A 72,089-nucleotide genomic window follows, 5' to 3' on the forward strand; every position below is an offset into this window, starting at 1 on the left:
TACATGATGGTTCTTAAATTTAACTAGATATCTAGAATATCTTCGGCCAGTTCTAATGGTCATAAAGTTAGTATCTATGATAGCTTATGGTTCAAGTATTTCAGTCTCTTCCTCTAATAAAGGTGGGTTTTCATAAACAAGGTGTACAGGTAATTGGCCTCTAAAAGGTCTTAACAAACTAATGTGAAATGTGTTGTGAATTTTCCAATGAGGTGGTAATTCTAACTTGAATGCATTGTCATTAATTTTATGAATGATCCTAAATGGTCCATAGAATCTAGAGGCTAATTTCACAACTAGGTGTCTATCTACACTTTGTAGTCTACATTTTTCTATTCTCAACCAAACATAGTCATCAACTTTGAAATTCATTGCTTGTCTTTTCTTATTGGCTTGTTTGGTATATGATTGCTAGGCTTTAGCAATCATATCTTTAACCTCATCAAAAATAGTATTATGCTAGCAATATATTGCTAGTATCAAACTTTGAATTCTATTTGATAAAGATGCAACATGTGTAGATAATCTATGTCCATAAATCACTTCAAACGGTGCTTTCTTTGTAGATGTGTGTGGTGTATTGTTATATGAAAACTATAATAAATGCAAATGTGTATCCCATGTCTGAGGTTTAGAAATAGTATATGCATGTAAGAGATCTAAAATAGTGCTGTTAATGGCTTCTGTTTGTCCATTAGTTTCAGGATGAAATGCAGATGAGAAATCAATCTTTGTGCCTAGGTTAGCAAACAAAGTAATCCAAAAGTTGTTACAAAATCTAGAATCACGATCTGAAATAGTAACTTTTGGCAATCCATGGTTAGTGAAAATAGTTTTAAAAAACAATTGTGCTGCTTGTGATGCTGTTAAAGTTTTCTTACATGGAATGAAATATGCTTGTTTACTAAATCTATCTACAACTGTCCAAATCATATCATGGTTAGATTTAGTATTAGGTAAACTAGTAATGAAATCCATAGAAATTTGTTCCCAAGGTTTAGATGGAATAGACAAAGGCATAAGTAATCCATACTATTTACCATGATGTCTCTTAACTCTTTGACAAATCAAACATTCAGAAACAAAGTTAGATACATCAGTGTCCATATGCGGCCAATAAAAATCTTCAATTAACGTACGTAAAGTAGATATAATACCTCTATGACCTTGATAGGGAGGACAATGAATCTCATTCAAAACAAAAAATCGGAATGGAATTGTAACACACAATCTATTTTCATAAAACATAAATCCATCATTATAGGATAATGAATCAATAGGAATCAAGTTATTTTGAACTAATTTATTCCAATCAGCATGAAAAGTAATATCCTAATGATAAGTATCTTTCATAGCAATCAAAGAATCAAAAGATATAACAGAAATGTTATGAATAGCAGGTCTTCTACTTAATGCATCAGCCACTACATTTTCTTTTCCGGGTTGGTATTGAATGATAGGATGAAAACTTTGAATAAAGGAGGCCCATTTGATATGACGGTCAAAGATTTGGGGTTGGCCAAGTAAATGTCTAATACTTTGCTGATAGGTCTTAATCATAAATTCTGAACCCATTAAGTAGTGTTTCCACTATCTTAATGCTTGTACAACTGCTAATAGTTCTTTGTCATATGTGGAATATTTCAGTTCAGAGGGTTTTAGCTTACAACTAGAATAGGCTATGGGATGGTTGTCTTGCATAAGTACAACTCCTATTCCTGATCCACTAGCATCGGTTACTACTAAAAAGAATGGTCTATTAAAATTAGGCAACTGTAGAACAGGGGCATGGGTTAATGCATGTTTCAATAAATCAAAGGATTTCTGTTGATTTTCGGACCAATGATAGATAATACCTTTCTTCAGAAGTTTAGTCAGTGGTAAAGCAAGTAAGGAAAAATTACGTACAAACTTCCTATAGAAACTAGCAAGACCAAGGAATGAGGGTAACTCATGCACGTTTTTAGGTACAGGCCAATTCAATATTGCATCTATTTTCTTAAGATCAACTTTAATTCCATCAGATTATACAATATGACCTAAATACTCAATTTTTGTTTTAAAGAATTTACTCTTTTCTGGATTTGCATATAGTTGATTTTCTTTTAATAATTGAAAAACCAATGACAAATGCTCATAATGTTCTTTCTCATTTTGACTAAACACCAAAATATCATCAAAGAAGACAATTACACAATATTGATATTTCAGAAATATACGGTTCATCATTCTACTAAACGTAGCAGGTGCATTAGTCAATCCAAATGGCATTACTAAAAATTCATAATGACCAAACTGTGTCCTAAATGCAGTCTTGAATATGTCTGACTTATCTAGTCTCACCTGATGATAACCAGACTTAAGGTCTATTTTACTAAATATAGTAGATCCTTGTAGTTTTTCCATAAGGTCATCAACTCTAGGAATGGGATACCTATTCTTTACAGTGATCTTATTTAAAGCTCGATAGTCAATGCACATACGATAGGTATTATTCTTTTTCTTGACTAACAGAACAGGTGCACCAAATGGAGAACTACTAGGTCTAATCAATCCTCTATTTAGTAATTCCTCAACTTGACTCTGAATTTCTTTTTGCTCTATCTGGTTATGCCTATATGGTGCTTTACAAGGTGGTTGTGTGCCAGGGATCAAATCTATCTTATGGTCGTAGGTCTTCGGCAAAACTGTCTTTAAAATGTGCAAGAAATTCTTTATGCCTAGGATGCATATGATTTTCTTTGACTTGCATTTCATTCACCCAAATGAGATAGGATTTACTACTCTTGCATAATGCACGTTTAGCTTGAGTATACGAAAGCAGTGGAAAAACATTAGATGCATGCATACCATATAATGTAATAGATTTTCCTTGAAAATTAATATTCATTGAATGTGTGGAATAGTCTATATCTAGGTTATGCTGATGACGCCAAGGCATACCTAAAATAATGTCACTCGACTATAATGGAATAACTAGGAAATTTCTTCTTTCAGTGTATTGACCAATTTGAATCTCTAAGTCATGCACTTCCTGTGTACCATTATACCTAGTGCCTAAGAATGCTGCTTTGATGCGATAATGCGTAGGTATAGTCTGTAACTTCAATTCCTTTACTAATTTTGCTGAAATAAAATCATGAGTACTACCATCATCATGCAAAATAATATTTTCCTTTCCATGCACCAAACATTTCATAGTCAATAAAGAATGTGGAGTTAGCATACCTGGTAAAGTATCCGAAGTAGTAGTAGTGTCGTCCTCATCTTCTGTGAAATCAACCTTATCTTCATGTTCGTCTTCGTCCATTGCTCCAAGATAGTTGATATGGGTAGGTGGCTTCTTCGAATCGCAATTTGCTGCTAGATGTCCAGGCTGGTGGCATTTATAGCATACTATTGGCTTGGCTTTGGTTACATTGTTTGCAATGGCGGGAAGTCTAGGGACATTAGGGTTTGGCTGTGGAATAGGCTTAGGGTTTTGATTGACATTAGATGGCAAAGCAAGAGGTTTTGCCCAATTTTTATGGAAAGATGATGAAGAGAAATGACCTGGATTAAATCTTCTAAAATTGGAATTGAATTGCTTAGATCCATAATTACCATTGGCTTGGAATTGCTGTGGACGTCTGTCTCTACCTCGTAGCTTGTCTTCAGTGTCGTGAGCTAGTGAAATGGTATCTTCAAGAGTAGTAGGCTTGAACATGTTAACTTCGGCGTAGTAATGCCCAAGGAGTCCAAACATATACTTGTGCTTGTGTGTCGCTTCAGGTACGTCTTCAAGCATGCATAGCTGGAGTAATGCATTCCAAAAACGCTCTGTATACTGAGGAATAGGCTCACGATCCCATTGCTGAAGAAGATCCCATTGCTTAATTTTCTCATGAAATTGTGGAGGAAGGAAATTCTGTATGAACTTCTTCTTGAAGTTCTCCCAAGTAGCGGGACAATTTATACTCTTGCGTACTACAGTCCACCAAAGAGATGCTCTGTCCACTAAATGATTAGTGACACACTTGATTTTATCTTTTTCTGCATAGGTTTCCTCATGGAAATAGTCGTCAAACTGACTAATGAATGCAAGAACAGTTTTTCCTTCTCGTATGCCATTGAAAGTACGGAATTTGAAACTTCTTTTACTTATCTTTGATTCCTTGCAGATGGTTTGAGCTTCGAGAGTTGCGTCGATGGTACGTCGAATAAGATCTTCAGCTTGAGGTTCTTCTTTGTGGGTAGACGCTCTTTGTAAATTTGCCAGTTCAACTTGCAATGCTTGCCTAGCCTTTCGTTCTTCTTGCAATTGCATCATGATTAAGTCCAGCTTTTGCTCCATCATAGGCTTAGGTAGGTTGCCTTCAGCCATAAGATCATCAATATGTGGTTCCATCATCCCAAAACTCGAAAGACATTTCTCACTCAAAATCAAGTTAGCTTTCACAATCTTCAAAAAATCTGTGTTTTATCCTTCTTCGTATGCTGAAAATGCTTCAGCAAACCTGCATATGAGTAGAGTACCTTCCAATGAACAACTTTGCAGTTCGGAGTTTCTGCGCAGGAACAACCCTTCTAGGAGTTTTGAGCACAAGTTAGTTTTGACTCCAGTTGACTTGTCTGACTTGCATAGTTGCAGACTTATGTGACTTGTAGAGTTGCAGACTTGCAGAACTTAGTCCATTTATGGAACTTATAGTGCTTCAACTTGATAGATTTGCCAAATCTGACTGACTGTGTGTGACCTAGAGTTTGTGAGGACCTGATTGATTAAGGAGCTTAAGTAATTAAGCTTAGGTAACTTTGTTGTTTTGGTAAGTAAGCTCAAAGAGCTTACTGTCCAAAATGTAAATTCGTGGAGGGGGGGTTTTCAGCCCACGGTGGAAAAAACGGAGGTCTCTTGAGACCTCACGATGACAAATCGAAGCTTTTTTTAAGCTTCTTAGAGCTTATAAACTACAATACTAGGCTTATTAAAAGACAAAGCTTTTAAGCTTGTGAAAATATGGAGCTTATCTCTGTGGAACCACGACTTGATGAAGGAGATGTAGGAGTGGTCCTCCGCCTCTGTAGACCGGTCCCTCGCGATCCAATGATGGAAACAGGGGTTCTTGATCGCCAAAAATCTGCCTATATCAAAGGTTCGTGACGAGATTGACTGTAGAGCCCGATCGTTCCACGAGCTCCGCCTTCGCACGAGATGGGTCCACTTGCCCAGTGCGGTTAACAAGCCCCTTGGTTAGGGTCAGCCAAGCAGTCGGGGGTAACTGAAGCTACCTCTCCCTTCAGGCCTTCAACCTGAAGTATGGATATTCATTTATCTTTTAACGCATTGATCAAACATAGCCAAACAGTGCTCTAAAATCCGTAGCAAGCACAAACATTTCCATTGATCGTTTTTGTTGGCAAACTACAAAGGAATGAATCCTTCCTTTCGAATGCATCCAGCACTCGATCTGGAATGACTTGCAACTTGGTAAGATTCCCTATGTCCTGGGTTAGGGCGTACCCTATTAACGAGACTTGGTAAAACCTTAAGTTTATCAGTTATTTCGGTTTATCGACTGGTCTTTAGTTTCCAATTAATCTTCCTTACTCAAGAAGGATACTAAAGTATTCATCCTCTTGCAAGATAACTTACGTAAGGATCCACCAACCTTCTTGCGAGAATTTGGCCATTCTCTTGTGATCCAATCACAAGATCATATGATTCTGCACTTGTTGCGTAAGTGTCGCATCGAACTATGAGACAATGGAGTCACGAAACAATCTGTTTCAGGTTACTAGGCTGCTATCGTTAGACCTAGGGTTTCCAAGTTTCATCTTGTAAGATTCTTAGGGACAAACCCTAGCTCACTTTCCAATTACATTTTCACTGTCCCTACATTCAATGAATGTGGGCAAGTATTTAAGGTATAGGTATTTCTTGGAATTTAACTTATTCCGAATGAGTACTCCATGGCTTAAGCGTTTTAGGCTTATAGCAATTTGGTTAACTCTAGAAGATAATTTTGAGATTACTTCCACATGATTCGTTGACTATGCGTAAATTGTTTTTTTAAACCCTAACTTATCGGTTTGAGGTCAGGCATAGATTAGGTTGATTTCAACTAATCTTCCCTTTTCTTTGCAAACAAACTTCATGATAAATAAGCAACCTTTTTCTTGCTAATTTTTGCAGTTGTCAATGATAATTTCATAGAGTTTATGCATCGTAAGAATTGTTTCATGCTTTGCACTTCCCATGATGATTCATTGCGATATGGGTTAATAGTGCGAGATGCAGTTTATACTTCTAAGTTTAACCAAAGTATACTATTTTAATGGATAATAATCTAGTCTTATAATTCATTTCAATGCATAAGCTATTTGCTAGAAACGTGTTTATAATTTCTTAATTTGCATGTTTTATTTAAAAGTATTGATGACTAAGTTCCTTCGTCGTGAACAACTAGGATGAAAATATATTCTATTTCTAATAATTAACCTTGCATGATTGAATTACAACAATATCAAATAAAAATTAGGAACGAAAACCTGGGTTTGGGGTGAGATATCCACATGGATGCTGGGAGATGACCCTCCCACGGTTGCGCCTTGGACTTTCTTAGGAGGCATCGCAATTGCAGTCTTTCGGACGTGGAAGCAGATTTACAACTCCTCTTTGGAATTCCATTGTCGCTCCCTTTCACCATTTGTCCAAAGTAGTTTTAGAAGGCTCCCTCTTGAAAGTAGGGATTTTGGAAGGGGGTGCTTTAAAATTTCTCACGACTAAGACCCATTGAAGCCATGGGGAAGGCTTAATGGCCTTTGTAAACTCGCATGAACGGGGAATAGAAAGGTGTGGAAAAGAAACAATGTGCGGGAGAGTTCCAAGGGGTATTTTCGCACGGCCTTCAAAGCCCAGGGAAAGGGCTTAAGAGAGATTAAAAGCATGAGGGGGGTAATAATAGGACCTCTAAGCCCCACTCTTATTGGGGGGAAAAGGGGCTTATAGACCTTTAAACACGAGGGGGGGTAATAAGAGGCACAAGAAGGGCCCTTGTAAGGTTTTACGACACGGGGGGGAGTGAAAGGGTTTTCAAGAGATAAAACATGGGGGGGGAGGGGGAGGGGAGGTGATCCCGAAGCTAAGGGATAGGGCTTTAGGGATTAAACACGGGGGAAAAAGGTAATAAGACCCTTAGGGCTGCCTTGAAGCTTCAACCCTTAAGGTTGGATCTGAGAAGTTTAGGGGACTTTGATAGTCATGATCATAAAATGCTTGGAAAGGGGTCATCTGAATGCTTTGTTGGTAAGAAGCATTGTAGGAAAATTCAAGCAAAGACAAGTATTGAATCCACCTCTTCAGCTCACAACAGTAGTATGCCCTAAGCATATCCTCGATGACTTGATTTACTCGCTCCGTTTGGCCATCCGTTTGGGGATGGTAAGCGGTGCTAAAACAGAGTTGAGTCCCAATAGCTTCAAAGATAGCTCTCCAAAAGTGTGATGTGAAGAGAGAATCACGATCACTAATGATTCTTCTGGGTAACCCATGTATCTTGAATATCTCCTTGATAAACAATCTTGCAATGTCTGAGGTTTTATAGTTTGTCTTTACTGGAATAAGGTGTGTAACCTTAGTAAGCCTGTCAACCACAACCATGATGGAGTTGTATCCTCCCTGGACTTGGGGTAGACCTACAACAAAATCCATACTGATGAATTCCCATTTCATTTGGGGAATGTCAAGCGGTTGCAGTTTACCTGGCATCATGACATGTTCAACTTTGATACGTTGACAAGACAAACACTCGGTGACATATTTGAGAATGTCACCTTTGAGCCTCTCCCAATTGTAGCTCTTCCTGACTGCATTAAGAGTCTTGGCATAGCTAGGATGTCTTGCAAAAGGGGAATCATGAGCTTTCCACAATATCTTATGCTTAAGCGATTGGCTTGCTGGTATACACAGCCTTGTTCTATAGTAGACAAGTCCACTATTGATAGAAAATTCATGATACTTAGCTTGCAACTTTTGGTGGAGATTGTAGTGGTTTGGAGAGTTTGGATGATGAGCTTGGTATTCCTTCAGTTAGGAACCAGGTGTACAGAGAGCTCATAGTAATGAAAAGGCTCCATTTAGTGATCCGGAGGTACGTAGATCTAACAAGGTCAGATATCCTGTTAAAAGATTTGGTTTGAAGGTTATGCAGCTCACCATTATGCTTATACGGTGAAACTAGTTGAGGATATTGAGCCTACTTGTTTTGAGGATGCTATTGGTAATGCGCATTGGGATGCAGCAATGGATGAGGAGATGGATGTATTAGAAGCCAAATAAGACTTGGAATCTAGTACCCTTATCTAAGGATAAAAAAGCTATTGGCTGTAAGCGGATTTATAAATTCAACCATAATGGATATGGTTCAGTCTCAATAGTAGGTATAAGGCTAGGCTAGTTGCAAAAGGCTATGCTCAAACATATGGCAAAGATTATAAAGAGACATTCAATCGAGTTGCTAGGATGGAAACTGTTAGGTGTGTGATTCCTTTGGCAGTAGCCAAAGGTTGGAGTTTACAGCAAGTGGATGGTAAGAATGCCTTATTGCATGGTGAATTGCAAGAAGAAGTGTATATGGAGCAACCAACAGGTTATGAGGATTTAGAGCATCCCACATATATGTGCAGGTTAACGAAGGCACTCTATGGGTTGAAGCAAGCACCAAGAGCATGGTCTGACAAGATTGGAGAGTATCTTGTCAATATTGGATTTTGTATTTCTGATGTTGATCACTCACTTTATGTGAGAAAGGGAGAAGCAAGTTTGGTCATCATAGTCATTTATGTGGTTGACTTGATTATCACAGGTAACGATCAAAATGGGATTATTGAAGTTAAGAACTTCTTGAAGAAGAAGTTTGAGATGAAAGATTTGGGTGAGCTGAGATACTTTCTTCATATTGAGGTGATCACATGTGATGATGGTATATGGCTATCCCAAAGGCAGTATGGCTTGGATATGTTATCCAAGTATAGTATGACAGCATGTAAGCCTCTTTCAATAGCATTCGAGAAAAATGTGAAGTTGAGTGCCGACATTAGGGATGATATAGAAGACCCTACTATGCTTAGGAGGATAGTAGGGAGTTTGACTTACATGACTCTCAAAAGGCCAAACTTGAGCTATGTTGTTGGCCTTGTCAGTCAGTTTATGCAGATGCCTAAAAGCCTCATTTGGATGCAGTTAGATGTATATTGAGGTATGTGATCTCCACTTTACATTATGAACTTTTTTATGAGGCAAGTAAGGACATACAGGTCTTTGGATACACAGATACAAATTGGGCTGGTAGCATGTCAGACAGAAGATCTACTAGTGGATTCATCTTTTCCCTTGGTAGTGCAGTAGTTACATGGAGCATGAAAAACCAACCTACAGGTGTTTTATCGAGTACAGAGGCTGAGTATAGAGGTGCTACTATGGCAACATGTGAGGTGGTATGGGTACAAAAGTTATGAGGTGATTTGGATGTGCAGGGAGATGGTTCAGTTGTCATTCATTGTGACAACATCAGTAGCATATAGTTAGCTAGGAATCTAGTGTTCCGTGCTATGAAAAAACACATTGAGGTGCACTACTACTTTGTGAGAGAGAAGGTACCTGCAGGAGAGATTGACTTGGTATATGTTAGCACAAAGGATCAGATATCTGACATTTTCACAAAGGCATTGGGTGCAGAGAAGCTTTGAAAGTTCCGAAGCTTACTTGGAGTTGTAGAGATAGAGTTGAGCTTGAGGGGGAGTGTTGAGATGGCAAGCTCAACACGTGTGGACATTGACGATGGACCACCTGGCTAGATGGGTCTGCATGTCTACACTTAGCACGTTGGTGATCATTATGATACTCACATGGCTAGTGACTTATTATATTTAGTTTGTTACACCTACCTACAACTGGCAAAGATATAGCGCCAATCCATTAGTGTAGTCAGTTATGCACTATTTGACTCAGAAGGTGAGAGTGGATTTTTGAGCCCGGGATGTGCCTAAAATTTGTCAAAAATTTTAGAATTTAGGGGAAAAATATTTAACATCGAAGGCGGCAGTTGCAGCTAGGCCAATTTTAAGCACCAAGTGAAAGACGGCTTTTAAAAGACGCCCGAGCAACACTTGTGGATTTTTGATAAATTTTTCAACTGTCATGTGGGATGTCATGAGCTGCCAATCAGTGTGGAATGCCAAGCTGGACGTGCAGGATTTTTCAGAGGTTGAAACGGAGCCCAAACGAGAAAGGGGCCACAAGATGGGCAAGGTTTGAAAAGGTGGACCAAATTGAAGACCAAAGGGGGGGTTCCCTTTGGGGAATTTTAACCCCTCCCCCAAATTGCATTTAAAAAAACGCGATGGCATGAAGAAATGGCATGCTGACAATGGCCGAAAAATGCGCCCTCTCCCTCATGATCATGATTGTCAGACTAAATGCACCCCATGGAACCGAGATTCGGGGGAAACTTCTCCCTCTTTGCTGGTTATATCGCCGGTCTTCGCATGAGGAATGGCTGTGTGGATGAAGAGAACACATTCTAGTCTTTCTCTCTCCTTCCTCTCTCTCTTCTCTATAGGCTATTCATGTGTACCATCTTGATGGAGGAACCGAGAAGGAGAATGAAAGAAATGCTGATGGAGATTGATGGAGATGTTGAAGATTGAAGTACAGCATTAGATTGAGAGCAATGGAGGCTCCGTTTGCTAGTTATGAAGTCATTCAAGGCGTCTCGGGTTATGTAAAAATACTGTATGACCATTTTTATGAGGAAAAATGAAAGATTTTTGAAAGTTTATGATGATAATTATGTTCTTATTGGATAAAAATTTGTTTGTGTGCTGGTTACACTGTGAGTAATTTCTGCTTATAAGAAATTCTTGATTTTGCAATGATTTAGATGCTCTTTTTAATTCCGATAAACCCCGAAATGCGGTCTTTAAGTGGTAAAATGGTAGTTTTTCGGTTTCGGGTGGGTAAAAGGTGTTCCCATGGGGGGAATATGGAAGATAAATTAAATGTTAGTATGTTGAAGTGATTGAAACAAGAAAATTCAGAAAATAGTATATTTTATTTCCAAATAAATCAAGAAAATAAAAAAAATAAGAGAAAAAATAAAAATACGTCTTTAAAAAATAAGGAAAAATATAATGATTGTTTGTGGATGTATGGTAGTGGCAAAGCATGAGGTTTGGCCTCAGTTTGCCCTATCTTCTTGTCAAAGTTTGTGATTCATTTCTTTTATACATCTAAACATGATAAAATGAACCTCTACACCTATGCAACGAAAGCAATACCTGAATATAAGGGGTTGGGAGGTTTGAATGGTGTGATTTGCGTGTTGATTATTGTTTATTTTCTGATGCATATCATGACATAGAGGGATATATTTTAATTAAGAGGATAGTAGCACGAGTGTTGTCTCGGTGCTATTCTTACATCGCCGCAATGGGTTAGTAAATGCATTGAAAAGCCTGGTTGTGTACACCACGTGTTTGTGATTTTAAAATTATGTTTGAGCACTTTAGGATCATTCACTTTGCATATGCATGACGATCATGGTATCGAAATAAAAAGATGGGATGCATAGCACCTATTTTCAATGACAATGACCCACGCTTGAGTGTGGAAAGGTGTCCTATGCCGTAGGATAGACGTTCGTTTCTTGGGGGATTATTTGGTAAGGACACGGTATCTCCCAGAGTACTTTCGAAATGAAAGAGTGGAGTTTGTTCGTTTGTTCTATATGTTGAGAGTAGCGCATCAAGGGGCTAATCCCTGTGATGTAGGAGAGTTGCAGTGGGACCGCAGTGTTTCCACCGAGAGGTTGCCTCCCATGTATGTGATTATCGTGGCATTGCCAGTGTGTAAGGGTTCTCCCTCTGTGGAGTTTATAAAAAGGGAAACGTGGGACTAGAAAACTATAAAACTATAAACGCATAGATTAGGCTTTAGGGCACTTTATCCTTTAGTAGCAGATAGACGCTCTTGGCCCGCGAGGCCGTGAGGGTGTGTTTGTGTGTTATGAGTATGAAATCCAGCTAGTGACATAGCCAGTGCCATCCCATTTGAGGTCCCATGAGTGGTGCGTCTGCTGGGAGCTACCAACAAGTGGTGGTTCTCGAATCTAGGATTTTTAGGGACCAAAAAGTTGGTTGATGTCCTCTGACAAGGACCGTCAAGCCGAAATACAAAAAGTAGAACATGCTAAGAGGGCTAGACGGTGGTTGGAGATTGTAAGTCACTATTCTTCTCAAAGGAGTAGCCCGATACACATAAGAGGTAGTGGTCTTAATAACCCAACTGATGCACATAGTCCTTTAGGTGCAGGAGGAAGCGTAAGTTCTTCCTCTCTTCCACCAAGTCAACCCACTTCAAGAGGGGGTGTGATTCCATCAGTTCAAGCTCCTATTGTGAATCCGATTGTCGTCATGGCATAACCCATTGCATTTCCTGTAGGGACACCGGATCTGCCAGCTTTAGGAGTGCCTTTGCCCATTTGTAATGGGTTAGCTGAAGAAGATACGAAGTTTCACAGTTGTGAATTCCAAAGATTAATGTTTAATTACTGCATCCAAGATGAGGGACATCTTATGATGTTCTTTAACATGACGTTAAAAGGAAGGGCTACAGCATAGCATAGAGATGGGAACCATAACCACAATTGATCAATTTTATGCAACTTTTCAAGGAGAATATGCCCCTGAAAGAGGTGACCAATACTGGTTGCATGTTTTGAATGTAACACGAGAAGATCCCCATGAGAATGTGAAAGCCTATGCCAAGAAGCTTAAGGAAGTGTTTCGTAAGTTACAAACGTACATTCCCATTCCACCGGCTACCCAATTGCAATACTTCTTGCATGGATTGGATTTCAATATTCTAGTACAATTGAGCAGTGTGGCTTTGGCTAATATAGACACTGCCCTTGCATGGGCAGAAGGAGTAGAGTCACAATTACATATGGCCTACTCCTCTCGAATAAACCTTAATGCAGGTCTAGTACCTAGAGGCAATTTACCATTGATAAATGGAAGTCAAGGGATGCCTATGAATAACCCTAATGGGAGAGGAAGCATGGTTCAAAATGTACCTTTCTTGCCAGCTCCTCCCAGTGTGACTATGCCTATGGCTAGTCAGTTGGCTCCACCAAATGTTGGAGGCCAAGTTTCGAACCCTAATGTTGTTCCTCTCAGTCAACAACCAATGCCCAATCAAATAGTTAGGCCAATGGAATGACGGATAGATGATCAAGGCTATGAGTCGAGTGCATCTAATGTCCTTGGCGAAGTTAAGGATATGATTAAGCACTACACTGATATGATTTCTCAACAATATCGGCAAATAGCTATTGACGTTAATGTCTTGAAGAAGCAGCAGAATCTGATAGGGAGTCGATGCCCTGAAGAGGGTGGCCCCTCAAGATTCAGCTGTAAGTGGTGTGGCGGATAACATTTCCCTAGAAATTGTCCAAATGTTAAATGTGATATTTGTGGGAAGTTGGGCCATTTAGCTGCTACCTGTTGGAGTAAGTTTAGTTCCCTCCAACAAGGGAGTAAGCAGCCACATCCAGTTAATCATAGAGCGCAAGGTAATAACCTCCAGCAAAATGATGGACTAAGACAAATATTTCAAAAGGGAAAGACCACTATAGAGGAGTTGCCACAAGGAAATGGAGTCAGCCTTATCGAGGCTCTACGCGTCAATGGCACTAAAAACCTACAAGCCATGACAAGAGGCCAAAAGGCTAAAGAGGGTGATAGAGATAATGCAAAACCGGTTGAGGGAAACCCTAAGAAAGGGGATAAGGGGACACAAGTCCTGAATCTTGGCATGGAAGGGTGGACCTCTAAGGCCTGTTGACAAAAAAGTCGATCCTAAGAAGGATGAGGAAGTGCCAAGAAAGAATGCAAGAGCTAAAAAAGAAGCACCAAAGCTGGTCTCGAGACCAAAGGAAAGGATGGTTTGGCGAGAAAAAAGAGCTTTGGCTACCTATCATGATTTTGATTTAGCAAGTTCACTTTGCGAAGTCAAACCAGATGTAAACCTCTTACAGTTGACTAAATTATCTCCAAGAGTACGCAAGGAATTCAAGAAGATCCTGCATATTGGATATATTGTAGAACCTTTGTGCATAGCACGAGCATGCTATTGTAGATACTGGGTCCTCTGTCAATATCATGAGTTCAGAATTGATGGAGAGGTTGGGTCTAGGCATCCAAAAACATAGCTCCACCCTTCTTAAAATGGCTGATGATAGTCTAAGGCAACCAGAAGGTTGTGCTACTAAAGTCCATGTTACAGTTGCAAGTGTAGAATGCTTCTTGGACTTAGGGTGAAAAGATTTGCAGGACGTCTGAGCTATCGAGTCTTGCTAGGCAGGCCTTGGATTTTACGAACAGACTACCAAGTTGATATACCTGCCGATCGAGTGGTTCTAGGTAGAGGTGCTAATTAAGTAATAGTTGATGCTTACCTTGAGTCTCCTTAGAGTGAGAGAGCTCCTTTATCCTCTACTGAATTAGAAACAGTAGATGATCCATCTGGTAGTGAGACATAATCCACTGATGAATCTAAAGAAGGGTCCACTACAGAGGATATTTATCAGATAACTCTAAATGAGCCGATAGAGTCGCAAGATAGGATAAGAGATGCGGATGTGATTGAGTTAGACCTCGGCACGCCAAATGATTCGCGGCCAATTAAATTAGGTTCCATGCTCAGTACAACAGAAAGGAATAACTATATTTCCTTGATTCAAGAAATCCGTGATATCTTTGCTTGGAGTTATGATGAGTTGAGAGGCATTCCTCCTAGCGTGGCTGTTCATACTATTCCTATAAAAGAAGGCAGTCGTCCTGTGCGTTAGAAGTAAGGCGTATGCCTTTTGAATTGAGGGAAGGGCTGTTTGCGGAGTTACAAAAGTTATGGAAAGCTGGTTTAATCTTCCCTATATAGTACATAGAATGGTGTTCACCAGTTGTTATCAAGAAGAAGAAAAATAACCAGATCCGACTATGTGTAGATTTTAGAGAGCTGAATAAGTAGACGGTTAAGGATTACTACCTTATGTCAATCATGGGATTTTAGCCCTGATAATTAGTCATCTTTAGAAAATGCAGACTTGAGAGAATGCATCATACCCGTCGGAGTGCAGATAGACTTGACTATTTGCTTCACAATGTGCTGTTCTTTAGTGGACAAAATCCAAGGAGCATGAGGTAGCTACAAGCGGCCATCAGCCACTCGATTGTAGCTAAAGCACCTCCATCTTGCCTACCTCCTTCAAATCCATTCGTGCCCCTATAGTATCTCTCTTTCTTGTGATATGGTCCCATAGTAAGCTTCCCACGTTCTTGAAAATATTCTTGGGATCCAACAAGTGGTTGATTTGGAAGTGGGTCCAATATGACAACTCGTAGAAAACTGAGAACCATCGCATTGTGTTTGGATGCGACTCCATGAGGACCATTTTCAGCTCGTACCAACTTTGGGCATTCTTACTAGCTAGAGGTCGTCCAAGAAAACCTTCCTTGAGTTCATGACCCTCTGGCAAGAAAGCAAAGTATCCTTGATATACAATCTTCCTCAAGGTTTGTGGCCTTTGGGAGTCTAACTGTGGCCCACACAATGGACATGCATGATAATCTGAGGTAACCAGACCTGTTCCAACACCTCTATCCACTAATGAATACAAACTTGAATGAGCTATGATAGATATTACCAACGAGAACGGAAGCCTACTTACCTGAGAACTCTCTAAATCTTGGAAAGTCATACATCTTCCAGATGAAAATGGCTCGAATATTGGCAGACCGTCGACCATCACACTTACTCATATCTTGTACGGTGACCCCCTCCTTCCACAAAGTCTTAAGCTCATCGACTAATGGACGAACATGCACGTCCATATTTTTGACTTTGTAGCGGCCAAGAATGAGCAAGCTCAGGATGAGATGTCCTTTCTTCGTAGAAAGCCACGGAGGGATATTGTAGTTGAAAAGGACTATAGGCCACATATTGTAAGAAGTTGAGCGCAGATAGAATGGGTTCATGCCATCCATAGCATGATCGAGGCGAAGATTCCTTGGCTCTCAAGAAAAGCCTTGAAAGGTAGAGTCAATGTGGCTCCATGCGAGTAAATCCATTGATATTCATTGAACTCCATCTATAGACCTATTCTACGCATGCCACGTTGTCAAGCTCACCATGTTGAATGTACGAAACATGTGGTTTATGCAGGGGATAAGCGAAAAGTGTCTAAGAACTTTTTGAGAGATTGTTTGCCCTTGCAACTCCTATCGATACCTGTGAGCACTACACTTTGGACATGTCTCCATAGTCTCGTATTCTCCTCGAAACAGTATGCAATTGTTGATACATGCATGGATGATATTGTAGTTCATGCCAAGCTTTCGTAAACCATGTCGCACATCATCACAAGAGTCAGGTATCATATTTGCAAGTTGTAATATATGATACTTCAGTAACCTGAAAAAGTATCATAAACCACCTTCAAAAAGCAGAAATGTTTTTTATGATAGTGCCAAAAAGTCCCATTGTATAATGGTATGGATGCTTTCTCTCTAAGCGGACTAGATGTCTCAACATTCATGGGCATCAATGCATATTCAATTATCTTGCGTATACAATGCATGATTGATATACACTTTTCTCACCATTTTCTCAAAATCTAAGATCACTTGATCAATGATCTCTAATAGAAACATGTCAAAGTATCGTATGTGTTCTATAGACAATCGACATTTTCGTCTAATTGCTAGCTTACATTGTCGATATGGGACACGTTGATTAAGATACACCTCGCAATCTTGAACATCACCACCTTCATCATTTTCCATTTGGTCTACGTTATGAAAAAAAAATTATTCTTGTTATCATTCTTTTTTCTTTCTGAAATTGTCTAAGAATGGATTTATTCTCTTGTAACTCAACAAAATTAACGTATGTAAAGTCTCCACCCACCCATAAATTAACCTATATCGGAGTGTTTCCTATCTCGTGGTATGGTGTTGGACCTCACTGGATTGCGCCATGTCACACATCATCACAAGACTCAGGTATCGTATTTGCAAGTTGTAATATGTGATACTTCAGTTATCTGAAAAAATATCATAAACCACCTTGAAAAAGCACAAATGTTTTTTATGATAGTGCCAAAATGTCCCATCGTATAATGGTATGGATGCTTTCTCTCTAAGCGGATTAGATGTCTCAACATCCATGGGCATCAATGCATATTCAATTATCTTGCGTATACAATGCATGATTGATATACACTATTTTCTCAAAATCTAAGATCACCTGATCAATGATCTCTGATAGAAATGTGACAAAGCATCGTACGTGTTCTATAGACAATCGACATTTTCGTCAAATTCCTACCTTACATTGTCGATATGGGGCACGGTGATTAAGATACACCTCGTGATCTTGAACATCACGACCTTCATCATTTTCCATTTGATCTACATTATGACAAAAAAATTGTTTTTGTTATCATTCTTTTTTTCTTTCTGAAATTGTCTAAGAATGGATTTCTTCTCTTGTAACTCAACAAAGTTATTGTATGTAAAGTCTCCACCCACCCACAAATTAACGTATATCGGAGTGTTTCCTATCTCATGGTATTGTATTGGACCTCACTGGATCGCGCCATGTCGCACATCATCACAAAACTCAGGTATCGTATTTGCAAGTTGTAATATGTGATACTTCAGTTATCTGAAAAAATATCATAAACCACCTTGAAAAAGCACAAATGTTTTTTATGATAGTGCCAAAATGTCCCATCGTATAATGGTATGGATGCTTTCTCTCTAAGCGGATTAGATGTCTCAACATCCATGGGCATCAATGCATATTCAATTATCTTGCGTATACAATGCATGATTGATATACACTATTTTCTCAAAATCTAAGATCACCTGATCAATGATCTCTGATAGAAATGTGACAAAGCATCGTACGTGTTCTATAGACAATCGACATTTTCGTCAAATTCCTACCTTACATTGTCGATATGGGGCACGGTGATTAAGATACACCTCGTGATCTTGAACATCACGACCTTCATCATTTTCCATTTGATCTACATTATGACAAAAAAATTGTTTTTGTTATCATTCTTTTTTTCTTTCTGAAATTGTCTAAGAATGGATTTCTTCTCTTGTAACTCAACAAAGTTATTGTATGTAAAGTCTCCACCCACCCACAAATTAACGTATATCGGAGTGTTTCCTATCTCATGGTATTGTATTGGACCTCACTGGATCGCGCCATGTCGCACATCATCACAAAACTCAGGTATCGTATTTGCAAGTTGTAATATGTGATACTTCACTAACCTGAAAAAATATCATAAACCACCTTGAAAAAGCATAAATGTTTTTTATGATAGTGCCAAAATGTCCCATCGTATAATGGTATGGATGCTTTCTCTCTAAGCGGATTAGATGTCTCAACATCCATGGGCATCAATGCATATTCAATTATCTTGCGTGTACAATGCATGATTGATATACACTATTTTCTCAAAATCTAAGACCACCTGATCAATGATCTCTGATAGAAATGTGACAAAGCATCGTAAGTGTTCTATAGACAATCGATATTTTCGTCAAATTGCTACCTTACATTGTCGATATGGGACACGGTGATTAAGATACACCTCGTGATCTTGAACATCACGACCTTCATCATTTTCCATTTGATCTACATTATGACAAAAAAATTGTTTTTGTTATCATTCTTTTTTTCTTTCTGAAATTGTCTAAGAATGGATTTCTTCTCTTGTAACTCAACAAAATTATTGTATGTAAAGTCTTCACCGACCCACAAATTAACGTATATCGGAGTGTTTCCTATCTCATGGTATTATATTGGACCTCACTGGATCGCGCCATGTCGCACATCATGACAAGACTCAGGTATCGTATTTGCAAGTTGTAATATGTGATACTTCAGTAACCTGAAAAAATATCATAAACCACCTTGAAAAAGCACAAATGTTTTTTATGATAGTGCCAAAATGTCCCATCGTATAATGGTATGGATGCTTTCTATCTAAGCGGATTAGATGTCTCAACATCCATGGGCATCAATGCATATTCAATTATCTTACATATACAATGCATGATTGATATACACTATTTTCTCAAAATCTAAGACCACCTGATCAATGATCTCTGATAGAAATGTGACAAAGCATTGTACGTGTTCTGTAGACAATCGACATTTTCGTCAAATTGCTACCTTACATTGTCGATATGGGACACGGTGATTAAGATACACCTCGTGATCTTGAACATCACGACCTTCATCATTTTCCATTTGATCTACATTATGACAAAAAAATTGTTTTTGTTATCATTCTTTTTTCTTTCTGAAATTGTCTAAGAATGGATTTCTTCTCTTGTAACTCAACAAAATTATTGTATGTAAAGTCTCCACCCACCCACAAATTAACGTATATCGGAGTGTTTCCTATCTCATGGTATTGTATTGGACCTCACTGGATCGCGCCATGTCGCACATCATCACAAGACTCAGGTATCGTATTTGCAAGTTGTAATATGTGATACTTCACTAACCTGAAAAAACATCATAAACCACCTTCAAAAAGCACAAATGTTTTTTATGATAGTGCCAAAATGTCCCATCGTATAATGGTATGGATGCTTTCTCTCTAAGCAGATTAGATGTCTCAACATCCATGGGCATCAATGCATATTCAATTATCTTGCGTATACAATGCATGATTGATATACACTATTTTCTCAAAATCTAAGACCACCTGATCAATGATCTCTGATAGAAATGTGACAAAGCATCGTACGTGTTCTATAGACAATCGACATTTTCGTCAAATTGCTACCTTACATTGTCGATATGGGACACGGTGATTAAGATACACCTCGTGATCTTGAACATCACGACCTTCATCATTTTCCATTTGATCTACATTATGACAAAAAAATTGTTTTTGTTATCATTCTTTTTTTCTTTCTGAAACTGTCTAAGAATGGATTTCTTCTCTTGTAACTCAACAAAATTATTGTATGTAAAGTCTCCACCCACCCACAAATTAACGTATATCTGAGTGTTTCCTATCTCATGGTATTGTATTGGACCTCACTGGATTGCGCCATGTCGCACATCATCACAAGACTCAGGTATCGTATTTGCAAGTTGTAATATGTGATACTTCAGTAACCTGAAAAAATATCATAAACCACCTTGAAAAAGCACAAATGTTTTTTATGATAGTGCCAAAATGTCCCATCGTATAATGGTATGGATGCTTTCTCTCTAAGCGGATTGGATGTCTCAACATCCATGGGTATCAATGCATTATCAATTATCTTGCGTATACAATGCATGATTGATATACACTTTTCTTACCATTTTCTCAAAATCAATGATCACCTAATCAATGATCTCTGATAGAAATGTGACAAAGCATCATACGTGTTCTATAGACAATTGACATTTTCGTCTAATTGCTAGCTCAAATTGTCGATATGGGACACGTTGATTAAGATACACCTCGTGATCTTGAACATCATGACCTTCATCGTTTTCCATTTGGTCTACAGTATGACAAAAAAATTGTTATTGTTATCATTCTTTTTTTTTTCTGAAATTGTCTAAGAATTGATTTCTTTTCTTGTAACTCAACAAAATTAACGTATGCAAAGTCTCCACCCACCCACAAATTAATATATATCGGAGTGTTTCCTATCTCGTGGTATTGTATTGGACCTCACTGGATTGTGCCACCACCACCACCACCATCACCACCACCACCACTACTATTACTACTACTACTATTACAAACAAGAAAAGAAGATGTTAAAGAACAAGATCTTACCCTCTCTTTGTTTTTTATCCATTCATTCCCTTCTCTCCTTCCATCTCTCTCTCTTTTTCTCTTTCTTTATTATGTTGTATGTTTATTCCCTCTCTCTCATTCCTTCTTTCTTTTTCTCTTCCTCTCCCTCTCTCATTTCCTTTAACAAAACATCTCTCTCTCTCTACTACCACTACCACTACCACTACCACTACAATAAACAAGAAAATAAGAAAAAACAACAACAACTATCTCTTTTTCTCTTTCTTTATTATGTTGTATGTTTATTCCCTCTCTCTCATTCCTTGTTTCTTTTTCTTTTTCTCTTCCTCTCCCTCTCTCATTTCCTTTAACAAAACATCTCTCTCTCTCTACTACCACTACCACTACCACTACAATAAACAAGAAAATAAGAAAAAACAACAACAACAACAACAACTACTACTACTACCACTACCACTACCACTACCACTACCACTACCACTACCACTACAACAAACAAGAAAACTAAACAACAATAAACAAGAAAAAAAATACTACTACTACTACAATAACAATAACAAACAAGAAAACTACTACTACTGTTGCTGCTGCCGCTACTACAATCACGACTACGAATACCACAATAACAAACCACTACCACTACAATAAACAAGAAAAGAAGAAAAAACAACAACAACTACTACTACTACTACAACAACAATAAAAATAAGAAAAGAAGAAAAAACTACTACTACTACTACTACAAACAAGAAAACTACTACTACTACTACTACCATGACTACGACGACTACGACCACGACCACGACTATGACCACATTCACAACTAGGACTTCCACAACAAGAACAAACAAGAAATAAGAAATTAAAAAACAACAACTACCAATACCAGTACCAGTACGAGTATCACCACCACCGCTACTACTACTACTACGACTACCACAACAACAACAAACAAGAAAAAAAGAAAAGAAAAAATAAAATAACAACAATAACAACAATAGCTAATACTGTTACCACTACTACTACTATAAACAAGAAAATAAGAAATTAAAGAACTCCTACTACTACCACCACTACTACTACTATCAGTACAAACAAGAAAAAAAGATATTAAAGAACAACAACAACAACTACTACTACAAACTAATCCATAAAGTCTAGCCCACAAGCTAATCCATAATCCGCCCGAAGGCTATCCAGCAATCCACATGGATTACCAATCCAAGATTCCGCCTATAGACTAGTATGCGGGCCTCAAGATCCAATCCCGAGTCTCATTGGCCTCTTGTGCAGGGCCCGAAAGGTGAGGGATTTACGGCCAAAGTCACCCCTTATTACCCAAGCGTCCTCCTGCTCCAAGTAGAGCTCGACGGAGAGACCTCATGCGGGGGTTTAGTCCACGTTCTCGACGCGGCTATCAACCCCCTTGGTTAGGGTCAGGCAGACAGTCGGGGGTAACTGAGGCTACCTCTCCCTTCAGGCCTTCAACCTGAAGCATTAAATATCTTTCCATCCTTTAGTTCCTTGAGCAAACATGGCAAACAGTTTTCCTAAATTGTTACAAGCACAATCGTTTCCAGTGGTCGTTTATTTGGCCAACTGCTAAGGAGTGAATCCTTCTCTCCGAATGCATCTAGCATTTGATCCGAGATCAATTGTGACTTGGCAAGATCCCCAAGGGTTTTTTTGTTCTCCCCTTTGTCCTTGGGTTAGGACCATGCCCTATTAACCCAACTTAACCAATACCTTAGGTTTTATTAGCAATAAATCTTGGCGAATATGTCGCTCCCAAATTATTGATTGATCCTTTGCTTCCAAGAGAATACCTAACTTCCCTTAACTTGGCAATTTTTCCCAAGAAAGGTGATATAACAGGATGACTACTCATCCTCTTGCAAGCTAAACTTGCACAAGGAATGGCAAAACTCTCTTGTGAACACACCACAAGTCCATGCGACATTGCAACTTGTTGCTCAAGTGTCGCATCTATTCCATGGGATCATTTTACCCATTGAACGACGTTTTTGGTCATAGAATTATCTCCAGACTAGAAGCAAGGTTTAGGGTGTCTTCTTACCCAACCCATTCCTAATTGCACTAGGCTGACAACATTCGGTCCTAGGGATTCCAACTGAATCCGAGTTTCATCATATGAACGAGTGATCCTTAGGGTAGAAACCCTAGATTGTTTCATGCATGAGTGTCCAATTGTCCCTACATTCCAGGAATGTGGTTAGGACCTTTGGGTATGAGGGTTTCGACTTGGCAACAAGTGCGAAACTAGGTTGAATCCTTAACTGCTAAACACTAGTTAGCACTTGTGGTATTTATCGTATTGTTTGAATCATCCTATGCGAATCCCTTGCGGGTTAGGTGATTTAGATAATTTCATCTACTTGTCTTGTGACAAGGACGAACCATTCCTAGAGATCTTAACTTGATCTAAAGGAGAAAGCTAGTTGTAACATCTCACAGTTCACGTAAACACGCGATTCATTGTTCCTACGTATCACTAAAATTTGTAATAACCCTAACTCTTCTTGTAAAAATCAAATTGCATGATAAATTGCAGAATCACTTCCATTGAACCTACTAGGACTTACAGTCAAGCATCATGCCCACAATTCTTTTTTTAAGCTTTTAAGATTTCATGCTTCAATAAACCATGCAGCCTTTCCCTAAATACAACTCTTGATGAATGAAATTTTTCATATGACGAAGGTGCAACATGCACTCCTTTCCTAACTACAACGTAGTGAAATTCATGCCAAAAAACTAGAGTTAACCTATTCCAATTTACAATCACATGCCACATGCAAATTCCTAGAATCTTTTCTGTGCTCTTCTATTTCCTACGAGGTTAATGACTTTCCCTAATGAATCATTACAAAGAAGATTTGTCTAAAAATAGGACATGCGATTAATCTTTCCATGCCTAGTCAAAGGTGCACTTTAATAATTTCAACCTTATAATGATAGGCAACAATTGTTCTAGGCTCGTCACTTTGAAATGCACAAAAGGCAACTTACTGATAAGGTCCTAAAATGCATAGACCACTCATGTTTTTTTTTTCCTTCATTCCATTGAAAATACCAATGACCAATTTCATATCATGAGCTAATTCTATTAAATGTTCAAATAGCCAATTTATTTCCAATTGCATTTAACTAGGTGGATTTGACATGCATAGGTGCATCCTAGTCCATGAAATTATCGTGCATAAAGCAATACTTCTACGTGAAATCAAAATAGAAAAAAAAACCTGGACTTGTGGGCTCCTAGAAATATCCATGTGAATACTAGGAGATGAATCTTGTGCATGCGTACCTTGTGACTTTTTAGGGGCCATCGTAAGCATGATTTTGGCTTCCGGTTTGCCTTTGCGGTCTATCAATGGAGTAGTGATCTACTTATTCAATCATGGTTCAGTGTCTTCATTCTCTATGATATTCTATGGATATCATTTTACTTGATGGGTTTTGAACCATGTCATGTTGCCTTGAAATGGTTGTATTGTATTTCAACTTGGATGAAGGGATACATTGGTTTAGGTCATGGCTACTATGGAGCCATCCATCAAGTTGTGGTAGGTCATGCAGCTTGAATTAGCAATTTAGAACCATAGGCTTCATGGTTATGTATGGCCTGATCTAAAATAGCCTATAGAATTTAGGAATAAGGAAATTTTCTTGATGTACAAGTGGTGAATCATGTTTTTTGGAGTTTTCATATATTAGACTATTTAGGACAACAACTATTCTTAGCTATTTATGATGTTACCTGAATTCTTCTACCATTTTTCTAAAGATTAAATAGTGTTTTCTATCATTTTCTTATTTCAAAAATATATAGACTACTGTTTGTATATTCTTGTGTATTTAGATGAGACTTTAGTATTGGTTGCTATTCTTGTTTATGCTATGATAGAATAGGCCCAAAGCACCAAAATTCATTAGTCCTCCCAGGCATCCAAACCACCAAAATAAGCATAAGAGGAGATTTTCATAAGCTATGAGATATCTTAGAGAGATAAGAAAGGTAATGTGGCCTCTTTATAATTTATTACCAATGCTTTCATTCCAAAGGATACATCTATGATTGAGTTTTTTAAGGATATATACATCTATGATAGCCATGCACATAGGTTGACACTTATGGATAAGGATATGATTATCTTAAGAAGGTTGAGATATAGATTCTTCAAGGTTTTAGAGCCAATTCCTATTATAGATGAGAAGACATAAAATATTCTAAATTTGTCACCATATACAAAGAAAAATAACAATATAGGTCCTAAAGTGGAGGATACCACACATGAGAGAGACGCAAGACTCGATGAGAAGGAGAAAGTAGTTACATAGGAACAAGTAAAGAAATAGAGGGAGCATAAGAGGAAGAAAGTAGAAGAGAAAGAAACAGACCAAGTAGAAGCACTAGAGGATTGGCTTTTTGACATATTTCAGGAAATTAACCTATATTTAATGTGTATTGCTCCTTGCATGGTGACATAGACAAGAGAAATGGTATTATTGATGTGGACTAAGAATGTATTTAAATTCTCAAGAATAAAATGAGAGAAGTAAATGACTTTATTCCTTTTTTCCCATTAAGATATAATATACCCAAATGGGTTTATCTTAAGAATGATGTTTTTCTAGTAATAATTGTATTAATATATACTAAATATCTTATTACTTTTACTAGGTATGTGATGCATGAACTTCCTTTTGATATACAACAAACCATTGAGATTCTTGATCCTTTAATCTCCCATTACATGAGGCTAAGTAGGCTTGAAGCAAATAGATTTGATCATTAACTCAATCAAATAAATTTTGATACTTTAGATCCTTTTTTTTATTATATACAATGAAAAATAAGTAGTTTGGTATTTTATTTAGTTTGAAAAGAGTTTATTATACTAAACTATTTGTCTATGATTATTTCTAGATCTCATTCGAGCCTAATTGCCATTAACTATATCGATAAGTAGTGTTTATTTAATAATTGTTTTAAAAAATATTTGGAAATGCTAAGATATAAACTACTATAAATAAGTTACATAATTTTGCTTTGTGTTGCTAGTTGTAAATCTCTCATCAAGATGATATTGATTCTTATACTTGAAAGATAATTGTACATGCCAAGAGATTCCTTAAATTTATTTATCCTAATGATGACAAACATATAAATATAATATGAAAAATCTTTAACTTTAACATAGTGTTTAATTCAAAATATAGTACATTTACAAATAGCACTAGACTAACATTTTTTTCTTTCAAATGTGTGAGAGTTTTACAAGGATTGTTGTACTACTAAACATGTTTGATATATACTAGCAAAGCTTTTCAAGTACATAATTATCAATTGCATATAAGAAGGAAAAAGAGACAAGGAGGGGATAGACAAGGAGAATATAGAGAGTATGGAAATAAAGAAGAAAGAAGAGATGTGCTTAATACCTAAGGCAACCAAAACATCCAAGAAAGGTAAAATAACTGCTAAAAAGGATATTGTTTACACAAAGATATAATTTTTGCATATTTTCTTCTGAGACTCTGTGTATGTAGATCATGGAAAATCAAATACAAATTTTCTTTGAATATCTGAACTTGTATTTATATTGAAGGTAAAGAGATATTGACTTTAATATCCTTACTTTGTATATTTTACTCTCTTCTCTTTTATATTTGCAAACAAATTACTATAGATTTTTACCATTCAAGAAGTGGAATCAAATATATATCTACTATGTATAACTTGATGTACAAGCTATTAAGTTGGAATGCAAATGAACATGCTATTTTGATATCTTTGTTCTGTAAATCTTTCCTCAGTAAATGTAGTGTACATGATGATCTAACCTTTCTTATCGTAATAATGTCCTCCTTGAGCCAAATATCAAGATCCAATACATGAAATTTCATAAAAATCCTCAAGATTTTGATCTAAAGATACTAAACTGCCACCAAGATAATGCTATCTACTATAATAAATGCTACGGAGAAGACTAAGAAGAAAATTTGGAGTAGCAAGCATATAATTGTAAGCAACAAAGTCTTGATCTATCTTATAAGTTTGTTGTCTATGAGAGACTTAGAAATATACAACCACAAAACTGAGTAAAAATGATATAGTCCACAGAGAAGAATGTCAAAAGTCATGGATCTAGAGCATGGCATGAGTTATGGAGGATGGAAGATGTAGGTAGGACTCATGTAGACATAGACACACAGAAGATCAACTGTCACACAAGTGAATTAGGTTCCAAGATTGAGACTTGGACTCATAAACACAATCTCGTGTGTAAGACAATAACATAGATACTTGATTGAAGGGCAAAAGTAATATGCATTGAAAAGTGAACTATGTACATCACTATATAGTCTCTAACCTTTCTCCAGTCTCCTCACTATGCATGTGGGATTCAGGACATCTCTTCCTAGAGCATACATCATTAGTCATTTCTCAACAAAGAATCAAGAAAAGGTACATATGGTACAATATTCAAAGTGAAAATTATAGGTGTAGTTGGGTTTGATCCCAATAGAATTTATACTGGAAAGTGTTATAAAGGGAAGAATTATAGAAGGCAAGCATAGCAATGAAGGGAGATCATAATGCAAATTAGACACCAAGTAGTACTGGTGCGTGTCATTGTAGCCCCACTGCTAAAGAGCCCCTATGGTTACAATGTACTTTAATGGAGGTAGCCTTGGGAACTTCATGACCCAACTGCCTTCATCGCGTGGATGATTCACAATATTTTTTCACCCATGCATGGGCAAGAGAAGGCATGATGAAGATACTCAATTAACAAGTGATCAAATAGGATGAATCATTATATCTTGCAAATTTTTCTTGTCTATTATGCATGCTTTAATTCTGGAAATGTGTCAGCTACACAAAGCGAGGTGGATGAACATACATTTGCATCTAAGAAATGGAGCTATGCATCCCTTTGAGGAAATGGAGCCAACTTCCATGTGAATAATTTGTGGCACCATGTAAATCATGATAAAAAACTAGTTAATCACTCACTTGACACTATCTTAGGATATCTCTTTTCTATTGTTCTTTTTTCTATTGAACAATGGAATGTCTTGCATAGAGGCATGTATCGTTTTCACATGGCTTCAATATGGTGAATTGTATCTTGTTTTTGGATAACCTATGCGTTTATCCTTGGATGTCTATTGTAAATGTAACATTAAAAAATAAAGTATATTTGTTACATCGAGTAAGAAGTAGTGCTTGTACCAAGTAGTGGAACCACAAATCATATCTACGTTACATGGTACAATTACTTGTTATACACCTAATTTTGTATAATATAGTCATTTGTGAACTTTTTCCTTCATGTGAGTGCATGTTTCCTACCCCTAAGAACATATTAATTAACATCAACTCTTTCTCTATCATGTACCTAGATACAAGACCGACAACTCATGGCTTCAAAGACTTGTATGAAAGTTTTTTAACATAAATCTAGTGAGAAAGTGCTTTTGGGATATGTTCGAGTTGCTGATTCCACATATGGTGCAATACAACAAGAGATAATACAAGATGGGCTTATTTGTGGTTTGCTTAAATTTATGATTGCAGATGAATATGAAAACAATGGATGTTGCACACTAAACCCAATACACGAAGAATGTTGGCTTGTCGAAAATATCAAATTTATCACTATAAGGAGGGATTCAATCATAGTAGACAAGATTGGGGGTGAGGATCGGCCCACAAAGTGGATATGTAAGGACTTGAGTGATACTGTAGAAGTTTGAGGCTTGAAAGCAAGCGATAAAGCTATGCACAATTTAGTTGATAACCCAAAGGAAGCTATAAATAAGCTCAAGAGCACGTTGCTTTTAAATTCTACACGTGAAAGTTGGCTAGCCCAATGTGAGATCACAAGAAGTTGAGGGAGCTCAATCCACCAAGAGATGATAAGTTTGAGCTTACCATCGAAGATCTAGATGGTGGATCCTTGGTTTGAGTATGGTGCCATGAATTTGGATCTCCTTATGGATCAGGAGTAAGTGGCAAGTGATCCGAGAAAATCACAAAAAAATATTTGTCTAACATTTTGTTGATTTTTTGTACATTTGGAGGTTTGAAATAAAGAAGACGGTGGGAACAACCTCTTAAGAAAGCCAAGAAATCACCGGATGGAAATATTTCATGGACCGGTTTTGATGCCAGGAGGCATATTTCATGGTGGATTTCGTAAACTTTGTTGACCGGGGCTCATACACAAAGTGGATTCTTTGTGCGAGAAGTCGATGGGGACGCCTATCCTTTTCGGCCGTTTTGTTAATTTAGTGTGTACATGGGCGATTCCATAGCGGGTGATTTCGCAAAATACATATTAAATTAATAAATGTTTATGAGTTTAGAGTGCGCACTCGTGATAAATTAAGGTTAGGATTGATTTCTAACCAATTGATTTATTTATGTAGCTGAAGACTGCTAGGTATTCACTTTTGTCGGTTTAATTGTATTATTTTACTAACGATTGTGAATGCTTTAGTTGATGTGTAGAGATAGTAGTAGTGGCGGAGGAAAGCATTGGAGGATACCGTTGTCGTGTTGCTGCGCATCCGAGCCATAAACACCTCCATTTTTGTTGTGCATCTATGTTATCTTTTCGCGTGTGTTTCATTGTGATTGATTGCTGCATTATCTTTCCGTCCTTTTCAGTACTCGCATCCAATGTACATACTCCACTTGTGTGTTTGTGTTTGTGTGCATGTTGTGTATCACAAAAATATGAAAAACTAATGTCAAAGAATATTATCAAGCTGTTAATTTCAATGATGAACTCCAAGAAAAGTGCACGATACCGTGGAATCAAAGGAAGCTTACATTTAAGCTATGAAGATAAAGGTTGCACGTGAACAAGGCCAACGTAACATGCGGGATAAAGCATTCTTGAAGAAGAACATAACCATGGGTTATGTAAGTTCAGGGAATCATGAGAATGGCACAAAATTGAAAGTTTCAGTCAAAGGCAAGATAAATGATGCTGTTGTTACAAAGATGTCATTTGCAGGGTTGGTCTAATAGCCACAGGGGCTCCTCCACGTGGTCACTCAGAGATACTAGATGCTTCAGAGAAGGTTGTTGAAGAAGTTACCAACGAAGGTTTTAGTCCTTGCTAATAGGAGCAACTAAATTTGTTGGGCCTTTTTGGGAGGCTAGCCTATTCTGGTCAAAGGGGGAGTTTTTTCTCCCTCATTCACCTTTTTTTCTTTGTGACATAACAAACTCCTCATCTTTTAGAGAAGAACCAGAACTAGGTTGCAATACTTTGCTATCAGATAAGCTTTTCGATTGCTTTGGTGTAGTGACAACAAGATGTGAACCAGATTGCTTTGGGGTAGGCTTCCTGTTTCGAAAAACTACCCAAAGGAACATAAAATTGTTCCAACATTGAGATCTAGGAGGCAGTAAGTTGGAGGGAAAGATCAAAAGCTTCGCATCCTCAATATAGCCTTTCCGACGCTATTTTGAGATTGGGGCGCATTGCTATGGAATTAGGGTCCAAGCTATGGAAAGCTGGTGGTCATTGTTAATGTCATCGACCAGAACAGGGCTCTAGTTGACGCCCCAGACATGGTCCGTGGAGTCATGAAATTCAAGCGGCTTTCACTCTCACCGATGAAAAGATTGACATTCCGAGGATGCCGAAGAAAAAAAAAACAGTTGACAGAAGTGATTGAGGCTCGTAATGATAATTCTCATGGCACAAATTTTGAGGGTTTGCTTGAGCCAATATATGGGACTCAATTTCTTCTGACGAGGAAGTTCAAGATTGCTGCTCTTTTAGTTCCCCAAGCTGGATCTTATTATGACCTCTGAGTCAATGGAGAGAAGATAATGTTAGTTGATCCACCGGATGTGGCTGAGGCAGAAGGAGTTCGATGCCTGCTGCTGCAATAGACGAACAAGAAGAAGAAGACGACGACAACAACGCCATTTTTCGCTCCCTCTCCACAGATCGGCTTCCGTCTCTACCATTAGGTAGTATGGAGTACTTTGTTAGAAGAGCATATCTTGAAAACCGTGTGAGAATTATGGAGTAATATAGTCCTTGGAGATGAGGTGTGAGTTTTTTCATTCAAGAAAAGGCAATCAAGCTCTATGCAGATCCATCGGTACTCCTCGGTGGACGTTAAGTCTCGATTAATAGTTGTAATTTGTCTGAATGAGGCACTTTTTAAGAAGAGACTGGTAGAGCGGTTGCCGCTGAACTTCTAAATATGATACATTCAATAAGTCCAAGTCTTGTATAGATCCCTTTGTTGGGTGACACAATACTGTCAAGATGGATACTTGCGTGAGAAACCTGAGTTTTGTGCAGCACATTGCTGCTTTCACTACGAAAGACAATAGATTAGAGATGATTAGATCAGGGTTTCAGGCTTATGCTTGAGATGGTGAAGTCATATATCCCAAACCTAGAAAGCTGGCCCTTTCTTTCTATTCAACAAAACTCATCAAGCCTATGAGCCAATGGCAGAGCTGTCCTCGAACACCTGAATGCGAAGCTGGTTATGAGATACTACAGATTTTTCTGAACATGGACCTCTTGTAATTTACTTGACAAGCAATATAGTGAACTTTGGCATTAAAAAATTTAGTTCTTCTTATTAGCTCTTCCCTTGCTACAACTTGAACCCCATGTTCTGCAGCTCTTGCACGAACTCTATGACATTTTTTGTGAACCCGACGTGAAAGCATTGCGTCCATTTTCAGCAAGATGGGAGACTCGCAAGAAGAGATGATGGACAAGAATGTCATGAAGCATCTGTTTAAGTCATTTACATCCTATATGCAGCATCAAGCACACGCGAAACGTGATAGTGATGCCATGGATGCCTTGAAAGCTATCCAATAGGAGATGAAGCAGTTCAACGGTCAACAAGTTTCAACTTACCTGCATTTGTATGAAGAAAAGATGAAGTTTTTTGGGGTTTCTCAAGACGTTTGGAGCCGCTACTTCTTGCGGATCGTGGTTCGCGCGCTTGAAGTTCCAATTTCAGAAATTGAAGGAACACATGCTAGTTGGACAGAGTTTAAGAAGGCATTAAAAGATGAATATTTCCTGGAGGATACACGTCTTATGAACTGTAGGAATTTCTTAGCATGGATTTCTATGCCTAATAAGGGACTTTCAGTTATCGCCCTTTTGCAAGAGTTTGAGAGCCGCTATGATCAGTTGGATGGAACTGAGCAATAAGCTTTGGAGATGCAGAAAGTGAAATTATTTTTACAAGTTGCTGATGCTGATTTACAGGAAAAGTTGGATGATCTTTTGGAAGATCAAGCTACCGATTCAGGTTTAAAGACAGAGTGGAGACATGTCATTGATGCTATGAATGCGCTTGTTAAGAAGCAGCGCAGGAGGGTACGATTGCATCGTAATACAGGATCTACTTCTAAAAAATCCTTGTAGACCTCTACTTCTACCCCTGCTAAAAGTTCTATGCCTAAGCCTACTCCTCCTATTGTAAATCCACCAGTTCTTGCTACTCCAGTGCCCTTATCAGTAGATGATGTTATTAAAGGCTTGACAGATTTGACGATAGAGGCAGTCAAAGCTAAAGTTGGGAAGTTAAAAGAGCAACTTATGTCAATACCTGCTGTAGCACCTACTCCTGTGACTGCTTTTCCAGCTGGCCAAAGAAAAGGGAGATGATATATTTAGTGTGATAGTACAGAGCACCAACACTGCAGAGATTGTGATGCTTTTCAGGAAGCACGTAAGAAGAACGTAGTGCTTTGGGGACAAGATGGGAAGATATGGCTGACAGACACTGGTGCTCCTCTTGACACGAACTTTGGTAAGGGAGGCATGAAGAAGCTCGTTGATGATATGGCTGTGCGATCAGCTTATGTGAGTGTTAGAGGACATGCTTTAGCTTATGGAGTCCAGCTTGAGCAGAAATTAGATGGAGACTCTGTCTTATGGTCCTCTGCCTTGGAGATAGCGAGAAGAGGGAAAGTTCAGGCATCCACTATGACTTGTGTGAGCTCCAGCATCCGAGGAGAAACAAGATGGGATTCTCTTGTTGATAGGTATTCTATTTTTCCTTATATGGAGAAAACATAAGGTTTAGATGCCATGGTTGAGGAAAAGAGAAGAAGAGATGACGAGGTTCTGAGCACCTCCAAAAAGACTAGAGCGGGTGACTTTGTTTCACCACCTATTTACAGCTCCACCTATGACGAGTTCTCCATCTCAATCAGGTCCTGAACAACCTATGGCAGACAAGCAGATGAAAGAAAAGAGACAACCAAGAAAGGAGCCAGGGTTCAAGCTCTTGTCAGACCTTGATATGCAAACGGATATGAGTAAGATTTTTCATGAAAGAATTTTAAATAGTGAAGTCACTTTTACTGTTGGAGAAGCTCTTGGGATTGCTAGAAGAGAAATACAGGATCAGATGCAGGATCTTTTGCGGAGTAATGGAAGGACCTGCTTTACAGGGGTTATGGCATGGAGCTCTTGGGGAAGAGCATGATGATGCAGTGATGGTTGAGAATGCTTCTGTCAATCTACAGTTGGAGAAAATAGTTTAGTCTATGCAGTATGAAGATGATGATACCCCTATCCTCATTCCTCATAGTCATTTTTCACGCAGTCATTGGGCTAGAGCAACCACTGAGACGTTGGTAAGGATTGGAGAGAAACAAATTCCTTTGATTGCTTTAGTTGATCATGGTTGTGAGATTAATCTTATTGCTCGAGGTGTTTATGAGAGTGGCAAGTGGCCTATGGATGCAGAGCATGACTGGCGTATGAGAGCAGCCAATAATACTTCTGGTGATATGTATGCTGCTTGTCTGAGCATCAGAATTTCTATTGGTAATGTTGAAGAGGATTATCATTGCTTTGTTCAGGATTCTTGCTCTTATCCGATTATTCTTAGATAGCCTTTCATTACAGAAGCAAGAATAGAGACGAAAGTGATGGATGATGGCTCAACCTATGCACGGATACGCAGTAAGGATGGTATGCGAGCTGTTCAGTTTATGACTGTTGGAGTAAATCATCTGAGAAACAGGGATTCCTTGCGTGAGGCACCACTACCTGCGAAGGAGTTGGATTTTCATTAGGTACTGCTGTCTTGCGAGACGCCAGTGGTACAGAGCGGAGAAAAGAGGAGATCTCGCCTCCTGGCGGCCAGTCTTTCTCCACTAATTTTGTTGGCTTTTCTTCAGATAGTTCAGTGAGTTATCAGAAAATTTCAGATTTGTCTAGAGCTGCCAGGCAGTACATTGGTCGTAAGGAGAAAGAGTTGAAGACTGCAGGTATTTTGCAAGCAGAAGAGCATGTGGATGGGCTGTATGAAGGAATGTCTTATGCAGATACATTGTCTGAGATGGGAAATATGTTGAAAAATTATGTATGTAAGGGTTCAAGGATCATACCTATGCAAACCTTGGATATGTATTAGGAAATTTCTGATTTTATGCTGAAAACAGAGTTAGAGACTGAGAAAACTCAGCAAATCGAATCTATGGCTGATCTTGATCAGCTTTCAGAGTTGTAGAGGGCTAAAACCTTTCAGCCAGCAGAGTTAAATGCTAGAAAAATTCAGCATATAGAGCATGAGGCTACATCATGGCAGTCCACAGAGCAGAGGGATGAAACCATTCAGCTAAACAGAGTTTAATGCTGAAAAATTTCAGCATATAGAGTTTCAGACTGCACCCATGCAGTCCATAGAGAAAAGGGCTGAAATCTTTCAGCCAACAGAGTTGAGAGTTGCTGAGAAATTGCAGCAAAGAAAAGAGTGCCTTACTGATGCCAAGGTTGACACAAAGTATAAAACAGTTGATAAGAAGGTTAAACCGGTTGCAGGGCAGCTTCCTCCTGATAGTGATGAGAAAATAGAGAAAGCTATGCAGCAGCCTATGTTGAGAGATCTTGCAAATATTGGACATAAATTTACAGCTGAAACTCTTGCAGAATTGAAGATTGAAAATGATGATTTCCTGCTTCCAATGGAAAAAGAATGTTTTAGAGAGATGCTTGGACGACATGGTAAGGCATTTGCTTTCTTTCCTCATGAAATTGGCTGCATTAGTCCCAAATTGGTTGCGCCTATGGTCATCTTCACTATTCCTCATGTGCCATGGAATATACGTCCTATACATGTGCCTAGAGCACACTTGCCAAAGCTGATAGAGTTGCTGAATGAGAAGATTAAGATGGGGATTTTGGAACCCTCTTCTGCGCCCTATTCTAACAGGTGGTTTACTGTACCAAAGAAGAATGGAACCTTGAGATTTATTTAGGATATGCAGCCCGTGAATAAAGTGGCAATCACGAATGTGCGAGCAGGTCCAGTTGTGGATGAGTTTGCCAAGGCTTTTGCAGAACGAGCCATCTATTCCCTAGGTGACTTGTATTCTGGTTATGAGCAGTTTCAGCTTACCTTAGAAAGTAGGGATATTACCACTATGCGGACACCTATTGGTCTTGTGAGGATGTGTACCTTGCCTCAAGGTGCCATCAACTCAGTTTCTCATATGATGAATGCTATGCATAGAGTTCTACGAGACTATATTCCGGACTATACCATGCCTTTCTTCGCTGATGTGCGTATTAAGGGTTGTGCAGAAGAAGAAAAGAATGAGAGTCTTGATTTGTGAGGATGTAGACAGTTTGTGGCTGAACACTTGGTTGCTTGTGAGCAAATATTGACATGATTAGAGGAGATAAATTTGAATCTTTCAGGGCTGAAATCTCTCTTTGATGTTAATGAAGTCATCATAGTTGGGTATATGGTTGGTTATTATGGCAGGAAGCCTTTACCTGCAAAGGTGGATGCCATAAGCAAGATTGCAAAGTATTGCTTGACTACTTCAGAGATGCGGAGATTTGTGGGAGCTTGTGTATTTTACATGATTTGGATTCCTCATTTTGCTCACATAGCATATGTTCTCTATCAGCTGCTTCAAAAGGGGCAGAAATTTCATTGGGATGAGAAGCATTCGAAAGCCATGCGTAAACTCAAGAAGTTGTTGTAGTCAGCTCCTACTCTTCGCAAGGCGGATTATCAGTGTGGACGGCCAATCATGTTGACAGTTGATACCAGCCCTATTGGTATAGGATGAGCAGTGGGACAGGATGATGTTGATGGAAACAGATATGCAATCCGCTTTGGAGCTAAAGTTCTTAATGAGCGACAAAGGAGATATCCGCAGATTAAAAGAGAGTTGTGGGGAGTAGTCACTACACTGAAGTGTGATAAAGGGTATTTTATTGGTGCTTTAGTTGTTGTGGAAACAGATTGTTTGCCTTTGCTTGGCATGATTACTAGTTGTTCTGCTCCAGATATAGCGATGCTTCGATGGATTGCCTACATCAAATCATTGAATCCAGAATTTCGACACATAGCAGGAAAAGATAATCCTATTGCTAACATGTTGTCTAGATCGAGATATGATGATGAGGAGTCAATGCTTGCAGAAGATGATGAGACACAGTTTGCAGCTTCTGTCCTTGTTCATGATTGTCATGTATCTACTGTTGAAGCCTTTACTAAAGAACTCTATGTTGGCGAGTGGCTACAAATTGGTCAGTATCTGAGTTCATTGACTCAAAGAGCTGATTGGATAGATGATGTATTCAAGAAAATTAGAAGAAAGGCTCATGGGTATTTCTTGAAAGATGGTTTTCTTTGAAAGCACCCAAAGAAGAGAAGTGGTCTACCCTTGAGAGTAGTTTGTGAGGCAGTGATGCAGATACAGATTATGCGAGAGTTTCATGAGAGTTCTTGGGCTAGACATAGAGGTGTGTGGGCTACCTATGAGAAAATCAAAGAAAGATATTGGTGAAAAGGGATGTATAAGGATGTTTCCCACTTTGTGGAGACTTGCAGGGACTGTCAGCTTTACTCTTTAGTTCGGCATCGTGATGAGTTGCATCCGACCTATCCGCTATGTATGCATTATAAATGGGTGGTTGACTTGGTTACTTTGCCAGTGGGACTTTGGCAGATGAGATATCTTGTCTTGGCCAGGGAGGATCTTATAAACTATGTTGAAGGCAAATCTTTGTGGACGAAGACCACCACTACAATATGTAAATTCTTGTTGGAAGAAATATTTTGCAGATATGGATGTATAGGCAAAATTACAGCTGATCGTGGAGAGCTAGATGTAGACGAAGCTAGAGAATTTTTCTCACGGCTTGGCATTAAGTTGGCTCTTACTACTACCTATAATCCAGAGGGGAATGGCAAGAGCAAAAGAGGACATCCACGGATAGTTAAGGCATTGGAAAAAGTTTGTAGAGGTTGGATTGGAGATTGACTGAGATTACTACCTTTTGCATTGTGGGCAGACCGCTCTACATATAGAGTGACTACTGGATATATGCCTACAGAGTTGATGTATGGGCAAAAACCTATCATGCCTAGTGAAATCTGTGCTCTCACATGGAGTGCTCTTCTATGGCATGAGAATTTATCAAGGAAGGAGCTTCTAGCTCTTCCGATTCGTCAACTAGAGAGAAGGATAGAAGATCTGCAGCTAGCAGTTGATCATTTGAAGGCAGCTCGACTCAGAAACAAGGACAGGTTTGATTTGAGGCATCGCTTGCGGCCTAGAGCCATAAAAGACGGAGATTGGGTTCTAGTCTACGACAGTAGCCTAGAGAATCAGCATAGTAGCATGAGAAAAATGGTTCAAAGATGGTTTGGACCATATGAGGTGAAACAGGTTTTTGACAATGCTACCTATGAGTTAGCTGAATTGGATGGGATGGTATTGAGGGTGCCCATTGCTGGAAAACGAATCAAGATTTTCAAGAGAAGAGAAGATGAAGAGTATGCACTTGAAGCATTGGCAGAAGAAGAGCACTCAGAAGAAATTCTAGCAAAAGAAACAGATAATATGGATGATGAAGTTGATGGAGAAACAGGTCTACTGGAAACTAATGAAGGACTCGACCTATTTGTGGACTTGGATGATCCTGGATAGTTGGCTCATCCGGAGGATGTGCACGTTTAGAGGGGGTGGATGTCGTGGTGCTACGCATCCGAGCCGTAAAAACCTCCATTTTTATTGTGCATCTATGTTATCTTTTCGCGTGTGTTTAATTGTGTTTGATTGCTGCATTATCTTTTCGTCCTTTTCAGTACCCGCATCCAATGTACATACTCCACTTGTGTGTTTGTGTTTGTATGTGTTTTTGTTTGTGTGTGTGTCAGAAAAATATGAAAAACCGATGTCAAAGAATATTATCAAGCTATTAATTTCAATGATGAAATCCAAGAAAAGTGCAGGATACCGTGGAATCAAAGGAAGCTTACATTTAATCTATGAAGTTATATAAAGGTTGCACGTGAACAAGGCCAATGTAACATGCGGGATAAAGCATTCTTGAAGAAGAACATAGCCATGGGTTATGTAAGTTCAAGGAATCATAAGAATGGCACAAAATTGAAAGTTTCAGTTCAAAGGCAAGATAAATGATGCTGTTGTTACAAAGATGTCATTTGCAGGGTTGGTCTAATAGCCACAGGGGCTCCTCCACGTGGTCACTCAGAGATACTGGATGCTTCAGAGAAGGTTGTCGGAGAAGTTACTAGCAGAGGTTTTAGTCCTTGCTAATAGGAGCAACTAAATTTGTTGGGCCTTTTTGGGAGGCTAGCCTATTCTAGTCAAAGGGGGAGTTTTTTCTTGCTTGTTCACCTTTTTTGCTTTGTGACATACCAAACTCCTCATATTTTAGACAAGAACCAGAACCAGGTTGCAATGGTCTGCTATCAGATAAGCTTTTCGATTGCTTTGGTATAGTGACAACAGAATGTGAACCAGATTGCTTTGGGGTAGACTTCCTGTTTCGAAAAACTGCCCAAAGGAACATAAAATTGTTCCAACATTGAGATCCAGCAGGCAGTAAGTTGGAGGGAAAGATCAAAGCTTCGCATCCTCAATATAGCCTTTCCGATGCTATGTTGAGATTGGGGCGCATTGCTATGGAATTAGGGTCCAAGCTATGGAAAGCTGGTGGTCATTGTTGATGTCATCGACTAGAACAGGGCTCTAGTTGACGCCCCAGACATGGTGCGTGGACTCATGAACTTCAAGCGGCTTTCATTCATCGATGAAAAGATTGACATTCGGAGGATGCGGAAAAAAAAAAACAGTTGACAGAAGTGATTGAGGCTCGTAATGATAATTCTCATGGCACAAATTTTGAGGGTTTGCCTGAGCCAATATATGGGACTCAATTTCTTCCGAGGAAGTTCAAGATTGATGCTCTTTTAGCTCCCCAAGCTGGATCTTATTATGACCTCTGAGTCGATGGAGAGAAGAAAATGTCAGCTGATCCACCGGATGTGACTGAGGTAGAAGGAGTTCGATGCTTGCTGCTGCAACAGACGAACATGAAGAAGAAGACGACGACAACAATGCCATTTTTTGCTCCCTCTCGATAGATTGGCTTCCATCTCTACCATTAGGTAGTATGGAGTACTTTGTTAGAAGAGCAAATCTTGAAAACCTTGTGAGAATTATGGAGTAATATACTCCTTGGAGATGAGGTGTGAGTTTTGTCATGCAAGAAAAGGCAATTAAGCTCTCTGCAGATCCATCAGTACTCCTCGGTGGACATTAAGTCTCGATTAATAGTTGTAATTTGTCTGAATGAGGCACTTTTTAAGAACAGACTGGTAGAGCGGTTGCTGCTGAACTTCTGAATATGATACATTCAATAAGTCCAAGTCTTGTATAGATCCCTTTGTTGGGTGACACAATACTGTCAAGCTGGATACTTGCGTGAGAAACTTGAGTTTTGTGTAGCACATTGCTGCTTTCACTACGAAAGACAATAGATCAGAGATGATTAGATGAGGGTTTCAGGCTGATGCTTGAGATGGTGAAGTCATATGTCCCAAACGTAGAAAGCTGGCCCTTTCTTTCTGTTCAGCAGAACTCATCAAGCCTATGAGCCAATGGTAGAGCTGTCCTCGAACACCTGAATGGGAAGCAAGTTATGAGATACTATAGATTTTTCTGAACATGGACCTCTTGTAATTTACTTGACAAGCAATATAGTGAACTTTGGCATCAAAAATTTGAGTTCTCCTTGTTAGCTCTTCCCTGGCTACAACTTGAACCCTGTGTTCTGCAACTCTTGCACCAACTCTACGACAGCGTGTATTCGAGTTATCACTTATATTTTGATGGGCGCATACCTTAGGCATGGGGCCTATATTTTGTCATGCCTATTTATTAAGGCATTGGATATTTATTTATTATTTTGTATGCGCATGGGCGCACGATTATGATATTTGTATTTGGACATTGTATTGGATATGCCTGACTCTTTGGGCGCCCACCCATTAGCTTTATTTCTATTTGGTACTAAAGAAAACTCAAAAGCCAAAAGTGTGCTATTTTGTAATTTGGGTTATTATTTGAGCTTGAAGATGATTAATACATAAAATACATGCTTCGTGGAGTGCTCACACAAGGCATGGGGGGAGATTGCACCCAATTGGTCTCTTGTTCATGTCATACATGCTTTCTACCTTGAGTTTTGTGCAAAAATTAGAGTTCTTTTGTTCTTGGGGACCTTCCGGCACTCACTACGCGAGCATACAGCATCCGATCTGTGCACCAATGGTATCAGAGCGAAGCTGAGATCGAGAGCTTCCAATCGCTACCCATCTTGCACGAAGGCAAAGCTCTTGGAATGATCGAGCTCTACAATCAGTTTCATCGCGAACGGTCGATACAGATGGATTCGTGGTGATCAAGAACCTCTGTCTACAGCCTTTGATAGCGAAGGACCGGCCTGAGGAAGCGGAGAACCACATCAACATCTCCTTATTCAAGTCATTTTTTCTCAAACAAAACAGAGATAAGCTTTATCTTTAATCTTCAAAGTTCAAGCTAAAGCTTACAACTAAGCTTTTAAAAAGCTTAGTGATTCAAATTGTTTAGTCGACGGCAGCAGCGGCATCACTGAGAACTCTCGCATTCTATTTGGATGCGACTCCATGAGGACCATTTTCAGCTCGTACAAACTTTGGGCATTCTTACTAGCTAGAGGTCGTCCAAGAAAACCTTCCCTGAGTTCAGGACCCTCTGGCAAGAAAGCAGAGTATCCTTGATATACCATCTTCCTCATGGTTTGTGACCTTTGGGAGTCTAGCTCTGGCCCACACAATGGACATGCATGATAATCAGAGGTAATCAGACCTGTTCCAACACCTCTATCCACTAATGAATACAAACTTGAACGAGCTATGATAGATATTACCAATGAGAACGGAAGCCTACTTACCTGAGAACTCTCCAAATCTTGGAAAGTCATGCATCTTCCAGATGACAATGGCTCGAATATTGGCGGACCGTCGACCATCACGCTTACTCATATCTTGCACGGTGACCCCCTCCTTCCACAAAGTCTTAAGCTCATCGACTAATGGACGAACATGCACGTCTATATTTTTGACTTTGTAGCAGCCAAGAATGAGCAAACTCAGGATGAGATGTCCTTTCTTCGTAGAAAGCCACGAAGGGATATTGTAGTTGACAAGGACTATAGGCCACATACTGTAAGAAGTTGAGCGCAGATAGAATGGGTTCATGGCATCCATAGCATGATCGAGGCGAAGATTCCTTGGCTCTCAAGAAAAGCCTTGGAAGGTAGAGTCAATGCGGCTCCATGTGAGTAAATCCATTGATATTCATTGAACTCCATCTATCGACCTATTCTACGCATGCCACGTTGTCAAGCTCACCATGTTGAATGTATGAAACATGTATTTTATGCGGGGGATCTCTCAAATTGTCTAAGAATGGATTTCTTCTCTTGTAACTCACCAAAATTAACGTATGCAAAGTCTCCACCCACCCACAAATTAACGTATATTGGAGTGTTTCCTATCTCGTGGTATTGTGTTGGATCTCACTGGATCGCGCCATGTCGCACATCATCACAAGACTCACGTATTGTATTTGCAAGTTGTAATACGTGATACTTCATTAATCTGAAAAAATATCATAAACCACCTTGAAAAAGCACAAATGTTTTTTATGATAGTGCCAAAAAGTCCCATCGTATAATGGTATGGATGCTTTCTCTCTAAGTGGATTAGATGTCTCAACATCCATGGGCATCAATGCATATTCAATTATCTTACGTATACAATGCATGATTGATATACACTATTTTCTCAAAATCTAAGATCACCTGATCAATGATCTCTGATAGAAATGTGACAAAGCATTGTACGTGTTCTATAGACAATCGACATTTTCGTGGAATTGCTACCTTACATTGTCGATATGGGACACGCTGATTAAGATACACCTCGCGATCTTGAACATCACGACCTTCATCATTTTCCATTTGATCTACATTATGACAAAAAATTTGTTTTTGTTATCATTCTTTTTTTCTTTCTGAAAACTGTCTAAGAATGGATTTCTTCTCTTGTAACTCAACAAAATTAACGTATGTAAAGTCTCCACCCACCCACAAATTAACGTATATCAGAGTGTTTCCTATCTCATGGTATTGTATTGGACCTCACTGGATCACGCCATGTCGCACATCATCACAAGACTCAGGTATCGTATTTGCAAGTTGTAATATGTGACACTTCAGTAACCTGAAAAAATATCATAAACCACCTTGAAAAAGCACAAATGTTTTTTATGATAGTGCCAAAATATCCCATCGTATAATGGTATGGATGCTTTCTCTCTAAGCGGATAAGATGTCTCAACATCCATGGGCATCAATGCATATTCAATTATCTTGCATATACAATGCATGATTGATATACACTTTTCATACCATTTTCTCAAAATCTAAGATCACCTAAGCAATGATCTCTAATAGAAACCTGACAAAGCATCGTACATGTTCTATAGACAATCGAGATTTTCGTCGAATTGCTACTTTACATTGTCGATATGGGATACCCTAATTAAGATACACCTCGTGATCTTGAACATCACGACCTTCATCATTTCCCATTTGATCTACGTTATGACAAAAAATTTGTTTTTGTTATCATTCTTTTTTTCTTTTTGAAATTGTCGAAGAATGGATTTCTTCTCTTGTAACTCAACAAAATTAACGTATGTAAAGTCTCCACCCACCCACAAATTAACGTATATTGGAGTGTTTCCTATCTCATGGTATTGTAATGGACCTCACTGGATCGCGCCATGTCGCACATCATCACAAGACTCAGTATCGTATTTGCAAGTTGTAATATGTGATACTTCAGTAACCTGAAAAAATATCATAAACCACCTTGAAAAAGCACAAATGTTTTTTATGATAGTGCCAAAAAGTCCCATCATATAATGGTATGGATGCTTTCTCTCTAAGCGGATTAGATGTCTCAACATCCATGGGCATCAATGCATATTCAATTATCTTGCGTATACAATGCATGATTGATATACACTTTTCTTACCATTTTCTCAAAATCTAAGAACACTTGATCAATGATCTCTGATAGAAACGTGACAAAGCATCATACGTGTTCTATAGACAATCGACATTTTCGTCTAATTGCTAGCTTACATTGTCGATATGGGACACACTGATTAAGATACACCTCCTGATCTTGAACATCATGACCTTCATCGTTTTCCATTTGGTCTACGCTATGGCAAAAAAATTGTTCTTGTTATCATTCTTTTTTTTCTTCTGAAATTGTCTAAGAATGGATTTCTTTTCTTGTAACTCAACAAAATTAACGTATGTAAGTCTCCACCCACCCACAAATTAACGTATATCAGAGTGTTTCCTATCTCGTAGTATTGTATTGGACCTCACTGGATCGTGCCACCACCACCACCACCACCATCACCACTACTATTACTACTACTACTACTACAAACAAGAAAAGAAGATGTTAAAGAACAAGATCTTACCCTCTCTTTGTTTTTTATCCATTCATTCCCTTCTCTCTTTCCATCTCTCTCTCATTTTCTCTTTCTTTATTATGTTGTATGTTTATTCTCTCTCTCTCATTTCTTCTTTCTTTTTCTCTTCCTCTCCCTCTCTCATTTCCTTTAATAAAACATCTCTCTCTCTCTACTACCACTACCACTACCACTACCACTACAATAAACAAGAAAATAAGAAAAAAAAACAACAACAATTGCTACTGCTGCTGCTGCTACTGCTACTCCTACTACTACTACTACTACTACTACTATAACAAACAAGAAAACTAAACAACAATAAACAAGAAAAAAAATACTACTACTACTACAATAACAATAACAAACAAGAAAACTACTACTAGTGTTGCTGCTGCCGCTACTACAATCATGACTACGATGACTACGACTACGAATACCACAATAACAAACCACTACCACTACAATAAAAAAGAAAAGAAGAAAAAACAACAACTACTACTACTACTACAACAACAATAAAAATAAGAAAAGAAGAAAAAACTACTACTACTACTACTACTACTACAAACAAGAAAACTACTACTACTACTACTACCATGACTACGACGACTACGACCACGACCACGACTATGACCACATTCACGACTAGGACTTCCACAACAAGAACAAATACCACTACTACTACTACTACTACCAATACCAGTACCAGTACCAGTACCAGTACTACTACTACTACTACTACAACTACCAATACCAGTACCAGTACCACTACTACTACTACTACTACTACTACTACTATAACAAACAGGAAAACTAAACAACAATAAACAAGAAAAAAATATTACTACTACTACTACAATAACAATAATAAACAAGAAAACTACTACTATTGCTGCTGTTGCCGCTACTACAATCACGACTACGACTACGAATACCACAACAACAAACCACTACCACTACAATAAACAAGAAAAGAAGAAAAAACAACAACAACTACTACTACAACAACAATAAAAATAAGAAAAGAAGAAAAAACTACTACTACTACTACTACCATGACTACAACGACTACGACCACGACCATGACTATGACCACATTCACGACTAGGACTTCCACAACAAGAACAAACAAGAAATAAGAAATTAAAAAACAACAACTACCAATACCATTACCACTACCACTACCACCTCCACCACTACTACTACTACAACTACCACAACAACAACAAACAAGAAAAAAAGAGAAGAAAAAATAAAATAACAACAATAACAACAATAGCTAATACTGTTACCACTACTACTACTATGAACAAGAAAATAAGAAATTAAAGAACTACTACTACTACCACCACCACTACTACTATCAGTACAAACAAGAAAAAAAGATATTAAAGAACAACAACAACAACAACTACTACAAACCAATCCATAAAGTCTAGCCCACAAGCTAATCCATAATCCACCCGAAGGCTATCCAGCAATCCACATGGACTACCAATCCAAGATTCTGCCCGTAGACTAGTATGCGGGCCTCAAGATCCAATCCCGAGTCTCATTGGCCATTTGTGCAGGGCCCGAAAGGTGACGGATTTACAGCCAAAGCCCCCCTTATTACCCAAGCATCCTCCTGCTCCAAGTAGAGCTGGACGGAGAGACCTCACGCTGGGGTTTAGTCCACGTTCTCGACGCGGCTATCAACCCCCTTGGTTAGGGTCAGGCCTTCAACCTGAAGCATTAAATATCTTTCCATCCTTTAGATCCTTGAGCAAACATGGCAAACAGTTCTCCTAAACTATTACAAGCACAATCATTTCCAGTGGTCGTTTATTTGGCCAATTGCTAAGGAGTGAATCCTTCTCTCCGAATGCATCCAGCATTTGATCCGAGATCAATTATGACTTGGCAAGATCCCCAAGGGTTTGTTTGTTCTCCCCTTTGTCCTTGGGTTAGGGCCATACCCTATTAACCCAACTTAACCAATACCTTAGGTTTTATTAGCAATAAATCTTGGCGACGATGTCGCTCCCAAATTATTGATTGATCCTTTGCTTCCAAGAGAATACCTAACTTCCCTTAACTTGGCAATTTTTCCCAAGAAAGGTGATATAACAGGATGACTACTCATCCTCTTGCAAGCTAAACTTGCACAAGAACCTGCCAACCTCATTCCAAGGAATGGCAAAACTCTCTTGTGAACACACCACAAGTCCATGCGACATTGCAACTTGTTGCTCAAGTGTCGCATCTATTCCATGGGATCATTTTACCCATTGAACGACGTTTTTTTGTCACGGAATTATCTCCAGACTAGAAGCAGGGTTTAGGGTGTCTTCTTACCCAACCCATTCCTAATTGCACTAGGCTGACAATGTTCGGTCCTAGGGATTCCAACTCAATCCGAGTTTCATCATATGAACGAGTGATCCTTAGGGTAGAAACCCTAGATTGTTTCATGCATGAGTGTCCAATTGTCCCTACATTCTAGGAATGTGGGTAGAACCTTTGGGTATGAGGGTTTTGACTTGGCAACAAGTGCGAAACTAGGTTGAATCCTTAACGTGCTAAACACTAGTTATCACTTGCGGTACTTATCATATCGTTTGAATCATCCTATGCGAATCCCTTGCGGGTTAGGTGATTTAGATAATTCGATCTACTTGTCTTGCGACAAGGACGAACCATTCCTAGAGATCTTAACTTGATCTAAAGGAGAAAGCTAGTTGTAACATCTCATAGTTCACGTAAACACGCGATTCATTGTTCCTACGTATTGCTAAAATTTGTAATAACCCTAACTCTTCTTGTAAAAATCAAATCGCATGATAAATTGCAGAATCACTTCCATTGAACCTACTAGGACTTACAGTCAAGCATCATGCCCACAATTCTTTTTCTAAGCTTTTAAGATTTCATGCTTCAATAAACCATGCAGCCTTTCCCTAAATACAACTCTTGATGAATGAAATTTTTCATACGACGAAGGTGCAACATGCACTCCTTCCCTAACTACAACGTAGTGAAATTCATGCCAAAAAAATAGAGTTAACCTATTCCAATTTACAATCACATGCCACATGCAAATTCCTAGAATCTTTTCTGTGCTCTTCTATTTCCTACGAGGTTAATGAATTTCCCTAATGAATCATTACAAAGAAGATTTGTCTAAAAATAGGACATGCGATTAATCTTTCCATGCCTAGTCAAAGGTGCACTTTAATAATTTCAACCTTATAATGATAGGCAACAATTGTTCTAGGCTCGTCACTTTGAAATGCACAAAAGGCAACTTACTGATAAGGTCCTAAAATGCATAGACAACTCATGTTTTTTTTTTCCTTCATTCCATTGAAAATACCAATGACCAATTTCATATCATGAGCTAATTCTAGTAAATGTTCAAATAGCCAATTTATTTCCAATTGCATTTAACTAGGTGGATTTGACATGCATAGATGCATCCTAGTCCATGAAATTATCGTGCATAAAGCAATACTTCTACGTGAAATCAAAATAGAAAAAAAAACCTGGACTTGTGGGCTCCGAGAAATATCCACGTGAATACTAGGAGATGAACCTTGTGCAGGCGCACCTTGTGACTTTTTAGGGGCCATCGTAAGCGTGATTTTGGCTTTCGGTTTGCCTTTGCAGTCTATCAATGGAGTAGTGATCTACTTATTCAATCATGGTTCAATGTCTTCATTCTCTATGATATTCTATGGATATCATTTTACTTGATGGGTTTCGAACCATGTCATGTTGCCTTGAAATGGTTGTATTGTATTTCAACTTGGATGAAGGGATACATTGGTTTAGGTCATGGCTACTATGGAGCCATCCATCAAGTTGTGGTAGGTCATGCAGCTTGAATTAGCAATTTAGAACCATAGGCTTCATGGTTATGTATGGCCTGATCTAAAATAGCCTATAGAATTGAGGAATAAGGAAATTTTCTTGATGTACAAGTGGTGAATCATGTTTTTTGGAGTTTTCATATATTAGACTATTTAGGACAACAACTATTCTTAGCTATTTATGATGTTACCTGAATTCTTCTACCATTTTTCTAAAGATTAAATAGTGTTTTCTATCATTTTCTTGTTCCAAAAATATAGACTACCATTTGTATATTTTTATGTATTTAGATGAGACTTTAGTATTGGTTGCTATTCTTGTTTATGTTATGATAGAATGGGCCCAAACCACCAAAATTCATTAGTCCTCCCATCCATCCAAACCACCAAAATAAGCATAAGAGGAGATTTTCATAAGCTATGAGATATCTTAGAGAGATAAGAAAGGTAATGTGGCCTCTTTATAATTTATTACCAATGCTTTCATTCCAAAGGATACATCTATGATTGAGTTTTTTTAGGATATATGCATCTATGATAGCCATGCACATAGGTTGACACTTATGGATAAGGATATGATTATCTTAAGAAGGTTGAGATATAGATTCTTCAAGGTTTTAGAGCCAATTCCTATTATAGATGAGAAGACATAAAATATTCTAAGTTTGTCACCATATACAAAGAAAAATAACAATATAGGTCCTAAAGTGGAGGATACCACACATGAGAGAGACGCAAGACTCGATTAGAAGAAAGCACTTACATAGGAACAAGTAAAGAAATAGAGGGAGCATAAGAGGAAGAAAGTAGAAGAGAAAGAAACAGACCAAGTAGAAGCACTGGAGGATTGGCTTTTTGACATATTTCAGGAAATTAACCTATATTTAATGTGTATTGCTCCTTGCATGGTGACATAGACAAGAGAAATGGTATTATTGATGTGGACTAAGAATGTATTTAAATTCTCAAGAATAAAATGAGAGAAGTAAATGACTTTATTCTTTTTTTCCCATTAAGATATAATATACCCAAATGGGTTTATCTTAAGAATGATGTTTTTCTAGTAATAATTGTATTAATATATACTAAATATCTTATTACTTTTACTAGGTATGTGATGCATGAACTTCCTTTTGATATACAACAAACTATTGAGATTCTTGATCCTTTAATCTCCCATTACATGAGGCTAAGTAGGCTTGAAGCAAATAGATTTGATGATTAACTCAATCAAATAAATTTTGATACTTTAGATCTTGTTTTTATTATATACAATGAAAAATAAGTAGTTTGGTATTTTATTTAGTTTGAAAAGAGTCTATTATACTAAACTATTTGTCTATGATTATTTCTAGATTTCATTCGAGCCTAATTTCCATTAACTATATTGATAAGTAGTGTTTATTTAATAATTGTTTTAAAAAATATTTAGAAATGCTAAGATATAAACTACTATAAATAAGTTACATAATTTTGCTTTGTGTTGCTAGTTGTAAATCTCTCATCAAGATGATATTGATTCTTATACTTGAAAGATAATTGTACATGCCAAGAGATTCCTTAAATTTATTTATCTTAATGATGACAAACATATAAATATAATATGAAAAATCTTTAACTTTAACATAGTGTTTAATTCAAAATATAGTACATTTACAAATAGCACTAGACTAACATTTTTTTATTTCAAATGTTTGAGAGTTTTACAAGGATTGTTGTACTACTAAACATGTTTGATATATACTAGCAAAGCTTTTCAAGTACATAATTATCAATTGCATATAAGAAGGAAAAAGAGACAAGGAAGGGATAGACAAGGAGAATATAGAGAGTATGGAAATAAAGAAGAAAGAAGAGATGTGCTTAATACCTAAGGCAACCAAAACATCCAAGAAAGGTAAAATAACTGCTAAAAAGGATATTGTTTACACAAAGAAATAACTTTTGCATATTTTCTTGTGAGACTCTGTGTATGTAGATCATGGAAAATCAAATACAAATTTTCTTTGAATATCTTAACTTGTATTTATATTGAAGATAAAGAGATATTGACTTTAATATCCTTACTTTGTATATTTTACTCTCTTCTCTTTTATATTTGCAAACAAATTAGTATAGATTTTTACAATTCAAGAAGTGGAATCAAATATATATCTACTATGTATAACTTGATGTACAAGCTATTAAGTTGGAATGCAAATGAACATGCTAATTTGATATCTTTGTTCTGTAAATCTTTCCTCAGTTGATGTAGTGTACATGATGATCTAACCTTTCTTATCGTAATAATGTCCTCCTTGAGCCAAATATCAAGATCCAATACATGAACTTTCATAAGAATCCTCAAGATTTTTATCTAAAGATACTAAACTGCCACCAAGATAATGCTATCTATTATAATAAATGCTACGGAGAAGACTAAGAAGAAAATTTGGAGTAGCAAGCATATAATTGTAAGCAACAAAGTCTTGATCTATCTTATAAGTTATCTTACCTTCTATACATGGTATCACACTCCTCATTAATAAATTGTAAGGCATGATCATATGCTAGCATGTTAATTGATAGCATGGCCTTCCATCTTCTTATCTTAACATTAGAAAAAAAATCAATAAATACATAAATATGTATAAACAAAGTAATATTGCTTACCCTACTAGAGATATTAGGTTTTTATTACTCTTTATATCTTAGACAATATTTTATATTTATAGCTCTCACTAGTGGTTGGAGTTGGTAAAGACCACTTAGGGCTTGTAAAATCAGGTAAAGAAAAAAAAATGTTGCTCTCCTTTGGCCATACTGCATAAAGATAAGATAAGAATGTTCATTTAAAAAAATGCATTCTTTAGAACGTATGTTTTTTTCCTACTTTTGTACATTTCTTTTTCAATCAAGTGCAACTCTCTATGCATAAATATATATTGTACTATTCTTGTTTGGTCCAAATTTAAAATTTGTGATTCTACCCTTCAAAGAAAAGATGAATGAGCTCTCATATTTGTGTCTTTTTGTACATTTTACTTGTTGCATAGTAATTTTTCTATATTTGCCAACAAGGTAGAAATCCATCTTCCATATGTTTAGAATAAATTAAATATAAATTTATGTATCCATAGCAAAGATAGAGAGGAGAGAGAGAAACAAACTACCACTAAGAAGAAGGAAAGAACGATGCTGATACCGACTATTCTATGGCGTCGCTAATACCGACGTTTTTTATGACAATGGGGGAAAATTTCTTTATGAACATTTTCATCGCTTTAAATGTTGGTATAAGGTCTATACCTTGTAGTGCGTGAGTGTAGTTATAAAAAGCTTGAGCAATGTCTATGAGTCTTAATCACAAGTCATAAAAGACCTTCAGAATACCTTCAACCTCACATAATACATATGGCAAACGCCATTATATCCACTTCTAATTTTCTTTAGCCTTATAGCTTTCATTGTATCTACTAGGATACCTTCGCCAATGACCATATAATATAGAGTATAGAGTTACTTTTGTAACATGATGTGTTGCCTCATAAATTTTTGTTTTCACTTTATTTTCCAGAGTCCTTATTAGAGTACGTCTATACCATGAGAACTAATTTAGAGTCAAAATATGCATGCAATCATATACAAGATCCAAGGACAAATGAAAGTTGTACAGATCATATAATCTCCACAAGTATGATCTACCAAAAAGTCTTGCTTCTTTTTAAAGTTCATCCCTATTTGCCTGAGTAAGGATTCTCTCTATCATAATCAAAGAAGTAAGCATTTCATCACTTGATTTTTTGATTGGCCTATGTTTCAGTTGAAACTTGTTTTGATCATATAAGTAATGTCCTCATCCCTCACTTTCCAAGAGGTAGCTATTTCTTTGTGTCTATGATAAAAAGATTGACCACCCTATTTAAAATATCCAATCTTGCACTGAGCTAGATGGTCATCAATTATCATCATTAGCATGGCACATGCAATGAATCTTCTACTAAGAGAATTTCTATGTTTAGTAATGTGTGTGATTGAATAGTTGAAATCTACTTTAAATCCATCAACAAAAATACTTTCCAAACTCATCAACTCAATGGTTGTATGAAGACATGAAAAAGCTTGCTAGAGCTCTCAATCACCTTTTTACAGCTAAATGGGATAAATAAATTAGTATAACTCCGATAAAAGAGTTCTTTCCAACATTGAGAACCTTGAACTCAACAACTCCACAACTCTTTTGGGTTGTCTTTGAGGCTTGAAACCTATCCTAGTGTAATAATGAAGAAAAATTTCATGGATCACCCTATTCATTAAAACAAAAAAAATATGTATTTTAGTAATTTATATCAAAGACTATTCATGGGATTTTAAAAATTTTTACATTGCAATAAAGTGTATATTGTAGAGCCTTTTGTCCTTGTATGTGAGTCTGAGATGATTTACAAATAGACTTGTAGGTTTTCTCTGTCTCATCCCAACTATCTACAAGCGCTGATGACCTTTGGGAAGGAGACCATGCTTTATATAATTGCTTGCAATGTATACTATTATATATCACTAAAAGCTTAATGTATGATTCTTAATCCTAGAAATATTTTACACTCTTGAAATTTGTGCCATCCCAAAACTCATTTATCCATGAAGTACCAATTGCATTATCATCTATTACCATTTTTTTAAATTTCTCTACATTTCCAACAATTCATGATAGAGGGTTCTACTTTTGGTTAGTAGTTGTAATTGTTTAGTAGATATAATCAAAAGAAAGTATATATTTCCTAGGTAGTGAATAGTTGGAATACTTTTCACAAGATTGTTACCAAGCACACTTTCACTTCTTCCTTCCCATGGCATTGAAGTTACATTGACATTCAAGAGTGTCTCGAGTATAGTTATCTTCCTTGCTTGGTTGGTATAGCAACGGTGTATGAGAAGAACTCTCATGTCCTTGGCATATTCTACATCATGGAGAGTTAATCATACCAAGTTGTGTTAACATGACATTGAGTTGCCTCCGACAAGTAGGAATAATCATACCACCTAAGTCTCCATTCCATGTGTTGGGTAGCTACACTAGAAGTTTGCCTCTTGAAGAAAACATATTGTTTGTACAAGTTTGAGAAGGCTTCCTCCCAATAATATCACCAAACAAAATCTGAAGCATCTTGTCCTGAAACTCAATGGGAGCTTGGTGTTTATCCCAAAGTGCTTGCATTTGAATTAGTCTTTGAATGATTTTATCAAACAAAGATGGTTCAATATCATCCATCTCAACCTCATCATCTTCATGTTTATCCAAGCTATCAATATCATATGAGAACTCATTTTGGGCTTCATTATCCAACTCAATGTGATACCCTTCTAGAATGTCATCCAATAATAAATCATGAGAGTCATATAGAGCTAGATGGGTTGTAAGACTCTCGAATCTCTCCTCAATTTTTTGGAGTCATGCATAAGCTAAATGAGGAAACAAACTTCCACCACCACAATATATTTTTCATCTACACAATGCACATCTACGTCTAGGCAATGATTGTGATGATACATGACTCGCAACAGGGTTGTTATCACTCATAGTAGCATTATATGTCAAAGATTTTTGACTAGTTTCATAAGCCATAGCTCTGATGAATGTATATTTCCATTCATATCATGACGACTCTGTGCATTATAAGTTTGTCTTGTAACATCTTGATAATGAAGAGATGAATGTCTACACTTGTAATTGCATTGACATCTCATGATACAATTCATTATATCTACCTAAAAGATAGAAATTAATGAAAGCAAATCAGTCCATATATTCAAACTTTATGTCAAAGCAAGAAGCTTTGTAACACAAGGAAAGCATCTTCATGAACACTTATGTCAAAAAGACCAACACAATATTCAATCATTATTGTTGCTACATAAATATAAGTTATCATAATACTAGAGACACAAAACCAAAATTGCATACTAGATGATTTGAGATGCTAAACTAAATACAAAAAGGAGGATCATGTCCTTGGAACTTAGTACTTCCTCACAAAAATTATGCCTTCTGATGTGGTTAAACATCATCTTGTATGATGATAGTATAATTTCTATTGCATGATTCTTTCAAAGCTTCAAATCATTATTGTATTCATGGATGTTACTACACATGCAATATGAGATTTTCTACAAACTCTCTTATTTACATAAAAGCATAGCCATGGTCAACATGTGAGCTTAGGTTTGAAACCCTAGCTTGAGTTTGATTAACTAGTGGTCAAGCTTATCTCAATGTTCTAGTGTAACTCTACAAATACAAGAAGAAGATTCATTCAAAACCTTACCTTTGATTGCAAGGCCTAACAAATAGACTATGTTTTTAAAGCTTTAAAATGCTTTAATCATGCATCAATCTATAAGTGCTTTAGAATATTATAAAAGTTATTAAAAAAGTTGTAACTCTTTTTCTTCTTAAAATGAGGCACACCTCTTTGTTTCTAACCTAACCTAGGAGGGTTCTTAATATTTCCTGTTTAATAAGTTCTCAACTTGATTTTGAATTTCTTTCTGTTCAATCTGGTTATACCTATATGGTGCTTTACAGGGTGGTTGTGTTCCAGGAATTAAATCTATTTTGTGGTCTTCAGGACGTGAAGGAGGTAGTCCAGGTGGTAAATCTTCAACAAAACAATCTGTAAATTGTGCAAGGAATTCTTTATGTCTAGGGTGCATATATTTTTCTTTAGCTTGAAGTTCATTCACCCAAATTAGATAAGATTTACTACTTTTATGTAATGCACGTTTAGCTTGAGTATGAGTAAGAAGTGAAAATTTATTAGATGTGTGCATACCATACAATGTAATATGTTTTCCTTGAAAATGAATTTTAATTGAATGCGTAGAATAATCTATGTCAGGATTATGCTGATGACGCCAAGGCATACCTAGGATAATATTACTGGACTGTAAAGGTACAATTAGTAAATTCCTTTTTTCAGTGTATTTACCAATTTGAATTTATAAATCATGCACCTCTTGTGTTCCATTATACCTTGTGCCTAAGAATGCTGCTTTAATGCGATAATGCGTAGGAACAGTTTGTAATTTCAATTCTTTCACTTACTTTGCAGAAATAAAATCATGTGTACTATCATCATCATGCAAAATAATCTTTTCTTTTCCATGCACTAAACATTTCATTGTCAACAAAGAATGTGGAGTTGGCATACATGGTAAAGTATCCGAAGGAGTAGTAATGTCGTCCTCATCTTCCGTAAAGTCAGGCATTTTCTCATGTTCTTCATCTTCCATTGCTCGAAGATAATTAATATGGATAGGTGGCTTCTTGAATTGGCAATTGGCTACTAGGTGTCTAGGTTGATGGCATTTGTAACAAACTATAGGTTTGGCTTTAGATACATTGTTGGCAATGGTAGGAAATCTAGGAAATTAGGATTTGGATGTGAGGATGGCTTAGGGTTTTGATTGATATTTGATGGCAAAGCAGGTGGTTTTGTCCAAGACTTACGAAAAGATGATGAAGGAAATCAACTTTGATTGAATCTTCTAAAATTTGAATTGAATTGCTTAGAACCATAGTTACCATTTGCTTGAAATTGTTGTGGACGCTTGTCTCTTCCTCAAATCTTGTCTTCAATATCATGAGCTAAAGAAACTGCATCTTTAAGGATTGCAGGCTTGAACATATTGACTTCAGCGTAGTAATGCCCAAGTAATCCAGACATAAACTTGCACTTTGTGAGTCGCTTCAAGTACATCTTCAAGCATGCGTAGTTGCAGTAAGGCATTCCAAAAGCGTTCAGTGTATTGGGAAATAGGTTCACGATCTCTTTGTTGAAGAAGGTCCCATTGCTTTATGGCTTTTTCATGGAATTGTGGAGAAAGGAAATTCTGCATAAACTTCTTTTTGAAACTCTCCCAAATAGTGGGACAATCTATGCTCTTACGAACCACAGTCCACCAAAGAGATGCTCGATCGACCAAGTGATTAGTGACACATTTAATTTTATCTTTTTTAGCATATGTCTCTTCATGAAAGTAATCATCAAACTAACTGATGAATGCAAGAATAATCTTTCCATTTCGAGTTCCATTGAAAGTACGGAATTTGAAATTTCTTTTACTTATCTTTGTTTCTTTGCAGATGGATTGAGATTTGAGAGTTGCATCTATGGTACGTCGGATAAGATCTTCGGGATGTGGTCCATCTTTGTCGGTAGTCGATCATTGTAAATTGGCCAATTGAACTTGCAAAGCTTGTCGGGCTCTTCGTTCTTCATCAAGCTACATCATAATTAGCCATTAAATCATCCATATTTTGTTCCGTCATCCTGTAAAAATCCAAAAGACCTCACACTCTCAAAATCAAATTAGTGGGATGAGCGTAGCTCAAAGTCAGGTATACAGGGCTTATAAATTTTTGTTTAGCTTTCACGATCTTTGACTTTTGCAGTTGCGGGATTTGAAGTCTTCGTAAAATCTGCGTATGACCTTCTGCATGTGCTGAAACTGGTTTAGCAAGTCTATGTATGCGAACAGATTCTTCCAGGGAACAACTTTGCAGTTCTGTGCCTCTACGCAAGGATATACCTTATGGGAGTTTTTGGAATAAGTCAGTTTTGACTTCTGGAAACTTGATTGACTTTCCCGACTTGCAAAGTGATAAAACTTGCAGGATTGAAGTGATTGAGCCTTTGTAAAGCTTATTGGACTTAAGCTTTTACTAGTCTGCAACTTAACAATGAATTTTAGGGAGGGGCGATTTTTCCGTAAAAAATCACGGGATGATGTCGCTGTTGCCGTCGACTAAACAATTTGAATCACTAAGCTTTTTAAAAGCTTAGTTTCAAGCTTTAGCTTGAACTTTGAAGATTAAAGATAAAGCTTATCTTTGTTTTGTTTGAGAAAAAAGGACTTAAATAAGGAGATATTGATGTGGTCCTCCGCTTCCTCAGGCCGGTCCTTCGCGATGAGAGATTGTAGACAGAGGTTCTTGATCACCATGAATCCACCCGTATCGACCGTTCACGATGAAACTGATTGTAGAGCTCAATCATTCCAAGAGATTTGCCTTCGTGCAAGATGGGTAGCGATTGGAAGCTCTCGATCTCAGCTTCTCTCTGATACCATTGGTGCACAGATCGGATGCTGTATGCTCGCGTAGTGAGCGCCGAAAGGTCCCCAAGAACAAAAGAACTCTAATTTTTGCACAAAACTCAAGGTAGAAAGCATGCATGACATGAACAAGAGACCAATTGGGTGCAATCTCCCCCCATGCCTTGTGTGAGTGCTCCACAAAGCATGTATTTTATGTATTAATCATCTTCAAGCTCAAATAATAACCCAAATTACAAAATAGCACACTTTTGGCTTTTGAGTTTGCTTTAGTACCAAATAGAAATAAAGCTAATGGGTGGGCACCCAAAGAGTCAGGCATACCCAATACAATGTCCAAATACAAATATCATAATTGTGCGCCCATGCGCATAAAAAATAATAAATAAATATCCAACGCCTTAATAAATAGGTGTGACAAAATATAGGCACCATGCCTAAGGTATGCGACCATCAAAATATAAGTGATAACTCGAATGCACGCTGTCGTAGAGTTGGTGCAAGAGTTGCAAAACACGGGGTTCAAGTTGTAGCTAGGGAAGAGCTAACAAGGAGAACTCAAATTTTTGATGCCAAAGTTCACTATATTGCTTGTCAAGTAAATTAGAAGAGGTCCATGTTTAGAAAAATCTATAGTATCTCATAACTTGCTTCCCATTCAGGTGTCCGAGGACAGCTCTGCCATTGGCTCATAGGCTTGATGAGTTCTGATGAACAGAAAGAAAGGGCCAGCTTTCTAGGTTTGGGACATATGACTTCACCATCTCAAGCATCAGTCTGAAACCCTGATCTAATCATCTCTGATCTATTGTCTTTCGTAGTGAAAGCAGCAATGTGCTGCACAAAACTCAGGTTTCTCACGCAAGTATCCAGCTTGACAGTATTGTGTCACCCAACAAAGGGATCTATACAAGACTTGGACTTATTGAATGTATCATATTCAGAAGTTCGGCGGCAACTGATCTACCAGTTTGTTCTTAAAAAGCGCCTCATTCAAACAAATTACAACTATTTATCGAGGCTTAACATCCACCGAGGAGTACTGATGGATCTGCAGAGAGCTTGATTGCCTTTTCTTGAATGACAAAACTCACACCTCATCTCCAAGGAGTATATTACTCCATAATTCTGACATGATTTTCAAGATTTGCTCTTCTAACAAAGTACTCCATACTACCTAATGGTAGAGACGGAAGTCGATCCGTCGAGAGGGAGCGAAAAATGGCATTGTTGTCATCGTCTTCTTCTTCTTGTTCGTCTCTTGCAGCAGCAGGCATCGAACTCCTTCTGCCTCAGTCACATCCGGTGGATCAGCTGACATTTTCTTCTCTCCATCGACGCAGAGGTCATAATAAGATCCAGCTTGGGGAGCTAAAAGAGCAACAATCTTGAACTTCCTCGAAAGAAATTGAGTCCCATATATTGGCTCAGGCAAACCCTCAAAATTTGTGCCATGATAATTATCATTACGAGCCTCAATCACTTCTGTCAACTGTTTTTTTTTCTTCGGCATCCTCCGAATTTCAATCTTTTCATCGGTGAGTGAAAGCCGCTTGAAGTTCATGACTCCACGCACCATGTCTGGGGCGTCAACTAGAGCCCTGTTCTGGTCTCAATGACATCAACAATGTCCACCAACTTTCCATAGCTTGGACCCTAATTCCATAGCAATGCGCCCCAATCTCAACATAGCATCGGAAAGGCTATATTGAGGATGCGAAGCTTTGATCTTTCCCTCCAACTTACTACCTACTGGATCTCAATGTTGGAACAATTTTATGTTCCTTTGGGCAGTTTTTCGAAACAGGAAGCCTACCCCAAAGCAATCTGGTTCACATCCTGTTGTCACTACACCAAAGCAATCGAAAAGCTTATCTGATAGTAGACCATTGCAACCTGGTTCTGGTTCTTCTCTAAAATATGAGGAGTTTGTTATGTCACAAAGCAAAAAAGGCGAACGAGCAAGAAAAAACTCCCCCTTTGACCAAAATAGGCTAGCCTCCCAAAAAGGCCCAACAAATTTAGTTGCTCCTATTAGCAAGGACTAAAACCTCCGCTGGTAACTTCTCCGACAACCTTCTTTGAAGCATCCAGTATCTCTGAGTGACCACGTGGAGGAGCCCCTGTGGCTATTAGACCAACCCTGCAAATGACATCTTTGTAACAATAGCATCATTTATCTTGCCTCTGAACTGAAACTTTCAACTTTGTGCCATTCTTATGATTCCTTGAACTTACACGACCCATGGCTATGTTCTTCTTCAAGAATGCTTTATCCCGCATGTTACGTTGGCCTTGTTCACGTGCAACCTTTATCTTCATAGCTTAAATGTAAGCTTCCTTTGATTCCACGGTATCCTGCACTTTTCTTAGATTTCATCATTGAGATTAATAGCTTGATAATATTCTTTGACATCGGTTTTTCATATTTTTCTGACACACACACAAACACAAACACACAAGTGGAGTATGTACATTGGATGCGGGTACTAAAAAGGACGAAAAGATAATGCAGCAATCAAACACAATTAAACAGACGCGAAAAGATAACATAGATGCACAATAAAAATGGAGGTGTTTACGGCTCGGATGCGTAGCACCACGACATCCACCCCCTCTAAACTTGCGCATCCTCCGGATGAGCCAACTATCCAGGATCATCCAAGTCCACAAACAGGTCCAGTCCTTCATCAGTTTCCAGTAGACCTGTTTCTCCATCAACTTCATCATCCATATTATCTATTTCTTTTGCTAGAATTTCTTCTGAGTGCTCTTCTTCTGCCAATGCTTCAAGTGCATACTCTTCATCTTCTCTTCTCTTGAAAATCTTGATTCATTTTCCAGCAATGGGCACCCTCAATACCATCCCATCCAATTCAGCTAACTCATAGGTAGCATTGTCAAAAACCTTTTTCACCTTATATGGTCCAAACCATCTTTGAACAATTTTTCTCATGCTACTATGTTGATTCTCTGGGCTATTGTCGTAGACTAGAAACCAATCTCCCTCTTTTATGGCTCTAGGCCGCAAGTGATGCCTCAAATCAAACCTGTCCTTGTTTTTTAGTTGAGCTACCTTCAAATGATCAACTGCTAGCTGCACATTTTCTTTCCTTCTCTCTAGTTGACGAATCCGAAGAGCTAGAAGCTCCTCCCTTGATAAATTCTCATTCCATGGAAGAGCACTCCACGTGAGAGCACAGATTTCAGTAGGCATGACAGGTTTTTGCCCCCATACATCAACTCTGCAGGCAAATATCCAGTAGTCACGCTATGTGTAGAGCGGTCTGCCCACAATGCAAAAGGTAGTAATCTCGGCCAATCTCCAATCCGACCTCTACAAGCTTTTGGCAATGCCTTAACTATCGGTGGATGTCGTCTTTCGCTCTTGCCATTCCCCTCTGGATTATAGGCAGTAGTAAGAGCCAACTTAATCCCAAGCCGTGAGAAAAATTCTCTAGCTTCGTCTACATTTAGCTCTCCACGATCAGCTGTAATTTTGAATATACATCCATATTTGCAAAATATTTCTTCCAACAAGAATTTACATACTGTAGTGGTGGTCTTCGTCCACAAAGATCTGCCTTCAACATAGTTTATAAGATCCTCCCTGGCCAAGACAAGATAACTCATCTGCCAAAGTCCCACTCGCAAAGTAACCAAGTCAACCACCCATTTATAATGCATACATAGCGGATAGGTCGGATGCAACTCATCACGATGTCGAACTAAAGAGTAAAGTTGACAGTCCTTGCAAGTCTCCACAAAGTGGAAAACATCCTTATACATCCCTTTCCACCAATATCTTTCTTTGATTTTCTCATAGGTAGCCCACACACCTCTATGTCCAGCCCAAGAACTCTCATGAAACTCTCGCATAATCTGTATCTGCATCACTGCCTCACAAACTACTCTGAAGGGTAGACCACTTCTCTTCTTTGGGTGCTTTCAAAGAAAACCATCTTTCAAGAAATACGCATAAGCCTTTCTTCTAATTTTCTTGAATACATCATCTCTCCAATCAGCTCTTCGAGTCAATGAACTCAGATACTGACCAATTTGTAGCCACTCGCCAACATAGAGTTCTTTAGTAAAGGCTTCAACAGTAGATACATGACAATCATGAACAAGGACAGAAGCTGCAAACTGTGTCTCATCATCTTCTGCAAGCATTGACTCCTCATCATCATATCTCAATCTAGACAACATGTTAGCAATAGGATTATCTTTTCCTGCTATGTGTCGAAATTCTGGATTCAATGATTTGATGTAGGCAATCCACCGAAGCATCGCTATATCTGAAGCAAAACAGCTAGTAATCATGCCAAGCAAAGGCAAACAATCTGTTTCCACAACAACTAAAGCACCAATAAAATACCATTTATTACACTTCAGTGTAGTGACTACTCCCCACAACTCTCTTTTAATCTGCGGATATCTCCTCTGCCGCTCATTAAGAAATTTAGCTCCAAAGCGGATTGCATATCTGTTTCCATCAGCATCATCCTGTCCCACTGCTCATCCTATGCCAATAGGGCTGGTATCAACTGTCAACATGATTGGCCATCCACACTGATAATCCACCTTGCGAAGAGTAGGAGTTGACTGCAACAGCTTATTGAGTTTACACATGGCTTTCAAATGCTTCTCATCCCAATGAAATTTCTGCCCCTTTCGAAGCAGCTGATAGAGAACATCTGCTATGTGAGCAAAATGAGGAATCCAAATCATGTAAAATACACAAGCTTCCACAAATCTCCGCACCTCTGAAGTAGTTGAGCAATACTCTGCAATCTTGCTTATGGCATCCACCTTTGCAAGTGAAGGCTTCCTGCCATAATAACCAACCATATGCACAACTATGATGACTTCATTAACACCAAAGAGAGATTTCAGCCGTGAAAAATTCAAATTTATCTCCTCTAATCGTGTCAACATTTGCTCACAAGCAACCAAGTGTTCAGCCACAAACTGTCTACATCCTCGCAAATCAAGACTCTCATTCTTTTCTTCTTCTGCACAACCCTTAATAGGCATATCAGCTAAGAAAGGCAAGGTATACTGCGGAATATAGTCTCGCAGAACTCTATGCATAGCATTCATCATATGAGCAAATGAGTTGGGGGCACCTTGAGGCAAGGTACACATCCTTACAATACCAATAGGTGTTCGCATAGTGGTAATATCCCCGCTTTCTAAGGCAAGCTGAAACTACTCATAACCAGAATACAAGTCACCTAGGGAATAGATGGCTCGTCTTGCAAAAGCCTCGGCAAACTCATCCACAACTGGACCTATTCGCACATTCTTGATTGTCACTTTATTCACGGGTTGCATATCCTAAATAAATCTGAAGGTTCCATTCTTCTTTGGTACAATAAACCACTTGTTAGAATAGGGCGCAAAAGAGGGTTCCAAAATCCCCATCTTAATCTTCTCATTCAGCAACTCTATTAGCTTTGGCAAGTGTGCTCTAGGCACAGGTATAGGACGTATATTCCATGGCACATGAGGAATAGTGAAGATGACCATAGGCGCAACCAATTCGGGACTAATGCAGCCAATTTCATGAGGAAAGAAAGCAAATGCCTTACCATGTCATCCAAGCATCTCTCTAAAACATTCTTTTTCCATTGGAAGCAAGAAATCATCATTTCCAATCTTCAATTCTGCAAGAGTTTTAGCTGTAAATTTATGTCCAATATTTGCAGGATCTCTCAACATAGGTTGCTTCATAGCTTTCTCTATCTGCTCATCACTATCAGGAGGAAGCTGCCCTGCAACCGGTTTAACCTTCTTATCAACTGTTTTATACTTCGTGTCAACCTTGGCATCAGTCAGGCACTCTTTTCTTTGCTGCAATTTCTGCAATTTCTCAGCAACTCTCAACTCTATTGGCTGAAAGATTTCAGCCCTTTTCTCTATGGACTGCAGTCTGAAACTCTATATGCTGAAAATTTTTAGCATTAAACTCTGTTGGTTGAATGGTTTCATCCCTCTGCTCTGTGGATTGCCATGATGTAGCCTCATACTCTATATGCTGAATTTTTCCAGCATTTAACTCTACTGGCTGAAAGGTTCTAGGCCTCTACAACTCTGAAAGCTAATCAAGATCAGCCATAGATTCGATTTGCTGAGTTTTCTCAGCCTCTTACTCTGTTTTCAGCATAAAATCAGAAATTTCTTGATACATATCCAAGGTTTGCATAGGTATGATCCTTGAACCCTTACATACATAAGTTTTCAGCATATTTCCCATCTCAGACAATGTATCTGCATAAGACATTCCTTCATACATCCCATCCACATGCTCTTCTGCTTGCAAAATACATGCAGTCTTCAACTCTTTCTCCTTACGACCAATGTACTGCTTGGCAGCTCTAGACAAATCTGAAATTTTTTGATAACTCACTTAACTATCTGAAGAAAAACCAACAAAATTAGTGGAGAAAGACTGGCCGCCAGGAGGCGAGATCTCCTCTTTTCTCCGCTCTGTACCACTGGCATCTCACAAGACAGTGGTACCTAATGAAAATCCAACTCCTTCGCAGGTAGTGGTGCCTCACGCAAGGAATCCCTGTTTCTCAGATGATTTACTCCAACAGTCATAAACTGAACAGCTCGCATACCATCCTTACTGCGTATCCGTGCATAGGCTGAGCCATCATCCATCACTTTAGTCTCTATTCTTGCTTCTGTAATGAAAGGCTGTCCAAGAATAATCGGATAAGAGCAAGAATCCTGAACAAAGCAATGATAATCCTCTTCAACATTACCAATAGAAATTCTGATGCTCGGACAAGCAGTATACATATCACCAGAAGTATTATTGGCTGCTCTCATGCGCCAGCCATGCTCTGCATCCATAGGCGACTTGCCACTCTCATAAACACCTCGAGCAAAAAGATTAATCTTAGAACCATGATCAACTAAAGCAATCAAAGGAATTTAATTCTCTCCAATCCTTACCACCATCTCAGTGGTTGTTCTAGCCCAATGACTGCGTGAAAAATGACTACGAGGAATGAGGATAGGGGTATCATCATCTTCATACTGCATAGGCTAAACTATTTTCTCCAACTGCAGATTGACAGAAGCATTCTCAACCATCACTCCATCATCATGCTCTTCCCCAAGAGCTCCATGCCATAACCCCTGTAAAGCAGGTCCTTCCATTACATGTCGTTTCCTCCGCAAAAGATCCTACATCTGATCCTGTATTTCTCTTCTAGCAATCCCAAGAGCTTCTCCAACAGTAAAAGTGACTTCACTATTTAAAATTCTTTCATGAAAAATCTTACTCATATCCGTCTGCATATCAAGGTCTGACAAGAGCTTAAATCCTGGCTCCTTTCTTGGTTGTCTCTTTTCTTTCATCTGCTTGTCTGCCATAGGTTGTTCAGGACCTGATTGAGATGGAGAACTCGTCATAGGTGGAGCTGTAAATAGGTGGTGAAACAATGTCACCCGCTCTAGTCTTTTTGGAGGTGCTCAGACCCTCCTCATCTCTTCTTCTCTTTTCCTCAACCATGGCATCTAAACCCTATGTTTTCTCCATATAAGAAAAAATAGAATACCTATCAACAGGAGAATCCCATCCCATTTCTCCTCGGATGCTGGAGCTCACACAAGTCATAGTGGATGCTTGAACTTTCCCTCTTCTCGCTATCTCCAAGGCAAAGGACCATAAGACAGAGTCTCCATCTGATTTCTGCTCAAGCTGGACTCCATAAGCTGAAGCATCTCCTCTAACACTCACATAAGCTGATTGCACAGCCATATCATCAACGAGCTCCTTCATGCCTCCCTTACCAAAGTTCGTGTCAAGAGGAGCACCAGTCTCTGTCAGCCATATCTTCCCATCTTGTCCCCAAAACACTACGTTCTTCTTACGTGCTTCCTGAAAAGCATCACAATCTCTGCAGTGTTGGTGCTCTGTACTATCACACCAAATACATCGTCTCCCTTTTCTTTGGCCAGCTGGAAAAGTAGTCACTGGAGCAGGTGCTACAGTAGGTATTGACATAAGTTGCTCTTTTAACTTCCCAACTTCAGCTTTGACTGCCTCTATCGTCAAATCTGTCAAGCCTTTAATAACATCATCTACTGATAAGGGCACTGGAGCAGCAAGAACTAGTGGATTTACAACAGGAGGAGTAGGCTTAGGCATAGAACTTGTAGCAGGGGTAGAAGTAGAGGTCTCCAAGGATTTTTCAGAAGCAGATCCTGTATTACAATGCAATCGTACCCTCCTGTGCTGCTTCTTAACAAGCGCATTCACAGCATCAATGACATGTCTCCACTCTGTCTTTAAACCTGAATCGGTAGCTTGATCTTCCAAAAGATCATCCAACTTTTCCTATAAATCAGCATCAGCAACTTGTAAAAATAATTCCACTTTCTGCATCTCCAAAGCTTATTGCTCAGTTCCATCCAACTGATCATAGCGGCTCTCAAACTCTTGCAAAAGGGCGGTAACTGAAAGTCCCTTATTAGGCATAGAAACCCATGCTAAGAAATTCCTACAGTTCATAAGACGTGTATCCTCTAGGAAATATTCATCTTTTAATCCCTTCTTAAACTCTGTCCAACCAGCATGTGTTCCTTGAATTTTTGAAATTCAAACTTCAAGCACACGAACCACGATCCGCAAGAAGTAGCGGCTCCAAACGTCTTGAGAAACCCCAAAAAACTTCATATTTTCTTCATACAAATGCAAGTAGGTTGAAACTTGTTGACCGTTGAACTGCTTCATCTTCTATTGGACAGCTTTCAAGGCATCCATGGCATCACTATCACGTTTCGCGTGTGCTTGTTGCTGCATATAGGATGTAAATGACTGAAACAGATGCTTCATGACATTCTCGTCCATCATCTCTTCTTGCGAGTCTCCCATCTTGCTGAAAATGGACGCAGGGCTTTCACGTCGGGTTCACCAGAAATGTCATAGAGTTCGTGCAAGAGCTGTAGAACAGGGTGTTCAAGTTGTAGCAAGGGAAGAGCTAACAAGAAGAACTAAAATATTTTATTCCAAATTTAACTATATTGCTTGTCAAGTAAATTACAAGAGGTCCATGTTCAGAAAAATCTGTAGTATCTCATAACCAGCTTCGCATTCAGGTGTTCGAGGACAGCTCTGCCATTGGCTAATAGGCTTGATGAGTTCTGTTGAACAGAAAGAAAGGGCCATCTTTCTAGGTTTGCGACATATGACTTCACCATCTCAAGCATAAGCCTGAAACCCTGATCTAATCATCTCTGATCTATTCTCTTTCGTAGTGAAAGCAGCAATGTGCTGCACAAAACTCAGGTTTCTCACGCAAGTATCCATCTTGACAGTATTGTGTCACGCAACAAAGGGATCTATACAAGACTTGGACTTATTGAATGTATCATATTCAAAAGTTCAGCGGCAACCGCTCTACCAGTCTGTTCTTAAAAAGCGCCTCATTCAGACAAATTACAACTATTAATCGAGGCTTAACATCCACCGACGAGTACCGATGGATCTGCAGAGAGCTTGATTTCCTTTTCTTGAATGACAAAACTCACACCTCATCTCCAAGGACTATATTACTCCATAATTCTCACACCGTTTTCAAGATCTGCTCTTCTAACAAAGTACTCCATACTACCTAATGGTAGAGATGGAAGCCGATCCGTCGAGAGGGAGCGAAAAATGGCGTTGTTGTCGTCGTCTTCTTCTTCTTGTTCGTCTGTTGCAGCAGCAAGCATCGAACTCCTTCTGCCTCAGTCACATTCGGTGGATCAACTGACATTATCTTCTCTCCATTGACTCAGAGGTCATAATAAGATCCAGCTTAGGGAGCTAAAAGAGCAGCAATCTTGAACTTCCTCGGAAGAAATTGAGTCCCATATATTGGCTCAGGTAAACCCTCAAAATTTGTGCCATGAGAATTATCATTACGAGCCTCAATCACTTCTGTCAACTTTTTTTTTTTCTTCGGCATCCTCGGAATGTCAATCTTTTCATTGGTGAGAGTGAAAGCCACTTGAGGTTCATGACTCCATGCACCATGTCTGGGGCGTCAACTAGAGCCCTGTTCTGGTCGATGACATCAACAATGACCACCAGCTTTCCATAGCTTGGACCCTAATTCCATAGCAATGCGCCCCAATCTCAACATAGCGTCGGAAAGGCTATATTGAGGATGGGAATCTTTGATCTTTCCCTCCAACTTACTGCCTCGTAGATCTCAATGTTGGAACAATTTTATGTTCCTTCGGGCAGTTTTTCGAAACAGGAAGCCTATCCCAAAGCAATGTGGTTCACATCCTGTTGTCACTACACCAAAGCAATCGAAAAGCTTATCTGATAGCAAACTATTGCAACCTGGTCCTGGTTCTTCTCTAAAAGATGAGGAGTTTGTTATGTCACAAAGAAAAAAAGGCGAATGAGCGAGAAAAAACTCCCCCTTTGACCAGAATAGGCTAGCCTCCCAAAAAGGCCCAACAAATTTAGTTGCTCCTATTAGCAAGGACTAAAACCTCCACTGGTAACTTCTCCGACAACCTTCTCTGAAGCATCTAGTATCTCTGAGTGACCACGTGGAGGAGCCCCTGTGGCTATTAGACCAACCCTGCAAATGACATCTTTGTAACAACAGCATCATTTATCTTGCCTCTGACTGAAACTTTCAATTTTGTGCCATTCTTATGATTCCCTGAACTTACATAACCCATGGCTATGTTCTTCTTCAAGAATGCTTTATCCCGCATGTTACGTTGGCCTTGTTCACGTGCAACCTTTATCTTCATAGCTTAAATGTAACCTTCCTTTGATTCCACGGTATCCTGCACTTTTCTTGGAGTTAATCATTGAAATTAACAGCTTGATAATATTCTTTGACATCAGTTTTTCATATTTTTGTGATACACACACAACATGCATACAAACAAAAACACACACAAACACAAACACACAAGTGAAGTATGTGCATTGGATATGGGTACTGAAAAGGACGGAAAGATAATGCAGCAATCAAACACAATGAAACACACGCGAAAAGATAACATAGATGCACAACAAAAATGGAGGTGTTTACGGCTCGGATGCGCAGCAGCACGACAATGCTATCGTCCAATGCTTTCCTCTGCCACTACTACTATCTCTACACATGAACTGAAGCATTCACAATCGTTAGTAAAATAATACAATTAAACCGACAAAAGTGAATACCTAGCAATCTTCAGCTACATAAATAAATCAATTGGTTAGAAATCAATCCTAACCTTAATTTATCACGAGTGCGCACTCTAAACTCATAAACGTTTATTAATTTAATATGTATTTTGCGAAATTACCCGCTATGGAATCGCCCATGTACACACTAAATTAACAAAATGGCCGAAAAGGATAGGCGTCCCCATCGACTTCTCGCACAAAGAATCCACTTTGTGTATGAGCCCCGGTCAACAAAGTTTACGAAATCCACCGTAAAACCTCACGGAATCCACCATGGCATGGAATCCACTGTGAAATATGCCTCCTGGCATCAACACCGGTCCATGAAATATTTCCATCCAGTGATTTCTTGGCTTTCTTAAGAGGTTGTTCCCACCGTCTTCTTTATTTCAAACCTTCAAATGTACAAAAAATGAACAAAATGTTAGACAAATATTTTTTTGTGATTTTCTCGGATCACTTGCCACTTACTCCTGATCCATAAGGAGATCCAAATTCATGGCACCATACTCAAACCAAGGATCCACCATCTAGATCTTCTATGGTAAGCTCAAACTTATTGTCTCTTGGTGGATTGAGCTCCCGCAACTTCTTGCGATCTCACATTGGGCTAGCCAACTTTCACGTGTAGAATTTAAAAGCAACGTGCTCTTGAGCTTATTTATAGCTTCCTTTGGGTTATCAACTAGATTGTGCATAGCTTTATCGCTTGCTTTCAAGCCTGAAACTTCTACAGTATCACTCAAGTCCTTACATATCCACTTTGTGGGCCGATCCTCACCCCCAATCTTGTCTACTATGATTGAATCCCTCCTTATGGTGATAAATTTGACATTTTCTACAAGCCAACATTCTTCATGTATTGGGTTTAGTGTGCAACATCCACTGTTTTCATATTCATCTTCAATCATAAATTTAAGCAAACCACAAATAATGTATTATCTCTTGTTGTATTGCACCATATGTGGAATCAGCAACTCGAACATATCCCACAAGCACTTTCTCACTAGATTTATGTTAAAAAACTTTCATGCAAGTCTTTGAAGCCATGAGTTGTCGGTCTTGTATCTAGGTACATGATAGAGAAAGAGTTGATGTTAATTAATATGTTCTTAGGGGTAGGAAACATGCACTCACATGAAGGAAAAAGTTCACAAATGACTATATTATACAAAATTAGGTGTATAACAAGTAATTGTACCATGTAACGTAGATATGATTTGCGGTTCCACTACTTGGTACAAGCACTACTTCTTACTCGATGTAACAAATATACTTTATTTTTTAATGTTACATTTACAATAGACATCCAAGGATAAATGCATAGGTTATCCAAAAACAAGATACAATTCACCATATTGAAGCCATGTGAAAACGATACATGCCTCTATGCAAGGCATTCCATTGTTCAATAGAAAAGAGATACCCTAAGATAGTGTCAAGTGAGTGATTAACTAGTTTTTTATCATGATTTACATGGTGCCACAAATTATTCACATGGAAGTTGGCTCCATTTCCTCAAAGGGATGCATAGCCAACTCCCCATTCATGCTAGGATGTTTACAAACAAGCTCATTCATCTCTTCAAAGGAAACCCTTCACCAACTAAATCCAAAACAATATTTCTTAGATGCAAATCTATGTTCATCCACCTCGCTTTGTGTAGCTGACACATTTGCAGAATTAAAGCATGCATAATAGACAATAAAAATTTGCAAAATATAATGATTCATCCTATTTGATCACTTGTTAATTGAGTATCTTCATCATGCCTTCTCTTGCCCATGCATGGGTGAAAAAATATTGTGAATCATCCACACGATGAAGGCAGTTGGGTCATGAAGTTCCCAAGGGTACCTCCATTAAAGTACATTGTAACCATAGGGGCTCTTTAGCAGTGGGGCTACAATGACACGCACCAGTACTACTTGGTGTCTAATTTGCATTATGATCTCCCTTCATTGCTATGCTTGCCTTCTATAATTCCAGTATAAATTCTATTGGGATCAAACCCAAATACACCTATAATTTTCACTTTGAATATTGTACCATATGTACCTTTTCTTGATTCTTTGTTGAGAAATGACTAATGATGTATGCTCTAGGAAGAGATGTCCTGAATCCCACATGCATAGTGAGGAGACTGGAGAAAGGTCAGAGACTATATAGTGATGTACATAGTTCACTTTTCAATGCATATTACTTTTGCCCTTCAATCAAGTATCTATGTTATTGTCTTACACACGAGATTGTGTTTATGAGTCCAAGTCTCAATCTTGGATCCTAATTCACTTGTGTGACAGTTGATCTTCTGTGTGTCTATGTCTACATGAGTCCTACCTACATCTTCCATCCTCCATAACTCATGCCATGCTCTAGATCCATGACTTTTGACATTCTTCTCTGTGGACTATCTCATTTTTACTCAGATTTGTGGTTGTATATTTCTAAGTCTCTCATAGACAACAAACTTTGTTGACTTGGTCTATGATCTAATGAAAAAATTAGTAAGCTAGCATAGATAGATGAGCCATGACATGCAAAATAAAAGAGTTTTTAGAAGTAAATACCTAACATAATAGAGCATAAAAACTTACCCATTCAAGTTTGCTTGAAAACTATAATTTAAAATAATTAGTCAAGGATTCACAAATGGAAAAGAATGCTGTTCAAGCATATGCAAGTGCTTCTTTGTCATAATCACTATATGCAAATATTTCTTTGCTAGTTAAAATTATACGATTTTTCTAAAAATAATAACTAACATAATCACTTATGCAAAGAACAAATAACTAATTTATTCTAAGCATGTTTTCATATACTTGGTTATATTTTCCTTCCAATACATTTCTTAAGTTGTTGTCATTAACCCTTTTAGACACCAAAACATATGTTACAACTGAGACTTATTCTCATATCATATATTATGTTGTGAATAAATGTTCTTCTTGAATTTGTGGTATCATACAAGAAAAGCCAAGGGAAGTCCCTAAACATTGAGGTGTGCTATGGCTCTTCAAATAGCCTTAAATCTAATATATATGTAAAGGCATAATAAATATCAATATGCAAGCATGTTCAAGGCTTTGAATCTTTTTAGACCACTCACTTTAGATAGAGCTAAATGTTTTTAAATTTGATTACTAAGTGTATTTTCATGAAGTACTTGGTCCTTGTATGTAGCATCTTATATGCCTTATATAAAATGATGTGACATATTAAGGTGTCAAATCATTATCTACTTTATTAAAGTGTTAAATAGATGTGAAATACTAAGAACCCTCCTAGGTTAGGTTACAAACAAAGAGGTGTGCCTCATTTTAAGAAGAAAAAGAGTTACAACTTTTTAAATAACTTTGATAATATTCTCAAGCACTTATAGATTGATGCATGATTAAAGCATTTTAAAGCTTAAAAACCATAGTACATTTGTTAGGCCTTGCAATCAAAGGTAAGGTTTTGAATGAATCTTCTTCTTGTACTTGTGGAGTTACACTAGAACATTGAGATAAGCTTGACCACTAGTTAATCAAACTCAAGCTAGGGTTTCAAACTTAAGCTCACATGTTGACCATGGCTATGCTTGTATGTAAATAAGAGAGTTTGTAGAAAATCTCATATTGCATGCGTAGTAACACCCATGAATACAATAATGATTTGAAGCTTTGAAATAATCGTGCAATAGAAATTATACTATCATCATACAAGATGATGTTTAACCACATCAGAAGGGATAATTATTGTGAGGAAGTACTAAGTTCCAAGGACATGACCTTCCTTTTTGTATTTAGTTTAGCATCTCAAATCATCTAGTATGCAATTTTGGTTTTGCGTCTCTAGTATTAGGATAACTTATATTTATGTAGCAACAATAATGATTGAATATTGTGTTGGTCTTTTAGACGTAAGTGTTCATGAAGATGCTTTCCTTATGTTACAAAGCTTCTTCCTTTGACATAAAGTTTGAATATATGGACTGATTTTCTTTCATTAATTTCTATATTTTAGGTAGTTATAATGAATTGTATCATGAGATGTCAATGCAATTATAAGTGTAGACATTCATCTCTTCACTATCAAGATGTTACAAGACAAACTTATAATGCATAGAGTCG

Source organism: Lygodium microphyllum, chromosome 17 (genome assembly GCF_053477565.2).
Source record: "Lygodium microphyllum isolate KBCC chromosome 17, Lygodium_microphyllum_v1.1.10, whole genome shotgun sequence".
NCBI lineage: Eukaryota > Viridiplantae > Streptophyta > Polypodiopsida > Schizaeales > Lygodiaceae > Lygodium > Lygodium microphyllum.